General features: G+C 37.3%; 6 protein-coding genes, 1 long non-coding RNA gene and 2 other non-coding genes across 13 annotated transcripts in view; 2 read left to right on the top strand and 7 right to left on the bottom strand.

The window, feature by feature from the left end:
- nfascb (neurofascin homolog (chicken) b) overlaps positions 1–3,172 on the bottom strand; it is a 13,579-nt gene extending 10,407 nt beyond the window's left edge. For 2 of the 3 annotated variants that reach the window (XM_042750928.1, XM_042750930.1), the window contains exons 1-4: positions 2,944–3,172; positions 970–1,037; positions 150–260; positions 1–28 (exon numbers count right to left, since the gene is read on the bottom strand). The exon at positions 1–28 is cut by the window's left edge and continues 78 nt beyond it. In XM_042750928.1, coding sequence (XP_042606862.1) covers positions 1–28; positions 150–237 — 116 coding nt within the window. In that variant the 5' untranslated portion in view covers positions 238–260; positions 970–1,037; positions 2,944–3,172. Of the gene's footprint in view, positions 29–149; positions 261–969; positions 1,038–1,126; positions 1,328–2,943 lie in introns of those variants that run through there. The other variant, XM_042750929.1, reaches the window with a different exon arrangement.
- Positions 3,173–3,594: 422 nt separating this feature from the next.
- LOC109110514 (calcium-independent phospholipase A2-gamma-like) lies at positions 3,595–13,200 on the bottom strand. Its single transcript, XM_042750759.1, has 13 exons — positions 13,032–13,200; positions 12,625–12,770; positions 12,222–12,407; positions 11,246–11,993; positions 8,380–9,810; positions 7,441–7,590; positions 7,185–7,342; positions 6,921–7,015; positions 6,183–6,354; positions 6,047–6,104; positions 5,759–5,953; positions 5,474–5,669; positions 3,595–4,178 (listed from the first exon to the last, which is right to left on the bottom strand). The coding sequence occupies exons 5-13, from the start codon at positions 9,718–9,720 to the stop codon at positions 3,916–3,918; spliced, it is 2,628 nt and encodes an 875-aa protein (XP_042606693.1). The 5' UTR covers positions 9,721–9,810; positions 11,246–11,993; positions 12,222–12,407; positions 12,625–12,770; positions 13,032–13,200; the 3' UTR covers positions 3,595–3,915.
- A 1,834-nt stretch (positions 13,201–15,034) lies between these two features.
- On the bottom strand, positions 15,035–23,444 carry naca (nascent polypeptide associated complex subunit alpha). Of its 3 annotated transcripts, XM_042750774.1 has the most exons (10): positions 23,322–23,444; positions 22,383–22,458; positions 17,732–19,143; positions 17,050–17,617; positions 16,508–16,593; positions 16,310–16,387; positions 16,063–16,209; positions 15,653–15,781; positions 15,398–15,520; positions 15,035–15,157 (listed from the first exon to the last, which is right to left on the bottom strand). In XM_042750774.1, the coding sequence occupies exons 2-10, from the start codon at positions 22,450–22,452 to the stop codon at positions 15,143–15,145; spliced, it is 2,628 nt and encodes an 875-aa protein (XP_042606708.1). In that variant the 5' UTR covers positions 22,453–22,458; positions 23,322–23,444; the 3' UTR covers positions 15,035–15,142. The 3 variants fall into 3 exon arrangements, with proteins under 3 accessions (XP_042606708.1, XP_042606707.1, XP_018922711.2); XM_042750773.1 differs by having other exon boundaries at positions 17,050–19,143; XM_019067166.2 differs by lacking the exons at positions 17,050–17,617; positions 17,732–19,143.
- LOC122142116 lies at positions 15,230–15,305 on the bottom strand. The gene has a single exon (XR_006158350.1). It is a non-coding gene; the product is annotated as a small nucleolar RNA SNORD59 (small nucleolar RNA).
- Positions 15,863–15,939, bottom strand: LOC122142117. Its single transcript, XR_006158351.1, has one exon. It is a non-coding gene; the product is annotated as a small nucleolar RNA SNORD59 (small nucleolar RNA).
- Positions 23,333–29,956, top strand: LOC109049251 (tuftelin-interacting protein 11). Its single transcript, XM_042750776.1, has 14 exons — positions 23,333–23,470; positions 24,105–24,320; positions 24,411–24,570; positions 25,015–25,168; positions 25,315–25,442; positions 25,674–25,829; positions 25,917–26,108; positions 26,520–26,834; positions 27,737–27,843; positions 27,918–28,086; positions 28,179–28,422; positions 28,505–28,647; positions 29,186–29,351; positions 29,453–29,956. The coding sequence occupies exons 1-14, from the start codon at positions 23,385–23,387 to the stop codon at positions 29,812–29,814; spliced, it is 2,598 nt and encodes an 865-aa protein (XP_042606710.1). The 5' UTR covers positions 23,333–23,384; the 3' UTR covers positions 29,815–29,956.
- Positions 29,957–30,044: 88 nt separating this feature from the next.
- LOC109049255 (DNA primase small subunit-like) lies at positions 30,045–34,681 on the bottom strand. The gene is made up of 13 exons (XM_019066988.2): positions 34,433–34,681; positions 34,052–34,209; positions 33,170–33,276; positions 33,018–33,091; positions 32,785–32,921; positions 32,607–32,665; positions 32,411–32,520; positions 32,102–32,193; positions 31,834–31,969; positions 31,201–31,270; positions 30,962–31,068; positions 30,746–30,844; positions 30,045–30,357 (listed from the first exon to the last, which is right to left on the bottom strand). Exons 1-13 carry the CDS (start codon positions 34,539–34,541, stop codon positions 30,338–30,340), a joined length of 1,278 nt encoding a protein of 425 aa, XP_018922533.1. The 5' UTR covers positions 34,542–34,681; the 3' UTR covers positions 30,045–30,337.
- Positions 34,682–34,698: 17 nt separating this feature from the next.
- LOC122141931 lies at positions 34,699–36,117 on the top strand. Its single transcript, XR_006158214.1, has 2 exons — positions 34,699–34,946; positions 35,840–36,117. It is a non-coding gene; the product is annotated as an uncharacterized LOC122141931 (long non-coding RNA).
- An 8,063-nt stretch (positions 36,118–44,180) lies between these two features.
- Positions 44,181–51,891, bottom strand: LOC109049260 (rho-related GTP-binding protein Rho6-like). Its single transcript, XM_042750681.1, has 5 exons — positions 51,614–51,891; positions 51,193–51,280; positions 46,740–46,849; positions 46,133–46,267; positions 44,181–46,041 (listed from the first exon to the last, which is right to left on the bottom strand). Exons 1-5 carry the CDS (start codon positions 51,731–51,733, stop codon positions 45,796–45,798), a joined length of 699 nt encoding a protein of 232 aa, XP_042606615.1. The 5' UTR covers positions 51,734–51,891; the 3' UTR covers positions 44,181–45,795.
- Between the last annotated feature and the right edge of the window lie 18,595 nt (positions 51,892–70,486).

Raw genomic sequence — 70,486 nt, 5'->3', positions numbered from 1 at the left:
TCTTTAAAGATCATTGGAGGCTGCCTGACTGTGGGGATGAACAGTACGCATAAAAATATAATGTTAAACGAATTAAAAGGACAAAGATTAAACAATGAACTTTGGTCACAAGGCCAGCTGTGGACAAGTTCCAAACAGCAGTTCCTCACCATCAGGAGGAATTTCCATGGCTGAAATCCATGTTTGCTGTAGGATAGTAAGTATGGCAAGAATCCTCCAACACTTCAGATCTTTCATCTCTGCTGTGTACCTTATCGTGACTTAAAAAAAAAAAAAAACAGAGAAAATACTAGCACCAGTATTAAGATAACTACAAAATTCTCAAGTATTGCCCTACATATGCTTGCCTTGAATCTCATTGTTTGTTAATTCATAACAAATCTGTTTTCATAATTATTAATGCTTTTTGTTTTGTTTTGTGTTGTATGAGTTGCGTTGAAGTTTAGGGTTAAACTATGAAAACGCTCGCTGCTATAGCTTGTGTAATGATGAAACACATAAACCAAACTATTCCATATGCAAATGAATCGCTGGTTGTATTATTTTTAAGTGCCCGCCCTCTTCCGCTTTCCGCAACTGTGATTCGCTGCCCACGATAGAGCTATTTGCATTTACGCACCTCCGTACCCTGTGCGTAATCCTACTGCGTCAATGTTACAATTTACATTCAGAACAAGCGCAAACGTGTTTATTTTTGCATTTTTTAATGTAAAACCCGCTGAATTGTACATTACATGTGTATGTTTAATATGTTTAGAGAAACAGCCGTTAAAATATTAACAGACAAGATAAAGGACCAACAACAGGAAAATATTTAATTCCTTTGCATGAATAATTTAATACGATATAGGCCTACATATGAAAATACATAATGCATCAGTGTTTGTAAAATAGCATATTTACTTACTGCATTCTACTTAATAAGTTTCCTAAAGTGGGAAAACGATATATATAACTAGCATAGCCTACCAACTGAACTGGAGTATTCAGGATTCACAAAATCTTCTCTATCCGTGTCAGCAGGTCATTTCACAATGCTAAAATAAAACAGATATGAGATATTATACAAATAATGATATATTATACAAATATCACATCAGTAAAGTACACCATCTGGAGATGTTACCTTTTATATCAGCCCTGCAGTTTGTTTCCTCATTATGCTAATATTAATCTGTCATCATTGCCCCATTTTCCAAAAATGTCATTCCAATTCCAAATGTATTTGTTGCATTCTAATATGTCCAAAACAATGTCAATCCAAGCAGATGTCTTCTGTAATGTATACCTCTCCAACTAACATCCCTCTTCATTGTCTTCATCCATTTGCCCACTCTACCCATGAACCATGAATGACGCCCCGCCCCCTCCATCTCTCTCTCTCTCTCTCTCTCTCTCTCTCTTCTCTCAGTATACTAATGGACAGTGTCCAAAAACAGCAAAATATATGTTAGTTATAGCGACAAAGGATTGAATGCAAAAATAGTGACTCAAGAATACAAGTCTTTATTTTAATATCTGACCTTTTTTTATTATATTGTCATATTTACATAGGCCTTAAATAGCCAAACTCAGCTGAAAGATATTCTGCATTCTTTCTGATTATGACATCAATGTGTGGGTCTCATTGTTTGGTCCTGAAAAACTAAGCTAACTCATAATGAATGAAATGTTTGTTTCGCAGTGAAAATTAAAATGTGGTCGTGTGACCCGTGACTGCATCTAAAAGAGATTTAAATCAGCTTTAATAAACTGGTACTCTTTTGTGCACTTTAAATATCCACTTTAACTGTATAAAGCTTTAAACTTAGTTAACATAAATTATCATGGTCAAAAACAGAAAAAGTTGAATGAACTGCATGTCACAACAGCGTCCAAGAGGGCAGAGCTTGACTCAGGAGAGGAGATGTGGGTGGAAACAGGATCTCAACCACTGAAACACATTCCCAACCCACATCGGCTCAGGCATCCAGGGACACATAAAGTACAATATGCCAGTACGGTCTTACTGTACACTCCACGGATGAGCTAATACGTTGAACGAACAAAAAAGTTCTTGAGTCAGCTCACTTAGTGAACAGACACATAAGCATGATCTAATTCTGGTCATGTTCCTCAGCGCTTCAGTATCCTCAGGGGTGCGTATGACATCAGCAGCGCTGCAGTGCCATGCACCAAACTGTACAGCGCAGGACACCAGCCTGAATGAACCGCTTCCTCCAGAGACGGGACAATGAAACCTCTGTCCACACGGACACAGTAAGCTGGCTCTGTTCAGACAGAATAACTCTGAGGGTTTTATCAGTTTCAGCCTTAAAGTGGCACTAAGCTTGTTTGGAAGAACATCTGCTGGTTAACCATAAGAAGAATAGGCTAACATAAACTGCAAGATAGCACATTTTGTTTTCATATGCTGATTAATAATCAGTGGTTTTAGTACCATGTAAAATTCTTTATTTTATGATCTGATTTTGCATTACTTTAGCAAAGCCATAAATAGCCAAACTCAGTTATATTGATATTTCACAGTTAGTGAGTGATAGAAATGAATTCTTTATGTTTATTTTCATAACTACTAACAGTCTCTTTAACAGGCTCATAACTCGGTTTATATCTGTCTATGTTGTTGACACTGTCTTCAATGACAAGTGTAATTCAGATGAAGCAGCTGACTCACAACTCCCAGCTCAAGTCAGAAAGAAGGATGGCATTATAATGAAACATACATTGTTTAGCTAACAGTGACATCACACTGTTTTACAGCCAGTAATGGTGGAACTCGAATAGCAATATGGTAGATAAAAAAAACTTTTAATATAAAAAAAAATATATATATATATATATAAAAAATAATAAATATAAATGTATTAAATATATTTAAACATACATTTAAAATTTAAAAAATCTAAATAAATAAATCATATGTAATATAATGAAACTTACCCAAGTTGATATTTCAGTGGCTTCAGTGTTCAGATCCTGTGTCTGTTTTCAATTTAAAAAGCATAATTATTTTGCTCTTTGTCCATGTTTTGTCTCCTAAACCATGACAGTCTGTCAAAAATCCTGTGATAAAAAAATCCAAAAGTTGTTTGCAGTTTCAAGCAGAAGTTGAAGAAAAATAACTTCTCAGAGAGACAAATTTGCACAACTGTCCAAAATAACAAACAGTGCTCTTGACTGATGTCCCAGTCACCGCTAGTCACATGAGCGATGACTATGTTTGGTTCAAGAATGGAAAACATCACTAAAATCATCATGATTAGAGACTCTAATATACCGTATTGTATATTTAAAGGAAATGGTCACACTGCCATAATCTGTCACTGTGGTAATGGTAATGATTTTCTATCATCTTCATAGTGTGACTAGTAGAGAATATCCATAGTTTTTGTTTTGTTTTAAAATCAATCCCATGACGTTCAAAATGTCAGAACCGCTGCATTTAGTCTGAACTTTGTGGTTAATGTATTAAAAATACCTGAATTTTTTATTATACTTTACATCATCTGTTATGCGCTTTAATCTTATTTAAAATATATATATATATATATTTTAAAAAAAACACAAACTAGTGATTATATAGAAGTAGTGCTCTTAGTTTTATTTCATTTCATAAATCTGAAAACTTAAAACAGAAATAAAGAAATAAATACATCAGTCTATAAATATTGACATTCATACATAATTTACATGGGCATATAAGTGCTCAATAAGTTCAGTGTAAAATGGCTGTGTATTTGATTTGTAACTTCTCTAACATGATTTGTAACTTGTCCAAACACAGCCCTTTACAATCTTGTGCGACCAGGAAGAACATATCTTCATAATTTAATGATGTTCTTGTATTATAGCTTTCATCCACATAATTGCATACATTTAACTGAATTCTCGTCAGCACTGTGTAAAGTCCACTCAAGCCCAGCGCTGCTGCAGCTCCCATGCTTTCCCACCGATCCAGTCCCGTGTTTTCCAGATTGCTGAGCGTTCTGTCATCAGTACTTCACACAGGCGTTCCAGTTTGGGTCCGTTCCGGTCCAGGTACAGCTGTGTGTCTTTCTGCAGCTGATGAAGCACTTCTGGCCTGCTTTCATCCAGCGTCACGTTTGAGCTCAGCATCGGGTTAAAGCGGAAATACACGTTCGGTGATAAGAGGTCATCCAATAGAGTGTGAACACCTGAAAATGGCAGTATGAACAATATGCAATATTGCATATGCAAGTGTTTGCAAAACAGCACAGTTGGCTAAATGCACGTATTGCATGTATGTATGTATATATGTATTGAATTTTTTTTTTTCTAATAAAAATTTGAGCTTTTTTATTTTAACAGTTACATTCGGGATTTAAACGTACATTTATCCAACTAAAAGTTTTGTTTTAATCTGAAGTAATTATTTTAAGAGCCACAAAAGAGAATGTTTTTTAATCATTAAATAATTGTAAATTGTGTATTGTGGACATGTAATAATTTCAAAAGTATTCTTTGCAAGTGCGTGCCACACAGCACAGTTTCGAGTGGCTAAATATAGATAGCATCAAAAATAAATTACAAATGTAATTTTTTTGTAATAAAATTTGTAGCTTTATTTTTTATAATTATATTCAGAATTTAAATATAAATTTATTCAAATAACAAATGCTTTTAACCAAAGTAATTATTCCACCATAAGATCCATATTTTTTTAAATTATTCAATAATTATATGTGTATTGTACACAATTAATTATTGTAAAAGTATTCTATGTATTAATAACTGTATAATTGTCTATATTAAAGGGATAGTTCACCCAAAATTTAAAAGTTAATGTTTATCTGCTTATCCCTAGGGCATCCAAGATGTAGGTGACTTTGTTTCTTCAGTAGAACACAAACAAAGATTTTTAACACAAACCGTTGCAGTCTGTCAGTCTTATAATGGAAGTGGATGGGAATCACAGCTAAAACATACAATAAAAAAAAAAAAACCACAAACAAAACCAAATTAAACCCTTCGGCTCGTGACGATACATTGATGTGTAAAGACACAAAACGACCTGTCTGTGCAAGAAACTGAACAGTATTTATATATTTTTTTTTACCTCTGATTCACGCAATGTCCGAACTGTTAGAACTCTTTTGTTTGTGTGGTTTTTTGTTTGTTTGTTTTATTGTAGCAGTGATTCCCATCCACTTCCATTATAAGACTGACAGACTGCAACAATTTGTGTTAAGAATCTTGGTTTGTGTTCTACTGAAGAAACAAAGTCACCTACATCTTGGATGCCCTGGGGATAAGCAGATAAACACCAAATTTTCATTTTTGGGTGAACTATCCCTTTTATAAATGTAAAATTGTGCTCATCGTGGTATAAGACAAACCCATGAAAGATACCTTTTTTTTATTAAATTTTGTATTGAACACAATAATTGTAAAATGATTATTTGTAATATAAGTAAATGTAAAATGCTTCTCATTGTGATATCAGACTAACCCTCAGTATCGGTGGCGCTGCAGATCAGGTTGCTGATTTTGGCTCTCAGACTTGTGGAAGTTGCAGGCCCTCTTTTAGCATTATCATAGCGACCAGTTCCCAGTGACAGCACACACTGGAAGGGCTGGCTGGGCCACAGCAGTCGGCTTTCATGGACAGCCAGAGCACAAGGGTTATTGAGGATAAGACCACCATCCTGGAGAAAAAAGAAAGGAAAGAATGTCTGTATACAAGAGTATTTTGAGTCCTCAAATTTACTAGCCATCTGAAATGGACTCTTCTGACCTGGTGTATGTCACCATGAAGAGGGAACTCCTGGAAATATCCTGGAGCAGCAGATGAGGCCCGGACGGCCTGCCATAGCCGGTATCCTGATCCTCCGGCATAGCGGCTCAGTCGTCCTGGAGCATGGTTATAGTTGCGGAAGATAAATGCTTTCGGACTTTTTCCCCAGTTCACTACGGCACTTATGGCAGACACCTGTGTGAGAAGAGAACAGCAGTCAGGAGATCACCAAAACCTGGATTTTAAAAAGTGTGTTTCAAAAAAGGCCAGATGCTATCTAGGATTGACCTTTGGACTCAGCTCATCTCTGGCTGTTTTAATTAAAATCTCCTCCCCCATCTTCTCCCTATGATGAACATGTAGGAATAGTTAAGAAAGAAATGCTGGCATTAATACAGTACAGTTTTTACTGTGTAAATCCAACCTTAAGATCATCTCCCATGTTTCTGTGTTGTAGTAGGAGTGCGTCCAGCCCATCTTCACAGTACCAACCAGGGGGTTTTGTCGAAAAACATTTGAGCCGAAACGATGATACATCTCTTCACATTCATCTATAGAGTTACGAGCTAGACCCAACATGAAAGCCAGAACTGCTCCTGTACACCAAACACAGACAAAAAGTAGGCTACATTATATAATATATATTTACCAAATATAAAGTAAGCTGGTCATTATTGCAAAATGAACCCAGACAAAGTGATTGAGACCCCAATGCAGTAAATTATGTAGTCACTATTTTTCAAAAGATTGGGGTTGGTAAGATTTTTTAAAATGTTTTTGACACAAGTCTCTTATGCTCACCAAGGCTGCATTTATTCGTATATAAAGCAAAAACAGTAATATTGTGAAATTGTTAGGATCATTACTTCAGTCTTCAGTGTCACATGGTCCTTCAGAAATCATTCTAATATACTGATCAAGAAACATATCTTATTATTATCAATGTTTAAATGTTTGTGCTGCTTAATATTTTGTGGAAACCACAAAAATAAAAAAAACAAACATACCTTAGATAAATAAATAAATAAATAAATAAAAGTTAAAAAGAACAGCATTTATTTCAAACAGAAATTGTTTTTTGCCAAAAATAAAAACAACAACCAAACTTTAGAATCTTCATATATGTTTAGAATTGTAGAATAGTTTTGTCATGCATTATTACCAGTGCTGACTCCACATATGTAGTCAAAGAGTTGATTCACTTGTTTTCCTGTTTGAGCCTCCAGCTGTTTTAGCACTTGTAGTGGAACTAACCCTCTGTAATACACGAAACAACTTAAAGTAAAAACACGTTTGTTTATATGAGGGACAAAAATATTTGACTTTATTCTGTAAATTGCTCACAGCATCCTTAAAAAGCTTTTATTGGATAATATTTGTCCAGTTTTACAGGCATAAACTGTTGATTAAATGTGGTGTTTCCTACTTGGTTCCGCCTCCATCAATGGAAAGCACCCTGACCCCATGACCTCTGACCGGATCCACATAACCAATCAGAGCGAGAGTTTCCCTGATGGCTTCTTGAAGTTTTTCATTCATCCAAAAGGCCCGACGGCGTCTAAGCAGCTGCAATGCTGCTTTTTCCTATATTTAATTTAAAAAAAAGAATTGAAAATTCTGAATTTCTACAGTTACAAGAGAGGTCTATATTTGGTGTAGGGATTGAGTGTTTTACTATATACCTGCCACATCACAGCCTTGCATGCTGGGTGCTGAATGAGGTGAGCGTTCAGCTCCTCCACACAGAAAGTGACAGATGACGGTACTGCAGCCTTTTCCAGTCTCTTCAGTAAAACTCTAGTCATCTCATCTGCCCTTCTCCTCCTTAAAACCTAGAAAACAGATTTCCTGCTATAATTAATCAATTTCATTGGCTTCAAAGTAGATTCACTGCAAAAAAGAAAAAAAAAGAAGCCTTTTAGAAAGAAAACACAAAAAATTCAAATAAATAAATAGTGTTATTAATTACTTTAAAATAACTTTCACTCAGAAATTTCTAATATATTCCACAAATAATTACAAAGAAACACTGAATTTTGAGAAAGATTTTTTTTTCTAGTAAAATGTACTCGAATAATCTTCTTTTATTTACAACATTTTTTACTGTGTACCACAAGAAAATGCAAATGGATGCATTGATATTAAACTTCTGGCTGACACAATGAGCTGAAAATTATTTGCATGTCATTGCCGGTAACGGATTAATAAAATTCTGTTCCATTTTGAATAAGCAAGGCAAAAATAAAACACAAAAATCTTAAATCCATAATTTTAAATGTAACAAAGTGATTTTAGGCATCACAACATTATAATGTACACTATGAAAAATTTATATAAATTTGGGGATTTGCAAAAAACCAAAACAAAATTAAAGGTGTTATGTTATTAATATATTAACAATCATAAAAATCTTTTAAAAATCTTGAGGTAACTGATATGGTATCTATATTGTGCATCCCTAGCACACAGACCAATGGAAATAAAGTATATCAGTACTCCTAGCTGTCATTCACACAATGGAACTGTGCGATACTAGTTTCAGCATTCAATTGCCAACATACTTGAGTAGGGTTGTCTGATTAATTATGATTTCTGTTCATGCCAAAGTAAGCAAGACTCACTGTTTTATCCAGAATTTCCTCTGGGGTCCTTGTTACAGTTGTGGTCTGGTCACTATGCCTGGAAGAGCCCATTCCCAGGTAGCTCCCCACAAAGCCAGGTATAGTGGAGGGTTTTAGCAGACACTCAAAAAAGGACACTGGTTTTTCCTGGATCACAGTGTACTTCTGTGAACCTCTGTAAAGGTTTAACTCTCCATCCACTTCTTCATTCTCTGAAGCTGCAGATCCTTTAAAGTACTGGTTAATGTGGTTGGCCATGTAAGTGTAATTTTCCCCAAAGCGTGTGGTGAGGCTGCTCATGTGGAACAAGCCTGGGGATCTGGGCTGAAGAAGTGGATCTTTAGGTTTATTTAGAGTGTCCAGAGAGACTGAAGTCTTCAAGCTCTCAGTATGTGGTGATTTCTCAACAGTATCTGCTACTTTTGCGCCAAAGTATTGGTTAATGTGACGGGCAAAATGGAGATATCCTTCATCCCAGGAACTAGATACATTGTTATCAATCTCTGGTCTTGTACCCATACTAATATTTTGCTGAATTTGCGCAGTTTCCCTACAAAGACCACTTTTATTACCCATAACTCTTCGCTTTCTGCTTCTATATGTTACCTCCATATGAATTTGCTTTGCTGGATTTCTAGAGAATACAGAGTTAATGTGATTGGCCACATAGCTGTAACTCTCCCCAAATCTGTTTGCCAAGGAACTGATGTGGAACAACTGTAGTCCAGGATAGGCTGAGGTCAAAGATTGATGTGAGGAAGATTCAGAGACTTGCTCAATGGCAGGGGTCCCAATAAAAGCTCTGGACTCTCCAGTCCGTCTCTCTCTTTGAACTCGTCTTGATGTTCTGGTTAGCGGTTCCTGCACTGCAGACATCAATCCACCTTCCCCATAATCTACCACAGATAACTGTTTCTGCTTAAAGTACAAGTTTATGTGTCTGGAGAGATGATTAAAAGACTTTCCTAATCTCAGTCCAAGCAAGTGCAGCCGAAAAGTAGTCCTGCTGTGCTGGCAAACTCCAATAGGAGCTTCTGCTTTGAAACTCTCTCTACTGGAGGTTGAATATAATGGATACATCTGAAGGCCCAATACATTCTCATATTTCATATTACTGCTAATTGTTCCAAAAAGTCTGAGAGTCTTCTTTGATCTATGAGATTTGAGAGGGATTCTCCTTGTTGACTGAGAGGAGCAGATACTCTGACATGACCTATGAGGCCTCCTGACAAGGTGAGAAACATTTCTGATGTTTGTGAGAAGATATTTCATCTTGCACAGTAACCAGAGCCGCTTTGACCCGAGGTGAGTGACCCGGGTTTTGTCGAGGTACCAAGCCATCAGTGAAGCACCAACAACAACAGAGACCAAGCAGATGATCTGAACAAGGACTGAATGAGTACTGGCAGTAGAATCAGAATCATGGAATGTCTAAAATAGAAAGAAGCAAACAAAAATTCAGCAAAGGGGAATAGATACTTATTCATAATGTGTCTGTCCTTATGGTGTATAATTAAGAGAAAAGTCAGTTCTTTGTATTTATTCCCATAGATAGGAAAAATAATGAAGATCATTGTAATGTTTAATAATGTAGACCACAGTGTTTTACGCCCCCTCCTGGTCAGTTATGGAGGATTCGTATACTTGTGTTATACATAAAACTAGAGTTTAATTAAAAAATAAAATTTCGCAATAGATAAATCATGTGTAAATAAATCTCAAAAATACATCCATGTCCAAATGTAACTTATGTTATCCATTTACTGACTTTTTCATTATTTATTGACAAGTTTGGCGCCGCAAATCCTCCAGTCAATTGCTTTGAAGTTTGTACTTATCCTAATTTATCACTAGTAATTCAAAGCAAATCTTCTAATAAATGACACACCCCCATGCAGATTACAAACCATATAATTACAGAAAAAAAGTGAGCCAATTTGATTCATAAAAATGCAGTCATTTTAACCGTGAGCCAATTTTAATTAAGCCTTTAATTCTACAATCTCTTTAGGGATTTTGCAGACTGGATTTTATAAGCCATTCTGTGAATAAGAACGGTGACTGTGCTCAGAACTATGAAATAAGACACCAAGGTGTCGACTGTAGGTCAGAAAAATACCGTTTAGTACTTCCATGAACCTCTGGTACATATTTATAGTTGCATGTTGGTCACATGGCAGACAGCAGAGAAGTGCAGCTATTTGCCTCTTGTGTCTTTGTTGTGATCTATGAGGACTGGCAGCGGCCTTTGTGTCACGCTGTGTACAAGACAGTTCCACAACATGCCTATATATCCATGTGCTTAGGCACAGTGAACCAACAAGTCCTCGATTTAAAATGCCATACATAGTAAAAATTCACCAGCAGATCCAGTGACTGCTTTCTCTTTTGTAATTTATTCCAACATGTGAAATATTAACAGGTTGTTAGTGTATTGTAACAAGGCTGACCTTAATGTATATCATAAACAACTGAGAATTGAAATGCTACACAAACTTCAGTATAAAAATAGTATATAAATACAAATGCACTAGTAAAATGAGGTCTATGTTTTTATATAAAATAATTTATTAAGAAGCAATACATATTTTAATGAAGGATAGAAATCTATCATGTCATAAATCTCATTGGCCTTAATAAAACAAACAAATCAGAGGTATATACACACAATATCTATTGGTTGTTATTCTGTAAGATAAAGAGTGTGAATGTTTACAGTGTGCAGCTTAAGTAATGATTACAACTTGTGACATAAAAAATCTTATTTTATTCATTACAGAAGGTCAAGTTAAATCCAATTCAACAAAGCACACTTAACCTTGAGGGTCACTTGTAGATTTCAAATAAACTAGTTATTTTGTCTTACCCGTCGCTCTCTCTTTTTTTCTCCTGAACTTGACTTCAAGGTGATAAATGAATGCTGACTTTCCTTCTAAAACACTTATATTGCTTGTTTTCTGTTGTATTATGTCCTGTGGTGTTCACACTTGTTTCTGTTGTGATTTTCAATCCCGCCCTACTCTGGAGTTCAAATCCTATTGGCTGGTTTAAAGGGACTACTGACCAAACCCCTGACTATTTCTCATTAAAGCACAAGCTGTCCTTCTGCATCTTAACAGTTGATGACCAGTCAGGAGGCTTCTAAATTTAGAAAAAGCCCCTCAGAGCTGTTCAAAGTGTCAACACTCTGGCATTTTTACCCTCACAGTATGAGTAATTTATTGTGTATACATATATCACAGTGTGTGTGTGTTTTTTTAATTATAGACCTTAATAAAAGATCATTTATTCTGTGCACATATTGACATTACAGCTATATTCAGACTCTTAAACATTACATGCAATAAACTTAAATAACAATAACAGCTGTTACTTCCAATACATCCATTGACCTGGAAAGTCTGTTTAAAGCTCTCTATCCCTTACGACTATTTTTTTGCACAGCGTCCAGTGGTGCAGCCCTCTCTGCCGGTCCACTTCAGTCTGTTTCTTGCAAACACCCCATATGCTCGCTCCATTATAGGCCTGAACAGTGGGAGAGAGATGAATGTGCCAAGCCAGCCCAAACCCACTGCACTGTACATCACTGTGAAAGCTGGAACGCCACGATGAATCTGCCCTCAGAAAAACAAAAAGTCATATTCAGGAATAATTAATTATACATTTGAAACGATGTTCCTTGAATTGAAATACCATACAATTGTTTCTGAATGTTTTAGAAAGTTGATAACTAGTTAAAGTTTCCAAAATTACTAAATAAGTAAATTACAACAAATCTTTATTTTGTGTGGACTTTTTAAAATTGCTTTCCACAAAAAATAGATAAAATAAAAATCACTCACCTTGTTCTCCTCATCAATCACTGTCATTTCCTCCATTGCCATCTCATAACTGACTCCATATTTGCTCCCGTCATATTCTGGCAGTGAGATGTCCACAAAATCGACTTTATCTGCTCTGTTTCTCTTAAGAAACTGAAGAAAGCTAATTTCTTTAACACATATTGGGCATTCTCCATCATACAGCACCTATGACACACAATGATACACTGTTTATAAGAATGCCTGGGTGGAAAGCTCACTAGGGCTGCCTTCAAGATATTTCTTCTTTGATGCGTACAAGCTCATAAATGTACACTCCAGTCTATATACAGTATGTGTGCAAAATATTTATTACACTAACCTGGGCGTAAAAACAGCATCACTGTAATTAGTTTAAGGATCTAAGAGAGAAGTGTGTTCTCACCCTTATAGTGTTAGAAGATCCTTGTCCTCTCGATTGAAGGCAGAACAGTCGCTGTGCATTAACGACACTCGTTCTGGAGTCGATATAACGTAAAGCTCCAGCCAAAGCTAATCTGATAGCCATTTTAGTCTTATAAAGTGATTTGACTAAGAGAAAGGAGCATTAACGTATGCAAGCATGTGACATTTCAATATCGCTGCATCAGGTTAATTATCGTATTTGATAATTAGTTAGATGCAAGCATGTGACATTTCAATATCGCTGCATCAGGTTAATTATTGTATTTGATAAATACCGAGTAACGTATGCAAGCATGTGGCATTTCAATATCGCTGCATCAGGTTAATTATCGTATTTGATAATTAGTATATTATTCAAAACAAAAGCCAGTGCACACGTGAGCTCACCGACTGCTACTGTTCCTTGTTACTTCTCCAAAATAAAAGTCCCACACACTTCACATTCTAAAAATCAAAATCAAATACCAAATATAATTTAAAAAGAATCAAAGGAAAACCCAAAAGATTTGTAGATTTTCATAAAGTTGGTAACTAGTTTAAACTTTAGTTAAATCCAACACTGCCTCCAAAACACATTACAACCTTCACTTCAAACAATAAACACACTCCACGAATTTAAGTCTTAACTCAAAAGCTATATACACACAGGTGCTGGTCATATAATTAGAATATCAATATACACACAGGTGCTGGTCATATAATTAGAATATCAAAAAGTTGATTAATTTCACAAATTCCACTGAGAAAGTTAAACTTGTATATTATATCTATTCATTACACACAGACTGATATATTTCAAATGTTTATTTCTTTTAATTTTGATGTTTATAACTGACAACTAAGGAAAATCCCAAATTCAGTATCTCAGAAAATTAGAATATTGTGAGAAGGTTCAATATTGAAGACACCTGCTGCCACACTCTAATCAGCTAATTAACTCAAAACACCTGCAAAGCCTCTAAATGGTCTCTCAGTCTAGTTCTGTAGGCCACACAATCATGGGAAAGACTGCTGACTTGACAGTTGTCCAAAGGACGACTATTGACACCTTGCACAAGGAGGGCAAGACACAAAAGGTCATTGCAAAAGAGGCTGGCTGTTCACAGAGGTCTGTGTCCAAGCACATTAATAGAGTGGTGAAGGGAAGGAAAAGATGTGATAGAAAAAAAGTGTACAAGCAATAGGGATAACCGCACCCTGGAGAGGATTGTGAAACAAAACCCATTCAAAAATGTGGGGGAGATTCACAAAGAGTGGACTGCAGCTGGAGTCAGTGCTTCAAGAACCACTACACAAAGACGCATGCAAGACATGGGTTTCAGCTGTCGCATTCCTTGTGTCAAGCCACTCTTGAACAACAGACAAAAAGTGCTGGACTGCTGCTGAGTAGTCCAAAGTTATGTGCTCTAATGAAAGTAAATTTTGCATTTCCTTTGGATATCAGGGTCCCAGAGTCTGGAGGAAGAGAGGAGAGGCACACAATCCACATTTCTTGAGGTCCAGTGAAAAGTTTCCAGTCAGTGATGGTTTGGGGAGCCATGTCATCTGCTGGTGTTGGTCCACTGTGTTTTCTGAGGTCCAAGGTCAACACAGCCGTATACCAGGAAGGTTTAGAGCACTTCATGCTTCCTGCTGCTGAACAACTTTATGGAAATGCAGATTTCATTTTCCAACAGGACTTGCACACCTGCACACAATGCCAAAGCTTCCAGTACCTGGTTTAAGGACCATGTTATCCCTGTTCTTAATTGGCCAGCAAACTAGAAAATAGAAAAGAATGGGGTATTGTGAAGAGGAAGATGCGATATGCCAGACCCAACAATGCAGAAGAGCTGAAGGCCACTATCAGAGCAACCTGGGCTCTCATATCACCTGAGCAGTGCCACAAACTGATCGACTCCATGCCACGCCGCATTGCTGCAGTAATTCAGGCAAAAGGAGCCCCAACTAAGTATTGAGTGCTGTACATGCTCCTACTTTTCATTTTTATACTTTTTATTTGGCCAAGATTTCTAAAAATCCTTTCTTTGTATTGGTCTTAAGTAATATTCTAATTTTCTGAGATACTGAATTTGGGATTTTCCTTAGTTGTCAGTTATAATCATCAAAATGAAAAGAAATAAACATTTGAAATCAAATATAATATAAAAGTTTCACTTTTTGAATGGAATTAGTGAAATAAATCAACTTTTTGATGATATTCTAATTATATGACCAGCACATGTATGTATGTGTGTATATATAAATATATATAAACAATTCATATTAGTTCTTATTTTTACTTTCCCTTGCTCTAAGCAATTCATGTTTTGAGCTGCTCTGGACAAATTTAATGAATGAAATAAATTTCCATCAAAAGAAAAAATAACTACACAAAATACAACAAAATATATAATTTCATCAAGCCACGCCTTTATTTCTCTTGGGTATAAATTGTACAAACAATAGTGTAGATCAAATCAGCAACATCTTAATGTGACCCAGTCCCTGATCTCCATCTACATCGTCAATTCCTGTAAAGACAGGCAAAAAGATAAATTAAGTAACACTGCTTGAAACCATGGCACCACATTTAAAGCCTGAGCTCTTCTCAGAACAAATGAACTGGCTTCAGGACAAATTCAGAAGAACGAAAGTCAAATGTTAATTCATCACAGAAGAGTTTTGAAATAAAAATAAAAAATTGAATTGTAAAATGCATTTTAACTGCATAAAGTGAGAACTTTTAAAATAAGGTTATCAGTTTAACTCACCATAATAGCATTGACTATGTCATTATTGTTATTCTTCAGTGCACGCACAGCCTTTGCCCTGGATACATTGGCCTGTGACATGACCAGCTCAATGTCCTTGACCTCCACTCCCGTCTCATCAACCTGCAATTGATAAAGCAAATCACTCATGTGGACATTTACTTTTCACATTTGTTGAACACATTAACAGAAGATCTTTCATGAAGCATCTTCAATATTATTCTGTTCTAGAATCACAACAGTGTTAACACTCACCTCTTCCTCTTCGCTCTCCTCCTGTACTGTGGGCGTCTGTGTGTTTTCTTGGATGTTTGAAACGGCTTCTCCTTGAACCTTGAACTTCTCTGCGGCTGCTAACTGAGCTTGCTGGGACAGATCTTCAATCTGAGAGGAGCAAAAAGCATCAGGATTTAAGTGTTTTGTGAGCTTCAATGTGTTCTTCACTTACACCACTGTGAAAGTTTCCTCTCTCAGGACAGAACGTTTGGCTTCATCAGACTCAGAAGAACGAAAGTCAAACTGTTTAAAATCATCATCAAGAGGTCACTTAGGTCTAGATCATAAGGCAAGGCTGCCATGTAGAATTAGTTATCAACCGACACAGGGCTGAGAAAGGAGAAGTACACCAATCTAAATAAAAAAGCTGATTTTATTCTAATCTTTACCTTGGCCTCACCGAAGACAATGTAAGTATCTGAAGCTGGACTTTTGTAGACATCTGGTTTGGTGATGACAAAGAGGATGTTCTTGGACTTGCGAATGGTTACTCTGGTAACACCAGCAACTTGTCTCAATCCCAGTTTTGACATGGCCTGGCAAAAAGAAGAAAGAGTACAGATAAACAACACTGCATTAATTCTAATCGAATTTGTTGTTAAAATTACATTCATTCAGTTCCTGTGGATGACCTACCTTCCTGGCTTTCTTTTCACTCCTGCTTTGTTTTGCTTTGCTGACTGGTTCCTCGTCGATTTCAGCTGCAGCTGCAAGCTGTGGAAAGGGAACACAATTTCAGTTCATGTCAATGCAAAATTGTAAATGAAACCGTGAGAGAAAATAAAGCAGATGGAAATTAATGCTTTTTGTATGTTCTGATCAAAATAATCTTACCTGTGCCTGCTGTGTTTGTGTCTGTGCGGAGTCCTGCTCCTCCAGGTCAGGAACAGATTCGTCACTGTCAGATTCAGTGCCAGACCCTAAAACACCAAGACAAATTAAATTAATTTGCCATTAGACATAGATTTTCACCAAAAATCCTGTCGGAATAATCACAATTTTCAATGGCAATTGACAAAAGGGTGGATCAGTTTTGCAGTGTTTAAAATGCCCAAATAATTTAATACACTTTAAATATACCTCAAAATAGAAGCAAACATAAATTGCCATTATGCTTATAACTTTGAACAATATCTACAATGATAAACCATTCAACCATTGGCCCTATGCTCTTTGAACTACTTCCTGAAAAGCATCCAAATGAAGCTCTAATTTAACTCAAAGAATAAGGAAAGCCGATTTCCAGACCATAGTTACCAGGCTTACTTTCACTGATGAAGTGACCCTAAAGAATTTGTGGGGAGGAAACATTTGGAAATATATATCAGCATAAGCATAAAAAGCAAAAACAGACTGAAAGAGATAGAAAGAGATACCCTCGTCGTTCTTGATGACTGGCTCCAGTATGGATGGGGCTTTAACAGGTTTGGAAACAGGGGCAGGCTCAACTTTAGTGACAAGGACAGGTTCAGCTTTAGGGGTAGGGGCAGCCTCAACTTTAGGGGCAGAAGCCTCAACTTTAGGAGCAGGGGTAGGCTTAACTTTAGGGGCCGGAGCAGACTTAACTTTAGATGCAGGAACAGGCTTAACATTAGGAGCATCCTCAACTTTAGTGGCAGAAGACTCAACATTAGCAAAAGCAGCCTCAACTTTAGGAGCAGCAGCCTCAGCTTTCGGGGTAGGCTTGCCTTTAGGGGCAGGAGCAGCCTCAGCTTTAGCAGCAGAGGCAGGCTTAACTTTAGGGGCAGGCTCAACTTTGGGGGCAGGAACAGGCTCCACATTAGAAGCCGCCACCTCAGCTTTAGGAGCAGCAACAGGCTTAACTTTAGCGGCAGGAGCAGCCTCAACTTTAGAGGTAGGAGCAGAGTCAGCTTCAACCTTAGGGGCAGGAACAGACTCAACTTTAGGGCTAGGAGCAGACTTAACTTTAGGTGCAGGAGCAGACTCAGCTTTAGGGGCTGGAGTAGGCTTAACTTTAGGGGCAACCTCACCCTTGGGGGCAGGAACAGGCTCAGCTTTAGAGCTAGGAGCAGACTTAACTTTAGGTGCAGCAGCAGCCTCAGCTTTAGAAGCAGGGGCAGACTCAGCTTTAGGGGCAGGAGCAGGCTTAACTTTAGGCTCAGGCTCAACTTTAAGGGCAGGAACAGCCTCAGCTTTAGGAGCAGCAACAGGCTTTACTTTAGTGGCAGGAGCAGCCTCAACTTTAGAGGTAGGAGCAGAGTCAGCTTTAGGGGCAGCATCAACCTTAGGGGCGGGAACAGGCTCAGCTTTAGGGCTAGGAGCAGACTTAACTTTAGGTGCAGGAGCAGCCTCAGCTTTGGGAGCAGCCACAGGTTTAACTTTAACGGCAGGAGCAGACTCAGCTTTAGGGGCAGCCTCAACCTTAGTGGCAGAAACAGGCTCAGCTTTAGGGCTAGGGGAAGGCTTTTCTTTAGGTGTAGGAGCAGCCTCAGTTTTAGGGACAGAAGTGACTGCAATTTTAGGGGCAGGAGTAGGGTCAATTTTCGGTGCAGCCTCAAATTTTGGGGCAGGTGCTGCTTTCTGTTCAGCCTTAGGAGCTGGCTTAGCTTTGGGAGCAGCCTTTGCTTTAGGGGCAGATTCAGCTTTACTGGTAGAGACAGGTTCTGCTTTAGGAGCAGTTGGGGTAACTACGGGAATTGTACTAGGTGGCATAGGGGGAAAATCAGACATTGTAAAAGGATTCTCAGGTGGTAAGAGAGGTGGGAGATCATCATCCTCAAATTCTGCAGGAGCAGGTTTTGGGGGAGCAGCAGTGGCTGGGTTCACATTTGGCACTTTGGCAGGGCCAGGCTTAGCAGCTGCTTTTGAAGGCAAAGGAGTCTTGGCTTCTGAAACAGCAGGGGTTGCTAATTTTGGAGCTTCAGGGACAACCTTGGGGGCTTCAGCCACTTTGGTTGGACTGGCGGCCACAGCTTCTGTAAATGACTTTGGTGCTGGGGCAGCAGATTTAGAAGTTACTTTAAAGGCAACAGGAGCCACAGCAACTTTGGGAGAGACAGGGGAAGCATTTCCAACTCCTGCTGATTTTGCTACCTCTGGTTCTGGTATAGCAAGAGACGGCAGAGCTGCAACTGCTGCAGGCTCCTGAGCAGGCTTAGAGGCAGAGGGAGGTGCTTGCTCAGGTTCAACAGGTTTAAAATTCTTTGCTTTCTGTTGCTTCCCTTGTTTGCCAGCCTTTACCACCTTGGGAGCAGTCTGCTCAGTTTTCACAGCTAAAGGACAGTCAGCTGGAGGAGAGGCCAAAGGGGAGCAGGGAGGGCCAGCACGAGGGCCAGAGGCAGATTTAGGAGAGGTAGGGGAGCTTGAAGAGGCAGAAAGAGAGGAGCGTTTCCTGCGTCCAGCAGGAACTGGCTTAGGAGCGGTGGTGTGAGGAGAAGACAGCTTGGGGTTAGTTTTGCCCTCTTTAGGCTTTGCCTGAGAGGGAGCAGGAGCCGCAGCAGCAGGTGTGGCTAATGGAAATAAAAGGGCTAGAGTGACTTTTTTGGCTATTAAAAAGAGCATGGTGTAAACCATCACATCCATGCTGGTTATGAGGGATGCTGTCAATTGCACAAATGTGTTAAATCGCTCCACAAAAGGACAACAGGCTACCAAATCAAACCAAACACACCTTGATTATCTTGTTAGGAGTTTTAATACTTTGCAAAAACACCACTCAACTGCACATGTGTGAACCAGACAGGAACTGGCAATGAACTACAGCATATAAAAAGATTTGTAATAAACTAACATTGTTCAAAGATTAACACAATCTTTGGCACATTTAAAGTCCATGTAAACTGGATGTAGCTACCCACTTCAGTATTGTGATGCGGACTTTATACGCATTACTTTATGGTAAATTAGACTAAAAGACAACTTATTCAAAATCTGAAAGGACAATCACTCATATGATGCTGGTAAAAAGAACATTTTGTGTATTTGGTGTAATGAAATGTTTATGCGGTTTAAGGTAAAAATAAAAATAAAAAAATAATAATAAATAAATAATAATAATATTATATATATATATATATATTTCCACATACTGTACATAATTGTTTCTCACAAATCTCACCCCACCTGAAACCCATCGATTTTCACAAGGCTCATCTCTCTGAAAAGCGAGGTGTGCTGTGACTGGCCAGCTATCCAGCGCGTTGTGACTGGTCGAATGCCTCAAGCATGTGACGGAAATGTTACGCCTAACATATTGTGATGCCTTGCAAATCATTATGCAAATCTTCCCACATACTGATTGTAGAGATGTGGGGGCATGTTAGAACGAGCCATTTCAGGGGGGCGTGGACGAATGTTAACTTTTATAAAGAATATCTCTTTGGAATTGAGACTTTAGTCTTTGCAACTACACAGATGTTCTTTTTTCACCAAGCGCTTGTAACACTCCAAAGAGAAAGGAAAATGAAATCGCATCATATGACCCCTTTTAATATATGGTGGCTAAAACACTATCCTTCTAAAAAAACATTAAAACATACCACGTTGCTGGTTAAAATTATGAACTGTAATCCCTCGACCAGTATTGATCAATTTCACTTCTAACTTTCATAACAAGGCCTGGGACGGTATTGAATTTTTCTTACCCCGCGGTTGAAAAGCAATAAATTTATATATATTATAGATTTTTAAAATATTTATATTAATTTAGCCTATATGTCTACATATTTATATATTATACATATAAATGCCATGTTTCGATGGAAAAGTAGCTTAAATGCGCAATTGTCGGCTGCGCAACCACGTGAGAGAATTGTGTTAAGCAGAATAAGCACGTGCAATTAAAAACTGAGGTCCTGCTTTTTTGGCTCTCTCATGAGTCATCTGCCTGTATTTTATGCTTTAGTAAAATGAAATGAAATTCAATATATAGGCTACAAGACATTACACAGGTACTCTAGGCCTAATAGTCAATACAAATGGAATGCTATTAGCCTATTAGAGGTGCATAGATAAATTTTTTAATCTAGATTAATCTCACTGTAATCTTGGAATTAATCTAGACTTCTGCCGAAGGCATTCAGATGTGCAGGCCAATGTTTTTTTTTTTTTTTTTTTTTGTGCGCGGTGATGACGGTTACAGGTTTAGACCCGCGGTAGGCGTCACGTGACCGCGGTATTGCGGTAATTCCGTAACCGTCCCAGGACAAGTTGCTGGTTAAAATTATGAACTGTAATCCCTCGACCAGTATTGATCAATTTCACTTCTAACTTTCATAACAAAAAAAAAAAAAAAACATTCATAAACGTTTACTTTACAACTATCACAACAGACTACAGAGACAGACTGCCCACTGCTAATTTATGCCATACAATGTCAACTTATTTGGAAAGTATGATGAACAGCGATAGATGGACGGACAACGTAGCACTGCCAGTTGTCGTTGCAGATTCTTAGTCCTCCTTTCTGTTCTTTCAATCGCTTATGTTTACGTCGACATTCCATGTCCATTATTGTGGAACCTAGTGTTCCATATCTATCACTCAAATTTTTGACCAAGATTTGTATGCTTAGTCAACTTTTTTTTTTTTTTTTTAATGATTTTCTTTGTTACTTTAACACTTAGCTATAAATATTTACATTGTTTCCCAAATTATGCTGTACATTAAGATATACACAAAAGCTTGCTCTTCAAAATCAGAATCATTGGGAGACTTCACTTGGTTCTCTTCACAAAGACCAGAAAGCCTTGCAAATACAATCATGTACAATATATCCCTACAATAAAGAATACACTTCCTAAATTAAGACAATATCTTAAAAAATTCTGGTTGCAATCAATGGTTCAGTGAAATGTTAGGAAAATGTTCATGCAGAGTGGTGCTGTCCATATTCCATGCACAAAAAACTTTAAGGATGTGCTTTCAATATCAACTCAATTTTAGTGTAATATTAATAAGTACAGGCAAACACACTGTTGGGCAAGGCAGTCCTGGATCACTCACTGGATTTTCAGAACCAAATGTTGTTACAACCTCATAACCAATCAATAGATCCATAAGTAGGCTAAATCATGAAATCAAAAAACTACACTGAAGGTAAGAGTTGCAGCTTAAAGAGCCAATTTTCCCCAAAACATGTCATAATTTCTTTTTTTCTGTTGACAAACACACACATTATTTATATATTTATATATATATATATATATAAATATATATATATATATATATATATATATATATATACACACACACACATATACATACACAGTTTTTTTCTGTAAAATTTAAGTAAATAATTTCCAAAATATCTTCTTTTGTGTTCCACAGAAGAAATCCATACAGGTTTGGATCAACATAAAAATTGGCTTAACTACCCCATTGCCAGAACTAGTGCAGTTTTATTTAATCCAGGGAGGGGCTCAAAAACATTAACCTAAAAACCTCTAGGTGGAGAAATCTGACTGGAACAGCATCCCCACCCTACAAAACAGCATGTCACCACTCCAACTAGAGAAACTCGCTTTGTGAAGTCTCTACAACAGCTGGTGGAGGACCATAAAAACCCTGAAGAAAATCTAAAACAGGTGCAAAAACACCATAAAAATAGACTGATCAAACTAACAATAACTCCCTTATTTTATTTTTTAAATAAAAACTGCCAAAAGGATGAACACTATAGCTCCAGGACTCCTCACACAACCTGCGTTTGTTTAGTTAGACATGCACATTTAATAAAAGCAGTACTAACCCGTCTCAGCCTGGGGCTGCTGCATCTCCTGCTCTGTAACAGGGACAGTTTCTGTGGCTTCGCCTGGCATTCTGGACTGCAACAGAAATCAACAATACACAAACATTACAAGTTTTGCAAAAATCAAGTGTTTCAGACATGTGTTAGTCTGTGCTTTGTGCTCGTGATCAGTACACTAGGCCTGATCCCGTAGGCCTCTGCTGTCAGCTGTTAACAGCGGCTGAATTAAACCCACTGCTGTGTTCACATCTGATCAAGTTTCCAGCTCGAATGATAACATTCCACAAGTCCACTGCATGGAAACTGTGAGTTTTATTAAATCCCAAACACATAATATAGCCTATTCAATATATCATAACTACACAAAAGCACGGTTTTACAGGCTGTTTATCGGCGCGCGCGTGTACTGATGCACATCTCACGTGTAACGGAGCAGCACTGTCCTCTATTAGAGAAAACACCACACAAATAATAACAAAACAACGCGGACACCAGGATATTAGTTTTTGATCTTTCATCATATAATGTTACCTTGACATGTGTACATCTGTATGTTTATAAACTATTTGTTTAGTAGGCGAAATCAACTTTCCAATGAGTGACTATTACTGACGCACACAAGGCAAGTTCTTTTTGTCATTACATTTAAGAGTTTTCCCAAATATCGCTCTGGTCGTTTAATGAACTATATTTCGTATGATCTGAACGTTTCGTTAGACAGTCCTCGCACATAGCGAGCGGCGGCGCCTCGCGCGCCCCCATTTTGAACAGTCAGCCGGTTGCGTTCATCAAGATATTTCCTCAACAATCAAGCCAAATAAATAAATCTTTATCGTTCACCACAGAGAAACACTAAAGCATCGATACGAGTAGTAAATCAGAGGTCAGACGCGTCAAAACAGCGTTGGATGACAGTAGATGGAACACAGAAGCACTCACTTGTTCAGGGTACAGGATCCAAGATGGCTGTAAGAGAGGGCTTCTGACCTCCGCGTCGCGCTGATGTCACGGCTCTGCTTCCGGCCCCAACAGGAAGTTGCTTTCGCTCTTGCTGACAGCGAGTACCCTGCAAGTACCCACATTTTCAGGTAAATGTTACCTTGACACTGTTAATGTGCTTGAGCTCTGCTATTTTAGCGCGGAACTGTGTATACATTAATTAGACGTGATGGAGAATTCACAGTTTTAAAACAAATCATGTAACGTTATTTTTGTTTACAAAAAAAAAAGAGCAATGCTAAGCTAACCTGACCATTTTGTTGAAATCGTTTGCCTGACGAACTAATATTACGATCAAAAGCACTTTCTTTTATCGTAGGAGTTTAATGTGAGAAAATACATTGAGCAGGTTAAACATTTTAACTGTTGTGCCTAAACCGGGGGTTTTCAGTCTTTTAGGTCACGAGCCTCCAAATATCCTCATCCTAAAATTTTAAAAGGCAGCGATATATTTTCATGTTTAAAGACCCAAGTTATACTGTAAAAATACTGTAAAAATAATATTATATACATGAGAGAATATAATTAGTATATTTTTATTTTACTCTGTAGCATTGTTTGATGTATTTGTGTTTTACTATTTTATCTATCTATATATAATTGATTTGATCTTACATTTGTTACACTGTATCTCTCAAATTTTCCAGTGACCCCTAGTACTCCCTTGCTTCCCCTTGGGGGTCCCAAGACACTGGCCTAAAACTTTCTTGTGTTTCATTCCAGCCGAGAGATGTCTATGTCCCATTTGTATGGGCGTAGAGGTGATGAGGAGGAGGAGGATGGTGTGGAAATTGAAAAGTTTGAGGTGTCCGAGTGGGACTTGGCCAATGAGTTCAACCCAGACAGACGCAGATACAGACAGACTAAAGAAGAAGCGACTTATGGGATTTGGGCAGAGCATGACTCTGATGAAGAGCGGCCCAGCTTTGGGGGGAAAAGGTATTTTGGCTGTTAAACTGCTAGAGACCTTAGTGAGTAATCGGTAAATGTCACTGACGATGTTAAATATTGATACTTGTATCCACACAGATCGAAAGACTATTCAGCTCCCGTGAACTTTGTGAGTGCTGGCCTACGAAAGACTGCAGCTGAGGAGAAAGCAGAGCAGGAGGGTTCAGATGACTCGAATGATAGTGGAGATGCGCCTCCTCCTCCACCCCGCGCTGCTGCTCCCAAAAAACTCCAAACGGTAAAGTGAGATGTCAGTACACAATAACAATGGCTCCAATGGGTTAATGCAAATTTCAAAAAAATTAAAAATTAAAATCCAAAAACCCAGAATTCATAATATAATAAATAAAAAAAAAATTAAAAATTTTACAACTAATTAAAAATAAAAATTATAAAATATTTTAAAATATTTAAAAAAAAATTTTCCAAGCTGCATTTTCAGCATCATTACTTCAGTCTTCAGTGTCACATGATCCTTCAGAAATCATTCTAATATGATCCTCAAGAAACATTTATTCTTATTATTAATATTGAAACCAGTTTTGTGTTTAATAGTTTTGTTGAAATGTTTTTAGGATTCTTTAATGGATGTCTTTTCTGTCACGTTTGACAATAAAAGTCTTACTGTTTCCAAATATTTGAACAGTGGTGTAATATATGTCTTTGAATTCTTTTATTTTAGGGTGGGAGCTTTAAGACATCTCAGAGGTTTGCAGGCGGTATCAGAACAGGGCAGGACCTCGGATCCTGGGAGAAACACACAAGAGGCATTGGTCAAAAACTTCTGCAGAAGATGGGCTACGTTCCAGGAAAAGGATTGGGCAAAAATGCTCAAGGTAAAACAATTCAGTCCTTTATTTCATACCTCAGTATACTGGTTTTACTGCATTTAGATTATTGTGGATTATGTTATGCATCATGTGCTTACTTGGGGATGATGTCATGATGAGGTATGTCCTCTTATGAATATCTTTGTGTGTAGGTATTGTGAACCCGATTGAGGCGAAACTGCGGAAGGGGAAGGGAGCGGTTGGAGCATATGGTAATGAAAGGACCCAGCAGTCCCTGCAGGATTTCCCTGTTGTAGACTCTGAGGAGGAGGAAGAAAAAGTAAGTCAGTGTGAGCAAATCCCTGGTGGTTACAGTAAACAAATCAAATTCAAATGCTCAATCAGCGTTGTTTAAAAAAAAATTCACATATTTAAATTAAATAAAGTTATCCTTTTAAATACGAAATGGAGTCAGGACACTAAAAAGCATTTGACTAAACAGATCAGCAGCAGGTTAAAACTTTCTTCAACAGCCCTGTTTTCAAATTGTTTGCTTAATTATTATTTTTAGGAGTTTCAGAGGGAGTTGGGGCAATGGCGTAAAGAAGCAGGAACGGCAAAGAAAAAGCCCAAATATTCTTACAAGACTGTGGAAGAGCTGAAAGCTCATGGCAAGCTGACCAACAGGGGCATGAGCAGACCTGCTGGAGAACTGGCTCAGGTTAAGGTGAGAGTGCAGAACACTTGGAGTAATGCACAATAGTCTTTTATATATCTCACGAGAAACACTTAACCCATCCCTCATGTGTTTCAGGTGATCGATATGACAGGCAGAGAGCAGAAGGTGTATCACAGTTACAGTCATATGAGTCAGAAGCACAGTGTTCCTGAGGAGGCCCCTTTGAGTGTGAGCACTCGAGAACAGAAGACCTCTGGCTTCTCCTTACCGGAGCTGGAACACAACCTCGAACTGCTCATTGAGCTGACAGAGCAAGACATCATACAGGTACAATACTCAGAAACTGGATGATATTCACCAGCTGACGATTCCTAAATTTCAGTCAAAAAAATGCTATTTTTGCTGTGTTCAATACATACAATATGCATCAAATGGTTATTTATATACGGAAGTATACAGGACTGTAATGGCAGGAGATAGCAATGTAGATAAAACTTTACATTACTACTGCTATGTTAGTTTCTCTACTCTGCCATTTTTAAAGTTTATGGCTCACTCAACTTGGAAACTTGGGTATCAAAATGATCTAATTTCCTAGTTGTTAATACGATTAGAGAGGCCGTTCATGTCTAATTTCTGACTAGGAAACCCGCATTTATGATTATTTCTGATAGCACGTGAAGGCTGCATGAATTTTCTTCATTTCTGTCTGTGGGTTTGTGTCGTGTGTGTGTATAGAGTGCACGATGTCTGCAGCATGAAAAGGACACTGTGGTGACCCTGACCCATGAGAGCGACACCCTGCAGGTCAGGCTGGCAGAGGAGGAACAGGCTCTTGGTCGGCTGGAGCAGGTGATGAACCTGGTGGATCGTTTTGAAGCGGGAGATAAGGAGGGCAACCCTGCGCTCTGCCTTCAGGAATGCGCTAAGATTTTTCAACATCTGCAGACAGAGTTCTATCAAGAGTATAAAACCTTGGGTTTGGGAGACCTAGCTGTGTCTGTGGTGCATCCTTTATTGAAGGAGAGACTTCGCAGTTGGGATCCACTGAAGGTATATATTTTATATAGTATGTATTTATACTACCGTTCAAAAGTTTAGGCTCAGCAAGGTTTTTTAATGCTTTTGAAAGTTCTTTATGCTCACCAAGGCTGCATTTATTTGTTAAAATTAAGTTCTGTCAAACGATTAATCACAATTAATCACATCCAAAATAAATCTAAAATAATTTTTTTTTGTTTACATAATATATGCATGTGTGCTGTGTATATTTATTATGTATATATAAATACACATGCAAACTAAAAAAATTCATAAAAAATATTATATATAAAATAAATATATACATTTAAAAAAAAATAAAAATATAAAAAAAAAAAAAAATACAAGTAAATATCTTCAAAATATATACTATATGTGTGTATTTATATATACATAATAAATATACTAATCGTGATTAATCATTCGGCAGCACTAATTTTAATATTCATTTGTCTGTATAATCGTTTGACAGCACTAAATATATATATAATATAGTATATATATATATATATATATATATATATTATATATATATATATATATATGCGTGTGTATTTATATATACATAATAAATGTACACAATACACCCACATAGTATGTAAACCAAAACTTTAATTTTTTATGCGATTAATTGCGATTAATCGTTTGATGGCACTATTAAAAATACAGTTAAAAAAACTTAATATTGTGAAATAGTATTACACATTAAAATAACTGTTTTCCAGTTGAATATATTATAAAATGTAATATATAATTTTAAAAATATATTATTAAAAAGTCCAGGTGTCGCAAACTATTTGAAAATCTTGTTAGATCTTTGTATTAATCATCATTGATTTTGTTATTGTTTCCATACTTTGTATAAACTCTGGATTATTATATGAATTCTGCACTCTCTCTCTGTTTATCTATAGGACTGTTCAGATAGTTTGGAGGAAGTCGGTCAGTGGAGAGCCATTCTTGAAAGCTCACAATCTCTTCACGGTGGCGCAGACACTTCTAACATGGACCCCTATCACAGGTAACCCATATTTGGAAGTGTGTATGTGGAGGGTCTGTGGAAGCAAATGACTCAAGCAGGAGGTTTGTGTGCAGGTTGATATGGGAAGTGTGGGTTCCAGTCATGAGGAGCTGTGTGTCTCAGTGGCAGCCTAGAAATGTGGGGCCCATGGTGGACTGTGTGGAGTGCTGGGCTCCTGTATTGCCACTGTGGATTCTGGACCATGTTTTGGAGCAGCTTATTTTCCCACGACTACAAAGAGAGGTTTGTGCTGACCATATGACCAATTCCCATTGTACATTTTCTTGTCAAACATAAGTACGTTTAAGATCTAACCGCTCTCTGTTTTTGGATAGGTGGACAATTGGAACCCACTGACAGACACAGTGCCAATCCATTCATGGATTCATCCCTGGCTGCCTCTGATGCAAACCCGTCTTGAGCCGCTGTACGCACCCATCCGCAGTAAACTAGCCCATGCCCTGCAGCGCTGGCACCCTAGCGACTCCTCCGCCAGACTCATTCTACAACCCTGGAAAGATGTCTTCACACCCGGAGCCTGGGAGGCCTTCATGGTCAAAAATATTGTTCCCAAATTAGGTATGTGCTTATCTTTTAGATTTTCAGTGTCAGACTTTGGGAGCCTTAGTGAGTCTCTGAAGGCTTTGCTACTGTGTTGCAGCTCTGTGTTTAGGAGAGCTGGTGGTGAATCCTCATCAGCAAGTACTGGAACCGTTCAACTGGGTGATGGACTGGGAAGGGATGCTCTCTGTCTCCACCATGGTTGGACTGCTGGATAAGAATTTCTTCCCCAAATGGCTACAGGTCAGTCAGTCTAAAGAATAGTCTAAAGAATACAAAACATTTTGTATTTATAAAAATTATGTAGAAGAAACATCAGTTAGAACCAAGCTTGATTGGTGTAATATATCAGTATTGCTTGCATTTTGGAACTTAAGTAGAAAATGAAAAAGAAGGAATTATCTTTTTTCTTTTTTAAATGAATCTATTTATTAAGGTATTGGCCAATATTTAAAAAAGAAATTTGGAAAGTGAATTAAAAAATGTAATTAATATTGTATTATTTTGATAGATTTAACCAACATTTTAAACATGATTTAAATTTACACATTTTAATATTACTAAATGTACATTTACATTTCTATTGTTTAAAATGTGATTCATTAATTTTGTTACATTGAACTACATTTATTCATAAAGAACGATTAGTGTTAGAAAAAGCTATTAGAAAATTGTACTTTTTTTTTTTTTTTAGATGAATACATTTCTTTAGTTTACCCTTAAGTGTCACTTGTACATTGAAGTTGAGTACTAGATGTTTCTTTTTTCTTTTCTGGTGCAGGTGTTGTGTTCCTGGCTCAGTAACAACCCAAACTATGAGGAGATCACCAAGTGGTATCTGGGCTGGAAAAGCTTGCTCTCGGAGAACCTGCTCAGTCACCCACTGGTCAAAGAAAAACTGAACGAAGCCCTTGACATCATGAATCGTGCTGTTGCCTCTGGACTAGGTCAGTCATTAGAAGAAAATAACATACGAAGTCCACTAAATGTGTTTGTACCTTTGTACAGGTCTCTTATTCTACCTCAACTTCACTTATGTCTTTTGCAGGTGGGTATATGCAACCAGGAGCGAGAGAGAACATTGCATATCTGATTCAGACGGAGAGAAGGAAAGATTTCCAGTGCGAGCCTCAGCCTGAGCGCCGTGACATGGAGAATTCTGTCACACGGCCACCAGGCACCGCAGCGGTACCAACATCTGTACCTACCAACTTTAAAGATCTAGTCCAGGCCAAAGCTGAGGAGAACGGCATCGTCTTCATGCCACTGGTGGCTAAACGGCATATGGGCAAACAGCTGTTCACATTTGGTAGAATAGTCATCTACATTGAGCGTGGAGTGGTCTTTGTCCAAGGCGAGAAAACCTGGGTTCCAACATCACTACAGAGTCTGATTGACATGGCCAAATGAGACTGATGCTCAAAGCGAAGCTGTTTAAATGTTGCTGTCTAGTCTGCTTCCATGCAGTTTGTAACACTGTATCAGACTTGTCTCTCAGTGTTGTTTTATATTACCGAAGAACTGGTTTTGAATAAATTTGTCTTTAAATGAACACCATGCTTGAATCATACGAAATACAGATGTCACAACCACTTTTTGTATTTTTTCCCCTCTTTTGACCAGACAACAAATATAACAGATTTGTACAAATTATTTTATTTAGCTGGTATAAAAAAAGTGAAAGCAACTAAAAAAAAAAAGTTTGATTTACAAAACACAGAACATGAGGGAAAACCTATTTCCACTAGAAAAGTAAAGAAACAGTATCACATGGAAATAAATGACATTATTTCATACATAATCGTCCGATGGAATGTTTCAGAGCAAGACTGTTGTGGTTCTTTGTATGTGAAAGTGTCTGTATCTACAGAAGCAGATGAACATGTAAATGCATTCTGATAAACTGCTGTTTTATAGTCCCAGCTCTTCTGTCTTAGAAGTCCTTCTGAAGATCTGCAAAACCCAAAGATCAAATCACATTCAAACAATCAATGATATAATCTGCACAGTCACAACAACTAAAACCACCATCATCAGTTTAAGGATGCCAACACTTAAGCCAATCCTTATGTTTTATTATATAATGGCCAATATTAAGATTATGAACTATTTTGTCTAACTGAATAAAAATAAAACACTAAAAGATAAAATCAAACTAAAGATTACTGACTAAAGTTGTCATTTAATGCTCAAATATAAATGTAAAAATAGAGGATATTAGCATGCAGAATTAAATATGCAATATTGACCAATAACCGATGGGTTATGCATCCCTAATCCATTTGTAATGTAAAAGCTAAAATCAAGTGTATGTGAAAAACAGAATCTTTTTCTATCTCACCACTCTTCTTCAGCATCTCTCCTTTCCGAGATCGAGCCATTGCCTCCAAAAACCGATCAAAGACCTTCACGTACTTGGCCAGGCTGGTCCGCTTGTAGTCTACAAATAACCAAAACCATGTTTAGCACACAGTACTTGCCTACAGAACTGAAGTTGACTCCTAAACAATACCAACATATAAAAACAGATTAAACCGAACAGTCAGTGTTTGCTCACCTCTGATTCTGCGTCGTTCTCCAGCTTCCTGTTCATTCTCCTTGTCCTTCATGTCATCTTCCTCTGCCTCCTCTGCTCTGGGTTTCTCCAGCTCCTCACAGATCAGACTACAGAGAGACAAGTGAGTCTAGCATCTAACTTCCTCAAGTATGTTTAGAAACCACAGCATATATAAAAGCACTTGTCACATTATATGGAACAACCTGACAAAGATGGACACTGATATATTCAGCATTTACCTGATCGTAGGGACCTCAAAAGGATCAAACGTGTCCAGTTCTTTCAGATCTATTGGGACTGAGATTCGACCTAAAGAAAATGTTGAATACAAAATCAAATTGAAATGAAATTTGCAACCCATTGTACCTGAAACTTAAAGCACAGATGAAACTTGCACCACAAGACTAGCAATGTGCTACTGTAACAAAAAAAACATTTTTTTTTAAAATCAAAAATTCACCTCCTAACAAACACAAATTCTCAACATAATTACCACATTAATAATTTTCACAAAATCCTTAATTTTTTCCCTGTGATCAAAGTTACATTTTCAGCATCATTACCCCAGTCTTCAGTGTCACATGATCCTTCAGAAATCATTCTAATATGCTGATAAGCAAACATTTATTATCATTAATGTTAAAAACAGTTGTGCTGCTTAATATTTTTGTGAAAACAGTGATACCCCCCCGCAAAAAAAAACTAATTTTAAGAACAGTATTTGAATTAGTAAAGAAATTTGTGTTACAAAACATAAAAAAAAAAATTTCTAAATTGTTAAAAAAAACCCCCACCTTTCTTACCCCAAACGTTTAAAGGTTTACAGTACAGCAGTGTATAAAGCCAGCTTCTCAGTTAAAGTTAGATCTCACCTGTCTTAGGGTGTACGCTGAAGGGGCTCTTCAGTAAGTGGTTGACTCCTTTACTGACGTTGACATCCAGTCGTGGGTAACAGTACTGCAGCATGATCTCCTTATCAAAGTACTGACCACCCTTCTTACTATTCGATTCACAGACACACATGAAAAATGAAGATCATAGGAAACAGAACTACCTTCCCTGGTGAAAGATTTCATTTGTCTACAAAGAGGAGATCTCAATGTTGTTGCGTGGTCAGTGGTCCCAGTACTTTGCTTTTACCTTTTTACGTAGAACCAGATCGCAGAGTAGGTTCCATCGCTTCATTGGGTCCTTTTCATCCTTAAAAGAGACTGCCAGGTCCTTTTTGATATGTGCAAGTCAGACTTAAAGAAATAACGGTCAACTGGGCTCCACATTTAAAAGGAGTTACACTAATCAAATTCTTATATTGGATACAAATGAAAACCTGCTTTAGTATTTGCAATCTTTTTTTTCGATATGGTACCAGAAGAAAAAAAAAAAATTAGTACAGAGAATTGTGAAATTTGACTGGTATTTAAGACAGCACTACTGGGAATGAAAGGATATCTTCAGGCAAAACAGCGAGAACTTTGTCTACACTCTCCTTACTGCCCAATATGTCCTGGTCCACAATGGCGTATTGTTGGAAATAGCGCTCCACCACTGACAGAGAATGACTAAAAGAAAAAGAGAGAGACTACGGTTACATTACTGATATGTGCATGTTATATGCCTAAGGATGTAAGTCATTACTTCCACTTACTTGATGAAAGGATGGATTGGATCTGACAACACAACTTTTCTCACAGTCTCCTCACCACCCTAAATAAACATGCATAGGACACACAATTCATTAATCAAATTACAACTTTAAGATTAAACAGCTGAATAAATGATGATAAACAGTTTCTAGAATGATCAGTTATCTGATATGTGAATACCTTGACTAAACTGAGATACTCTGCCACGGCAGAGCGTGCCGCCACTGAGAGCTTCCTAGCAGCATCATCACAAACCCAGCAATGCACCCCTCTCCGGCCCGAGTACACCCACAGGAGATGATGGAATCCAAAGTCCTCTGAAACACACAAACAGCACAAGTTTGTTAAATTTGTACATTTGTTATGATGTTCTCAAAACTGTAAAAGTTCTGTTGATAAAAAGTTACGCTTACCCCGAAGTGCCCGGTCCAGAATACGGATAGCAATGGTCATTAGAGTCCAGCACTTTGAGCAGATATCAGCAGCACTGAAGAACAAAAAGAAAATAACTGCATTTAAAGCAATACTCCATAAGATGAAAGAAGCAGAAAAGGCATCTGAATACCTGCAGCAACGTCTGACATCATCATAGTCTGTCATGTCAATGTCAAACACCAGCTCCTTCTCCAGCGCCTGGAAGGTTCCAGACTTCACTGCGTTATGCTGACTGGGCTGTCAATCACAGAACCAGAGAAATTATGATCTTTTCAGTTCATTTTTCCCCCACTACAAATATGAAGCCGATTAAAGTAGTAGTAGTTATTTATTTTATTGCCATATAAGCATCTAAGGCTATCTTTGTGGCAAAAAATGAGTAGCAATAATACAAGAGTTAAAGAAACACAAAATAAATCCAAGCAAACAGAAAAATACACCAGTTAAAGATTTTTTAAATCAACATTTGGTAAAAATTCTAAAGTCTTTTCTGATAAAATCTTACTAAAGTCCTTGAGTGAGCATACTTCATTTAAAAAGTTAAAGTGCATTAAAACCAGGATGAAGCAGATTAAAGAGCAAAAATCGGGCAATTATAATTTACTTTTAAATATAAAGAAATTATTTTTTTAGAAGCATCTAATCACACAGCAAATATTTCATAACAACAAAGACTTAAATATACTTACTATAATATTATCTACGTAGCTACAGAACTATTTAGCACAATTGTATTTGTATATTTTGCCCACTTTATTTTATTTTAAATCCTGTGTGTGACAAACATATTTCTAGAAGTATGGATATTCCATCAAGTCTTTCAACTAATATGCATAGAGACATAAAAACTCGTAGGCATATGCATAACTACTCTAATATAAAAGAATGATCAAAATACTGCTTAAAATGCTGTTTTAGCATATAGCACCACAGGGCATGCAATATAATGAAATACAACCTAATATAACCTCAGTGTAATGTAATATAATGTAATATAGAGGAGTTCTATTACCCTGTGGCTGTAGACTGCTCCAATATCAATCTTGTAGGGAACCATTTTCTGCATCTCTTTCTCCAGCTCATTCTGAGTGGTGAAGGACTGATATCTCACATAAATGTCATCTTTTAGGGTGAAGGAAAACTCGCGGTTCTGGAAGTAGTTTTTAGACACTGCAAGAGGCAAAATTAGAAATACTGGTTCTGGTAGTGTTGAGGCAGAGACATAAATGTTGTTGAATGTTTAAAAGCCATATTGCATGTACTAAAAACACATAAAACGACTTTGCATTACAAATACAAGAACTACAGAAAGACAGCATTTTAACGACCAGTCAGTTGCTGTGATCGCAGACCGACACGGGCAAGTTAGTGGCTAACTAAGAGATGTACTTACCACCGCCATAACTTAACCAGCGATAGTACTGTGAAAACGGGAACAGTCTGCGGTAATAAAGCGGCAACAAGTCAGGCAAACAAGCTGGATCATAATCTGAGGTTGACATACTTAAGTTGTACAGTGTTTATTCTCAATGACAGCTGAGCTGACCCTACAACCAGCGCGGGAAAATTTACGTAAATAGGAAATGACGTAACGTTCGTTGGTTGTTGTTCGTTGGTATCGCGCCCGGCTAACTTTACTGTTTTCTGCTTGCTGTGCTGCCACCTCAAGGCTCGGAAAAGAGTGGGTTATGATTATGTTGAAGCGTGATTAAAAATGGACAGTCCACACACGTTTAGGGTGTTTCGCCGTGTGATTTAAATCAGGCCAACTCGTACCTTACAGATTAACAGTTTTGCCCCAGTTAAGTTTTTAAAAAGCACTTAAAGTTACCAAGAAGACAACAGTATCAATAGAAGAGCTTGAGAAATATGAGGCATAATTTGTGAAGAAAACAGAGCAAAATCAGGTAAATATCAGGTTTGAACAATATGTATACTTTTTATTGCCTGATTTTCAGAAAAGACCTCATTATTGTCAAATTATGCAAGAAAGGTGAATCTAATGTGTGTTTAATAATGAATGCTAACTGCGTAATTAGCCTTAGCAAAACAAAGGAGTTGGAGATGTAAAAATATTTATATAAAAACACCTCATTTTCTAACTGGAATGCTATTAAACACAAAAGGTAGAATTGTTTTATTTATTTATTTATTTAAATATACACTGCTATATGTACCTCTGAACATTGTTAACAAAAGAAATAAAATACTAATAGTGTAAATAGTGTGATTAATAGGATAGCTCAAATAAAAATTAAAATTCTGTCATCTTTTGAAGTTCATTGTATTTTATGATGCCTTTATGACCTTTTTGGATATTCTAAGTTTTGGTTACTTGGACTTTGAGTGGAGAGGGACAGAAATCTTTCAGCTTTCATTAAAATATCTTAAAGGGATAGTTCACCCAAAAATGAAAATTCTGTCTGGTCAGAGAGCTCTCAGAACTCATCAAAAATATCCTAATTTGTGTTCCGAAGATGAATGGAGGTCTTACAGGTTTGGAACGACATGAGGGTGAGTAATTAATGACAGAATTTTCATTTTTTGGGTGAACTATCCCTTCAATGTGTGTTTCAAAGATTAATCAAAGTCTTATGAGATTGGAAAGACATTTTTGGGTGAACTACCCTTTTAAGATGTTTTTTGTAAATGTCAGAGGAAACAGGCATTCAAATATTATTTGTTATGTACTGAAATAAGTGGCTCACACAGAAAACCAGTCAACCTTTTTATATCTGCATTCAGCATAAAACCATCAAACACTGACAGGCTTTTATTCTGAACTACTTTTCTCTTTCAGATTCTCTGTCTTACCACAGGAGGGCAGAAATCGCTTGAGGACTGGAGAGACTGCATGCATATTGATAATTCTGCAGCTGACATTACTGTAGATCCGATCTGCTGAGTCCTCAGTCACCACAGTAAACAGGTGAAGGTGTATAAATGTTTGAATATGATGCCTGTGTCTATGTAAAGATGTGTGAGTATGATGTTGCCAGGCCTTTGTCTGGTGCCAGTGAATGAAAGGCATCCTGTGATGGAAAAATAAAACACTGTCCCAGGCCTCATGTACCAAAACAGAAACTGGAATGCATGCTTTTTGTAATGTGTGTTTTTTGATAAAGGGTTTTGTTGCTCTAAGCCTCTCACTAACGCTTTAAAGAAATCTCATATTTTATGTGAGTAACTGACGGTAAATCCTAATGGAGAGCAGCTCACAGGAACTCTTGTTCAAGTAAGAGCTCTCACAGAGAGAGAGTGTGTCTGACTGAGAGCACTTGTGTCTGAGTGTACTAGTCTCATTTACACCTCTCACTGTCTGCCATTTATTTAGTGTTGAAATCAGTACGTTCAGGTTAAGCAAGGCCTAGTTGTTCTTTATACATGTTAGAGGATTTTACTTCCGTCAGCAAGTCTCTATTAATTGCTAGCAGCTTCCTGAGTGGCTCAGCAGAGACGTTCTCATGTAGCAACTGGTCAGTGCTATTTTAGGCATAATATCCTTCCCTGAAGAAGTGCTTTTCCTCTCGTCCTTCACAGATCCTTTTTCAGCACTTTGAATAAATGTCTTCCTGTTCTTGAAGATATGCAGTCCTCTAATAGCAGAGCATGTTGTCATATTATAAGGGGTAAGCTGTCATACCTATCATTAAAAAGAAAAGCTTTTCAGCAAAATTATAACAGTAAAGCAATTATGAAACCCAAATGACAATGTGTACTCTACCGTTCAAAATTTAGGTTAGTAAGATAATTACTTGAAAGAAATGAATACTTTTATTAGTCAAAGAACCCATAAAAATTACAAAACATTACACACAAAAATCTTAAAAATAAAACATTTTTGTAATAAAAATGATATAAAATAATGTTTCCCACATAAATCTTAACCAGCACCCTTGTTTTTAATATCAGTAATATTAAGAAATGTTTCTTGAGCAAGAAATCAGATTAAGGATCATGACTGGAGTTATGATGCTTAAAATTCAGCTTTGGCATCACAGGAATCAATTACACTTTTAAAAATATTAAAATAGAAAGTTATTTTAAATTAAAGTAATATTCCACAATATTACTATATTTTATTTACTCTGTTTTGATCATTGCATAGTGAGCACAGGAGACTTAAAAAGATAAAAATATATATAACCAACCCCATACATTTGACCGGTAGTGTAGAATAATGAATTAATTTAATATTTTAGCATTTATAACAATTTATAAAATATAACAACTTGTTCTGATCTGAAGTTTATTTAAAAAAAAGAACAAACAACAACAACAAAAAAAACTCTGGTCTTGAGAGCACAAGTTCAGGTTTCAGTAAATATACCTTGATTTTATGGTTGGCTTTCACCTAAGTACATGCTAATGTGGTTAAATAATGTTCACAGGTTATAAGATGGAGGTTTTGAGGACAGAATTCACAAAAATGGTTCTAACTTTAGAAAGTTTGGAGCGCAGTATTTGAAACCCACATAAAAATTACTGCTAGAAAAAAACACATTGTTATAATTAGATTTTTGACTCAAAACCTCGTAATTACTGAGATATAGTCCCTGTGACAACTTCTCATGTGACAGCTAGCTCCTACGTTACTGAAACTGCAGCTTGCAAACCTCTTTTTAGTGTTTGTTTGGCACAGAGTCTCTGTGATAAATAAAAAGAGGTTGGCGGTGCAAGTTCAGCACCACCTTGTTTACTTGATCAGCCTTGACAGAAATAGACTGTAATGTTTGTCTTATAACAATGGCTGTTGTTGTGGGGCAGGATGAGGGGCTGGAAGAGAAGCGGAGAGGGGAGAGAGGCTTATCTGGGCGACAGGGTGAAGCATGTCGGGGCTTCAACTACGGAACTCCACTGACACACAAGTCTCTATTGTTCAGTTCACATCCTCCTCCTCCTCCTCCTCCTCTTGCAGTGGTGCTCTCCATGTGTGGGTGGAAGTGACTTTTCCCTCAGTGGAAAATCTCAAAGCCGGGCTTCCCTTTATTCTGAGGAAGAAGGAGAACTTCCTTCAAAACAGGTGCAGACTGTTGATGGGGGGCTTGTGCTGGTGAGACAGACTCTGACACACTTCTGATCTAAGGAAGATGCCTGCCATTTGAGTTACAGGTAACATCAGTTACTAACGGTATCTCACCCAGCAACAGCTATCTAGGAGTATTATGAACATTAATACGCAGTCTTGATCATCATTTGTGTTCATTCGAATCAAATGAATTTCAAATGGGGTCATCGCACAGAAAGGGTTCCGTGGAGACGGTTTCGATTACTGATAAACGCAGGGCACAGGTGTTAATTAAAATGTACCGCTTCAGTTGGCCCGATAAGCGTCTGTTTGCCGCTTTCATCTTCACGCAGAGATTGTATGTGTGCTCAGAAGAGAGCTGAATCTGTTAAATATTTCATTTCACACAATTTTTCTCTTTCAGGCCTTTGAAAAGTAAGTTTGTTTGCACACACGCACCTACACACAGACACTCTTGCACCAAGACTTAGCTGCTGTTGCTATGACTACATGCTTTCTGCGGTAAATGTTTTGTCTGACACTGTAAAGTCAAAGAGAATACTCATGTTTTCATATCTACTCCTGTCTTTTCTTTCTCTCTCACGTACTTGCTCCTCTCGGGCACGCTCATGGTTGTGGGTAATTTTGATTACAGCTTTGTGTGACCTTGAGACTCTTATAGAGCGGCCTACAATACCGATCTTTCTGGATATGTGTGTTGTGAACTGTTAACACATAACTAGCAGCGATGCACTAAATATCTTGATTTTTACTTTAATCTATGCCATGAGTTTTCAACCTTTGGATCCCTTGGTGGATAATCATGTTAATTTTAATGTATTTACACACTTTGTTTTGATGCCAAGGTTTAGGGTTGGAAATCGTAAGAAATTTTCCAGTTCTGATTCCGATTCCATTTAATAATAAAATATTATGGAAAAATAATTTAATTGTACTAAATATATTTAATATGGAAGAGACATACAGTATACTTTAATATAATATAAAATTAAATTAAAATATTAATATTTGAGAATGATAAACAAATTTATAATTTTTTTAATAGTTGTTATTAAATTAATTTGATTATATTTTGAATATTACATGACTACATTTAGTGTTGTGAATCGTAAGAAATTTCCCAGTTCTGGTTACAACTTCTGGTTCCATTTAATAATAAAATATTATGGAAAAGTAATTTAAAATAATTTAATTGTGCTACATATTTTTAATATTAGAAAGACAACTAACTTTAAAGTTACTTACTTTAATATAATAAAATATAATGTAATATTTAAAATCAATTAATTTTATGTTTTAAAATTACATATATTAATAATATTTCATAATCTTGTATTTTTGGTTTTCTATGTATTTTTTATATATTAATTGAGTTTTTCAAGCAGTATTCGACAGACCCCCTGTGATTCCACCTCGGACCCCCCGTTGTAGACTATTGCTATAGTCTTTAACAGTCTGGAACTGCTCCAAATTCTCTTTAGTGCTCATGCTGACAGTGATAAGTTATGAAAGCAGTTTTCTTAAAATATATCTTTAATCATCATTTCATTGTCTGGCATATTGTCAGTTGCTGTGATACTGGATTGATAGCATATTATACACATGGAATTGCAATCAGGCTTCATTGTTGTATGTCATTATTTGTTTCTTGGTTCAACAGGAAAATATTGTATCAAGACGAACTTTTTTTTTTTTTTTGCATGTAAGAAACAAGTTACCAATATCTGCATGATATTGCAGCATATACAAGCATTTGGGGAAGTTTCCCCACCCTGTTGTGATTGTGGGCACTACTGCATGTGTAATGCACCCTGACCTAATTAGTTATTTACAATTTTACACCCAACTGGACTCCATATGTTAAAATGTGTCCTTAAGAGACATAAATCTCTTTAGTACCGTATCCAGATTAACACATACAGCATATCTTATCTTCATAAAATAGATTTTGCAGACCATATTTTATAGAATACAGAGGCACAGGTCAATCCAAAGTCAAGCACCTGAGCTCAAACATGAGACATCCAGGCAGTTTGTAGCCTTTAAAATAGGTTTTTTTTTCTTTTTCTTTTTTTCCTCCCAGATTATTTTTTACACTAAAACATTGTTCTTCAACCTACATTTTCAGTTGTAAACAGCAAAAACCCTGTGCTACTTTAAAGTCCAGACATGTATGGCCATCCTGACCAGTCCAAACACAACCCACAGCTTGCTTCTTCTCTATGGCCCAGAGACCCAGATGCCATAAAACCACAGTTGGCTAATTAAACAGGCGAATATGCTCATCCATTATCAGCATACCTCAGGGGTTCACTGTGACACACTGTACATATGTGTGAGAGTGAGTGATAGTGGGGGCTGGGTGAACCTCATGGGTTTTAGGGCAGCCTTAGGGACCCCGTTGGCAAGAAAAAGCCCATGGCAGTGTGAGAGGTATGCTCATGTGAGGGCACATGTGTGCGGTTGTTTTGTTTTGTTTCCAACGCAGCAGAAATCAGCTGTGCAGGAGTCTCGCAACACTAGTAGTAATATCATCAAATATTGTTGCAAATATGACTTTATTTCTTTGGCAGAACCCAAAAGAAGATGGTCCAGTGTGGTTTTGGACCCCATTTACTTTAATTTTATGGAAAAAAAAAACAGTTGAGACGTTCTTGAAAATGACTTTTTTTTTTTTTTTTTTACTTTAAATCTATAAGGGTAGTTATATTTTAAATACTTAACATCAAATGGGTTTGACAAACAAAAAGTTTGAATCCCTTCAAGTGAGCATGGAATGATGACAAAGGTAAAATATTCCAAATAATCTGATGTATATTCAGTATTGTCTGATACTGATAAATGAAAAGATCTGAAAACCAATATGCTGCATGTATCATGCATCTCTAAAAAGGACGTGTAATATAAATCAGAACTGTGTGATGATGTGAGTTGAGAGGTTTCACATTGTTTATGCTAATAGCTGAATAAATTTAATATGCTGATTATGTACATTCATTTCTCCTGAGGGCACGAGGCCAGCTTGTTCTTGTGTGTGTGTGTGTGTGTGTGACATGCTTTCTGCTCCAGTGAACAGACAGTCACCCTGACTGATTCAACAAGGTTTGACTGAGCTTGTTGCTTTGAAAATGCACTGAAATTCTGTTTTGAACCTTAAAACAACATTCCTCTGATAATGTAAGTATGAGAAGGTAAATAACATGAGCAGTAAATGTGTATAAGAGAGCAGACACCACATTTGAAGGTCTGAACTCGCATACTGAACACATTATTCGTGATTTCTCCTGTCATTTATGATCCCACATTGTTCCAGCAGTTCTAGACGATCTATGGCATTGTTAGCGCTGGAGTCACGGTGGCTGGTTTGATGGCTGCGTGTGTGTGTTTGTGTGCACAGCAGACTGCAGCTCGTCAGTAATTGGAGAGAATAAGTCTCCCCCCATCATTTCATTGCCTCCTTTACTGATTTTTTCCCCAGTTTCTCTCACTAGGTTTCTGTCTGTTGGATGTGAGGCACTGGTAATGAGCTGGCATTCTGTCATTCCCTTACTTGACACCACAGAGCCTTAGAGAGGAGAGAGGGACTGGGGCTGTTTGGGTGGAGAGGACTTCAAGCAGCTGGATGCTGGAGCTCTTTCGCTAAGCATTCCCTCTCTGATGCTGGATTCATCCTTCTAAAATCAATATTAACGGAGTCTACTGTTTTATCCAGGTTTTATCTTTTCTTTTTCCTAGAAATTTCCTTTGAAAGCCATGCTTCAAGCTGTGACTGGTCAAGGTCGTCTTGATCTAATGCATTAAATTAAAGAGCTGAACATGATGTGGGGTAACACTTTATTTTAAGGTGGCCTTGTTACACGTTACATTACACTTACTATTATAATAACATAACTGAAATAAGCATTATAACATAAAATAAGCATACTTACATGCAAATAACCCTAATCCTAACCATAACCCTAACCATATAGTAAGTACATATAATTAATATTACCCAGTACTTAAGTGTATAATTAAACTGTAACAAGGACACCTTAAAATAAAGTGTAACCTGGTGTGTCTATTAATATGCTATATTGTGAACATGTACACTACCATTTAAAGGTACTAGACTAAAGAGTTGACTGAGGAACATGATGTAGGTAAGGGCCTTTGGACTGGTTTTGCTTTAGAGCATAGAAATTCATAGAATTATGAAAATATGGAGAATTACAAAATTCTGCGTAATTTCGCTGCTTCTAGCAATTGAGAGATGTTTTGTGCCAAAATATCATAGTGTTTAAAGCGATAATTCACTGAAAAATGAATATTACTCACCCTCAAGCCATCCTATGTGTATATGATATCTTCTTTTAGAAAAATACAATTTGAATTATATTAAAAATGTCCTGGCTCTTCCAAGCTTTATAATATAATGGAAGTGAATGGTGGTTGAGATTTTGAAGCGCAAAAAAGTGCATCCATCCATCATAAAAAGTGCTCCACATGACTCCCGGGTGGAGACTTGTTTTCCTTTGCTGTAAACAAAACTTGGTTCTCGCAAGACTAGCATATTCTTACCGGAGCTTATGTTACAACTGCAACTTACATCATCCGCTGGAACGCCATTCTCTCGTGAACATGTGTATGACAATTAGCGGAAGCTGGAGATTACAGTTTGTAAAGTTTTAAATATGGATATTTCTCTTACACAAACACATCGCTTCACTTCAGAAGGAGTCGTATGGAGTACTTTCTATGATGGATGGATGCAGTTTAAAATCTCAACCCACATTTACTGCCATTATAAGGCTTAGAGGAGCCAGGAGGACATTTTTAATGTAACTCCGATTGTATTCATCTGAAAGAAGTAAGTCATATACATAAAGATGTACATAGAATGGCTTGAGGGTGAGTAAATCATGGGCTAATTTTCATTTTTGGGTGTACTATTCCTTTAATGATTGTTTGAAGCTGATTGCCTAAATGGTTACTTGCAATTGAATTTTTTTTTTCAGCATAGACTTATAGCCCAACTGTTGGTCTACCACAATTGAGAACCATATTTAGAATAATATGGAGGTTTGTGAACAGATGTATAGTGCAGAGACTTGGAAAGATCAGTAACAGAGTTTGCCCTATTTGGTATGTGATGCAATTTTGAAAGCCTTTTTGATGTGCAAGCTTTAGAAACTGGATATAGATAGATTCATAAGAAAATGGATGGATTGAAATTGTTAAAGGAATATTTATTTAGTTAGTTAAAGCTCTTTTTGCCTAACAATTTCACCATATATTCCATAGTCTTGTCTGCTTGTTGGCTTTGTGTACTGAGCTTACTAAAGTTCTGTTATAGGTGCAGATGCATACAGGAAATCTTTTTATTGTTTCTGCCTCTTTATTATTCAATATTATGCCGTTTCATTGCATACCATTCCTGCAGAATCACATGATTTACTCCTGGCTTTTCTTAGACCTGTTGGCCTAGATTTGAGAGTCTGTCATATATTTTATAAATATATTTAGATTAGGGATTTTCTCCCAATGAGTTCTGGCACTGAAAAGAAGAAAACCTTCACACAATTTATTGACCAAATCCAGGTTTTAAGTAATTTAAGAGTGACACATGACATCAGAGACAAGGGAAAATAATCAATAAACAATATTCCATATAAAATAGATTGTCTGAAACTAAAGAATAAAACAGAACCAGCAATAATCAACTATTAATAAGTCACAGTTACATTGCACACACAATCATACAGTCTGTTCTGAATTTGTTTGCTTCACAGACTTCATTTAAAGGGCTGTACAAAACTGATTATGCACAACATATGTACGTCCAGACCGCAGTAACGAAAGGAAGATTGCGGAGATCCACCACATCAAACATATAACATATAAGAGTGCGACTAAACCAGACAACAGTAACAAATTCATATCAAGATGATGGCCTGTAAGATGATTCATGTTTCAAACTATAAACTATAGCCATGAAAAAGCCATTTGTTATGCTACAGTGCGAAAGCTTGTCCTTATTTTTACTTTGTTTACACCCTGTTTCTCTCTCTCCAATTCTCTCGAGTGGTTTTCGGACATGTAGTCCAGCTTAACTGACTTGTCTGTTGCTAAGTCAGATGAATTAGAGTGAGAATTTACGAAGTCAATGATTTTACAACATTTTGGTTTAAATGAGTGAAAACTGTCCATCTTAAAAAATTTTTTAAAAAAACCCGCTTTCATGCTTAATCACCTGTTAGATCTGCATAACACAGTAAAACTGGAATATTGTGAAATATTATTAGAGTTTAAAATAACTGTTTTCTAAAATGTAATTTATTCCTGTGATGGCAAAGCTGAATTTTCAGCTGTAGCTTACACTGTCCCCACACTTTTGAATGTTTGTGTAAAATATTCCCCCAACCATTTTTTTGATTGTATTAAATTTAATGAATTTCATGAGTTGGAAGTTATTCTGAGGTCAGATTCTTCATAATGCTGTCTCGTCTGACTTCTCAGTTAATTTCTACTTGGCAATTTATAAGCCCAAAGTGAGGATTTAGTTGTTTTATGATTAAGTATTACACAACGATTTAAGATCGAGATTACCAGAATGAGGCTTAGGATGAGAGGAGAGTCCTCTGTGACAGTGATCTGACCAAATGCATGAGAATCACTGAAATTACAATGCAATCTAATGTCCAGCCTCGATTATAACCAGTAACTTTACCACATAACAAGAGAATCAGTTCTTTACATGCCTGTTATTGAGAATTAGGTGTTGTGGCAGATTACTGTAAAAGAAAAGTCAACTGGAACATTCAAATTATCTTCTCACTTATGCAACGTTGATCAGTTTTGGTGGACTGCAGTGTCCCTTAGTAATCCCCCATGGCCTTTCCAGTCCATCTCTAAAATTACTTCAGTGAAAGATCTCATTTTCTAAAAAAGAACGGTTGGAACATCTGGAAGGGGTCTTTGTGGCAATAACTTCTGCTCTATATTGAGAAATGGCCCTGGCGATGCTGGGCTTCTCCTCATTGGCTGAGATTTATGACCTGTTCTCTAGGGGCAGAAAGCACATGAAGGACTACAGTAGAGAGAGAGAGAGAGTGAAAGAGTGTGTCAGCATGTCCAATACATCTGGATGTACAAATGTGATTGGATGCTTCATGTAGCAGATTTATAACACTGTTCACCTTTTCAGGAGGACATAAAATCTTGTTTGGCTCCTCCCCTCAAGTTCTCACATCATAGATCAGTCCCAGTTAATACAAGCAAAGCATGACTCTGTATTGAAACAGTAACTAATGCCAACCCGTATTCAATCATCCTCTCACTTTCCATTTAACAATCACATCCATGTTTACTAAAGTGCGTACTGTGTAACACATCCTCTTCCTTTAAATATTAAATTACGTTCAACCCACATTCCCACGCTAACTACCCATAAAAATATCCGACAGTGTCCACTGTCCAGTATTCACTGCATTTCCTTCTTCGACGGACTGATTGATAATTGATACAAATGCAGTTCATGTAAAGGCTGGTGAAGAGGATGTGTAACAGCCGAAAAACCTAAACAATGGCAGCAGCTCTTTGTCGTTGTGATGAGTGTGTTTGCAGGTGGGGTGTCAGAATGGAAGAAGAACAGCATAAGTATAGAGAGAGGGAGGAGGGGTCATTAAAGGTCATGACCTCCCCCCCCACAAACAACCGTTTCGAAGAGCGAGTGGTGCACATGGAGCTCACATGATGGAACAGCTCTTTGTTCTCTGCTTGCTGAAGGAGGAGGACAGGAGCTCTGCTTTGCTGGGCAAGTGAAGGAGGCGTTTGGACAGCCGGCGAGTGGGGCTTTGCTTTATGGGGGGCTGCAGTTTGTTAAGGCATGTTAGTGCCGCTGAGCGGAACACGCTGTGGATGCTCTTCTCCGATGTGAATGCAGAGCTCTCCAGGTACACCTCTGCTCCTACCTGCTTCGCCAACAAGGTGCCCTACATATAGAAAGATAGACCGAATGCAGTCAGAGATGGAAAAAGGTAGACGAGGAGTCTAGTTTACATAGGGAGGGTGCGACTGACTGACCTGCTCATGGGAGATGGGTGTTAGTCTCTGATTGGACAGCTCCATCAGTGTGCAAACATCCGTTCGCAGGTCCGTCTTGCAGCCGACTAGGATTATTCGAGTACTGGGGCAGAAATCCATGATTTCGGCTTTCCACTGTAGGGAGAGATCAATCAACAAAATGCAAAAATCATAATATTAGTTTATATTTTTCAATTAGATCACCCAAAAAATGTTATTTTTTTCAACAAAAGAAAGTAAGTCATACAGGTTTGGAATGACGTGAAGGTCAGTAAATGTTGACAGAATGTTAATTTTTGGTTGAATTATACCTTTAAGATTTGTTTTAACAGCTTATATATTTATTATGAGTATATTTTGTCTTATTTCACTTTATTATTTTTTTTTCATTTGTTTTTAACTTGTTTAGAATTAAAACAATTGGGGGAACAATTGCCTGTGCAATGAGACAAAATACACTAATTAAACATGCATTTTCTAAAAAGTCTTAGTATTTTATGCAGTGTTGATTCTTAAGTAAAATAATCTACTTTAAGGATATTTTAACTGGAAAACAAGATTTTAAAAAAGATTAATAGAATTAACGAAGTCATAAAATGTCTCTCACCTTTTTCAGAGAGCTTTCGACAGTCTCAGGACGACTAATATCAAAGCAGAGCAGAACAGCATCTGCATCACTGTAGCACAGAGGTCTGACATTATCATAATACGGTGAACCTGCAGGAGCAAACACATGATGAACATTAATAATGGAAACTTGGCATCAAGTAAGATGCTTGTGATAGAGGAGTGAATCCAGCTGAATATGGAAGATCAAATGCTATGAGGGGAAACTGACAATGGCTGAGTAATGTAAATAGCATTCGTGTGGCAGTTCTCGTAATATGTACGTGGGCGACTCTCGGAGATTCCTTTATTGACAGAATGAGTTGCCGAGGAGGTCTTGTCCCCTGCACACAATGAAACTCATCTCATTCCGTAACTACGGCAACAGCATTGAAGGATGTGCACATAAACACTCTCATACTATGGTTCTATGTCGATAGAAAATAAAGCAAGTCCATTAAAGGTGCATTTTGCCCATTATTCAGGTGTTTGTGCTGATTAGTATCGACTTTCAGCTCAGATGTTGGGTGTTGTGTGAGCCTCTCTGAGTCACGTACTACTGCTGTATATGTAGACAGTGACTCAGCTCACTACGTTTAGACAGAGAATATATGGCTTATCAGCAGAAAGAGAGGAGAGATATGATGAGACAAAACAAAGAATCTACAGGCATCCCTGATATCACTATTTATACACACTAGACAGTACAGGTCTCAACAGTAAGGCCATTGTAGAAAATTAATTCTGATTTAACTGCTTTAAAATGTGTCACCATTGTCATATTAATTAGTTTGCAAATTAGATGAGGTTTAGTTCAACGGAAGCATCAGCAAAAATGGAATGAAAATCATAAACCAATAACCATATACCACCATTTTCCAACAAAAGACTATTGATGAATGTATGGCTGTCACTATGAATATATTATATTATATTATATTATATTATATTATATTATATTATATTATATTATATTATATTATATTATTAACAGTGCTGGGTAGTGACTGATTACATGTAATCTGGATTACATAATCAGATTCCAAAAAATGTAGTACTTGTATAATTTACATTTTAAAATGTTTGTAATCAGATTATAGTTACTTTTTTTATGAATTACATGATTACATATTCACACAGTGGCAGTAAATTATTCATAATGAATTGATTCTGGAAGTCTGGACAAAAATATTTCAAACCTGAAAGACTTTGGGCGTGTTATTGTTTTCATTAATGTGTTTAATGCAGGGATTCCCATTTTTGTCACCCCTTAAAATAAAATATGTGTTGAAATATCACAGAAGTTGTCAATATTTCAATAATTTAACAACACATTTGCATGTTCACAGTTCTCTGATGTTGGTTAATTGTCACACTGACATACAGGTAAACAAATACAGTATTTAAATGTTTAGTATTCAAGTGTTTTAAATTGCTTTTATTTTACATTTTTATGATCTTAATTGAATTATTAGGTTTTTATCAATTCACTATTCACTCGATCAACTCACTAATGTTTAATGCATTTTATGAAGTTGACATCAAAACATGGAATATATTTTCTTTCTCTTTGCTTTTATTATATCAATATGTACGTGTAATGGTACATTTAAAACAAGTTTGATAAAAATGTAATCTAAAAGTAATCTAGATTACATTACTTCATACAGTTTTCATAATGTAATCTGTAATATTACTGCAATTATGGACTATAATTTGTAAGAAATCTACCCAGCTCTGATAATTAAATATCTTTATTAATGTATTCAAAACCAGTTATACATTTTTATATATCGTTTGTAAAGAATGTTTTCATTTTTAAATTACATGTATTTATTTTTGACAAAAATATTTGAGTTGTAGATCTACTGTGTGTGTGTGGGGGGGGGGGGTCATGGATCTTTTCAGATGCTCAATGGTAAGACATCTCCCTGTATCTGTTATACTAGGTAGCAATTGCTCTTGACACCTGACCGTAACTACTGTTTGAAAAACAAATTATAAAAACTGTATATTCCTCTTGAATCAAATTTGTAATGATAAGAGCTACAGGAGTGGGCCACACCAGGCCCTGTCAAAGGCTCAGTTGCAGCCTCTCATGCCCGTCTCCTCTTTGATCTGGAGAGTGTGTGAAGAGATGCCTGAAGCAGTGAGAGCCAGATGAGCAAATTCAATTAAAGCTTCTGTAATTAGTCGTGATTAGAGTGTGTTTGTTCACGTATGCTGATGAGTGTTTGTGTGTGGGTGCACGAGCATCTAGTGCTCTGCCAGTGTTCCTCCTGCGCGTTGCCACCTAACGAGGCTGTGCACAATTAACAAAGCCTAACCGGCTTAATGAGGGAATAGATGGGAGCTGTTTGATTGGCTTCTCAAGCTCTGATCTTCCATGCAAGATTCTGAGTAAGCTGTTGTACATGATAAAATGTATTTTCTCTCACATTTACGTTTTAACTTCTGATCTGGATTTTGCGTGTCCGGGGTTAATTTAAGTTTTTCTACTGTTGTTTCACTGTTCTAGGTTCTAAGTGTTTTTAACGTTTCACAATAAGGCAGTGTGTTTAGATAAAATGCACAGCAGGAAATACCTCGAGCTAAACTGAGCATAGACAGGAAGTCCTCCTTGCTTAAGAGTTCATTCACCAGTTATCACATGTACAGATGATGTTCTAGGCATTTGGTTAGATGGTATGGTTGCTTGTTTGATATTAATTGCGGTTGTTTCTATAATAATTATTATTTTGATTTTAATTTTAATTACATTTATAATATAACATATTAATATAAATATAATATTAAATTCATTTAATATTTTTAATACAAATTATTTTATTATTCGTAGTAGTAGTAATTCAAAAGCAGAAACCGAGCAATAATTAATAATCAACTGTGCATATAGAAATGTGTTGTATGAGCTGCAAAAATTTATGAGATGTCTTCTTACTCTTAAAACTCCATGAATCCAAACATAGACTAAATAAATGAGACTATCAGTAGAACATTTCATGTCTGTTTACTAGATAAGAAAGTAAGAGCTTCAGCTATCAGTCACTGATCCACGGCTTTCTACTACTAGCTTAATCTTAATGAGACTCTCAATCAGATACACATGCAAACATTCCCTAACCAAATCTATCTCATAGACAAAACCACAGGCACTGGAAAAGGAGCCGATCTGTGTAATCTTTTTTTTTTTAAAGAGAAAAACAGTATCTCTAAAAAGCCACCTACGTCATTGAAAAAGGCTTTGCGTGCCACAATGAGACATTCCAAAGCATGCCAAAACCTTATGCTGTCCTGCACTGCCCTGAATATTTTAATAACCAGTTCTCTATCTCGACTGATCCAGAGGCAGACAGAAGGTAAGATGCCGCCAGCGTCTGACGCTTGAGGATTGGTCTCAGGTGTTGGAGTTTCCAGACTCCTCACACATGTCAGCTTGTGTTCCCTGACTCAGGGCTCAGGTGCTGATGGTGTGTCTTTCCTGTAACGTCTGACTGACCTACTAGCCCAATAACAGTCAACACAACAGCTGAGAATGGACTAAAGCTAATGCATGTGGATGATTTGCAGGAAGTGATTTTGTAAGTAATTCTAACAAAAAATAGTAAAGATAAATCCAAATCTATTTTAAATATACTTTAAATGATAAACTATTATTTTGTATATCTGAAAATCCTAATGCAACATATGATGCATTAAAGACAATTCAGATATCACAATATTACAAGGGCAATAAATAATTTAGCAGGTACACAAGTTACTACAATGAGTATATATTTGATATATATTGATGTGAGTTAGGAGTTATGGTATTAATTTTATATTGTACAAAATCAGAGCTACAACTGTTCTGATGAACATTTACATTCCACTTCACAGTGAGGCTGTTTGTTTATGCTTGTTTTATTCATTTTCATCTTTACAGTGAAAGTATATGGGTCCAAAACAACATTGGACCCCACTCAAGCCAATATAGATGACTTAAACTACTATTACTATTGGAAAGAATAAGAGCCTATTTGATGAACACTTTCGCTGTATGCATGAAAATGAATGAAACAAACATAAACCGTGGAAGCAAGTAGTGAACACATCACATGAATTCAGGCCAATATAGGTGACTAAAACTACTAATACTGAATGTTGGTCAGAGCAATTGTACCTCTGATTTTGTACAAGGTAGAAATAATAATATAGTAACTCATATTATATGGAAAACAAACACCTGGTACGTTTTTCAAAACATTTTCTTTTGTGTTCCACATAAGAAAGTCAAACAGGAACGAGTATGACGACAGAATTTTAATTTCTGGGTCCATTTAATGATATTTAAAGTGTGTGAAAATGTATTAGCAGAAATGACTGAGGGCAAATGTGTTCATCGGTTTAAATGCTCTGTTACGTAAAGCATGCTTTATCACCGCTGTACAGCTGTTGGTCAGTCTCTCTCTCACCTGACGTGTCCCATAAACTGAGCTCAACGCGCTGCTCCTCTAATTCCAGTCCAGCTGTGTAGTTCTCGAACACTGTTGGGACGTATAACTTCGTTTTAAACGTTTAGTTTTTTCCCCCCGCGTCAACACGTGCACAACAACTCACAAGAGAAAGATGCATAAAGTATCACCTTGATGCCACCCCCCCCCCCCCCCCCCCCCCCCCCCCCCCCCCCCCCCCACCCCCACCCCCCGCGTCAACACGTGCACAACAACTCACAAGAGAAAGATGCATAAAGTATCACCTTGATGTATGATTATACAGGAAAATCAAACGCCGTGCGTAATAGTCACAGTATATGGTTGCATAATGACATAAGCAAGCATCCAAGTGTCTTACTAGTGAACACACACAGTGAATACGTGAGAGAGCAGGACATACCTCAGGATAACAGTCTTTGGCTAAGACTTGCAACATTGCGGTTTTCCCGCACTGCACGTCTCCTACTAAAACCAGTTTGCAACGCATAACCAAAGGCTGGCTGATTCTTCTCTCCTTCATTGTAAATAAGACGGTCCTGTGCGCGACGGCTCTCTCGTATAACGGCCCTGGGCAGTTTGTTCAGACCGCATTGGGGTTTGGACTAAATCTCCACGAAAGAGAGAAATACGGCACTGCGGCAATTTATACAGCTCTGCTGTCCAATCAGCGCCGCGCTCTCCTGCTCGCGCTCGAGTTCCACTGCCCCCGAAATGCGCCCACCCAGCTGGAGTCTGCTCATTGATTTAGCCGATATAAATGCCAGCGATGGTAAACGAACCTTCTGGGGCGTTTGAAAAGAAAGTTTCCACGCAAGGTGTGAAAATGACATAATAGACGTGAGTTTAATAAAAGTTGAGGGGGAAAAACCCCTATAAAAGAGAACGTCTCAAACTCTTTACGCGTTATCAGTGCATTCGCTTCTCTAAATACAAAGTGCTGCAAAAATAATGATGCATGTAGCTTATTAATGTAATCTTAATATTTCCCAATCAGTTATAAAAAATACCTCCAACAACAACATGAACGCTGTAATGCAAAGTGTGAGCAAAATGTCTTTACACTTTTTGGGTTAATGGAAAAGTTTCATCATAAGCAGATTCTGACCTTTAAAAAAAATATATATATACAGGTCCTTCTCAAAAAATTAGCATATTGTGAAAAAGTTCATTATTTTCCATAATGTAATGATAAAAATTAAACTTTCATATATTTTAGATTCATTGCACACCAACTGAAAATATTTCAGGTCTTTTATTGTTTTAATACTGATGATTTTGGGATACAGCTCATGAAAACCCAAAATTCCTATCTCAAAAAAATTTGCATATCATGAAAAGGTTCTCTAAACGAGCTATTAACCTAATAATCTGAATCAACTAATTAACTCTAAACACCTGCAAAAGATTCCTGAGGCTTTTAAAAACTCCCAGCCTGGTTCATTACTCAAAACCGCAATCATGGGTACGACTGCCGACCTGACTGCTGTCCAGAAGGCCATCATTGACACCCTCAAGCGAGAGGGTAAGACACAGAAAGAAATTTTCTGAACGAATAGGCTGTTCCCAGAGTGCTGTATCAAGGCACCTCAGTGGGAAGTCTGTGGGAAGGAAAAAGTGTGGCAAAAAAACGCTGCACAACGAGAAGAGGTGACCGGACCCTGAGGAAGACTGTGGAGAAGGACCGATTCCAGACCTTGGGGGACCTGCGCAAGCAGTGGACTGAGTCTGGAGTAGAAACATCCAGAGCCACCGGTAACAGGCGTGTGCTTTTGAACCAGAAACAGCGGCAGAAGCGCCTGACCTGGGCTACAGAGAAGCAGCACTGGACTGTTGCTCAGTGGTCCAAAGTACTTTTTTCTGATGAAAGCAAATTTTGCATGTCATTCGGAAATCAAGGTGCCAGAGTCTGGAGGAAGACTGGGGAGAAGGAAATGCCAAAATGCCTGAAGTCCAGTGTCAAGTACCCACAGTCAGTGATGGTCTGGGGTGCCATGTCAGCTGCTGGTGTTGGTCCACTGTGTTTTATCAATGGCAGGGTCAATGCAGCTAGCTATCAGGAGATTTTGGAGCACTTCATGCTTCCATCTGCTGAAAAGCTTTATGGAGATGAAGATTTTGTTTTTCAGCACGACCTGGCACCTGCTCACAGTGCCAAAAACCACTGGTAAATGGTTTACTGACCATGGTATTACTGTGCTCAATTGGCCTGCCAACTCTCCTGACCTGAACCCCATAGAGAATCTGTGGGATATTGTGAAGAGAAAGTTGAGAGACGCAAGACCCCGACACTCTGGATGAGCTTAAGGCCGCTATCGAAGCATCCTGGGCCTCCATAACACCTCAGCAGTGCCACAGGCTGATTGCCCCCATGCCACGCCGCATTGAAGCAGTCATTTCTGCAAAAGGATTCCCGACCAAGTATTGAGTGCATAACTGAACATAATTATTTGAAGGTTGACTTTTTTTTGTATTAAAAAACACTTTTCTTTTATTGGTCGGATGAAATATGCTAATTTTCTGAGATAGGAATTTTGGGTTTTCATGAGCTGTATGCCAAAATCATCAGTATTAAAAACAATAAAAGACCTGAAATATTTCAGTTGGTGTGCAATGAATCTAAAATATATGAAAGTTTAATTTTTATCATTACATTATGGAAAATAATGAACTTTTTCACAATATGCTAATTTTTTGAGAAGGACATGTATATATATATTACATTCTGTTGAAAATCTCATGAAAAAAATTAGCTAATTCGCCATTATATGTCATAAAAAGCCAAATTTTTGTGTTTAGTATTCATAATGACCAATTCATTCTCTGAGGACATTTTAAATAAATTAACTTAAGCAGGTAAAATGTTACAACTGACCCCAAACGTGGCATTAAAGAACTTTATAGCCTATTGGTTTGACCAAAAGAACCACTTTCTTTTCTGAAGGACATTTTAATGATATACAGCTTGATCACACGTGTTATGCAATATTATATAAAAATAAACTGTCACAAAGAGAAAAAGTGACCACTTTAAAAAAAAAAAGGATTTTTCCATAAATTAGAATTTTTCAAATTCATGGCTGTCACATAGAGAAAGACTTCAAAGTGTGTGACATCAAGAGCCCATATTCACCTTCTCCTCTGACTCAGTGACCGAAACAGGTGGATATACGGCCATACTTCTGTTGAGCTTTATTGAGCATGAGTTGTGTAAAAGACAGATAACCTCTGACAAATTATTGACTGTTTGTTGAGTAACAGTTTGACTCTTTTTCCTGGTATTTCCTCATTTGTTTGGCCCTGACAAATGAGAGCGTAATCGAACGAGCCCAAAGCTGCACACCCAATGAATCCATAAACTGATCACATTGTTTGTGTGTTGTGGATGCATCTGACTGTAATTAAAGCCCGTCCCCTGCACATAGACGCTAATTACATGATACGAAGACTATAACCGGCTATAATGCTATATTTGGTTCACTCAGGGCAGCGTTTCAGGGAATGTGTTCACACAGAATGTTCCATTTATTTAGAGACCCTTTGTGCTAAAGCCTCTAGGAGTGAAATGATTATGTAACTATCTCTGGTTCCTTTGTTACATCAGCACAAACACTCACAAAATCTAAAAAAAACAAAACATAGAACAGTCATAAAAGCTAAAAAAAGGAAAACTGAGGGTAATTATATGATGACTATGAATGGATTTGTTTTAGACCAACTATAGAAATAGTATAGTGTTCTTGTTTCATAGGACAGCTTTACAATTTACCTTCCCATCATATTTTTCTGTAAATGTGATTTCTGAATGTATTCCACTCTGCAAAAGCACAGTGTGGCAGCATGTGTATGTTTACAAGAGAGTTCTAGTGTGGTGGCCCAGGCCAGACAGAGACAGATGGTCTGGTCTTCCCCAAACTGAGACAGGAAACACAGCAATGACATCTCAGCTGGGGAGAAGCATCGAGCATATCCTGCAAGCTGGAGGAAAATGACTGTTCTTAGACAGTCTCCTATCCACAGACAAGTCTATTTAGTAGTAATAATAGTTTACCCAAAAATGAAAATGGACTCACCCTCAGGCCACGTAGATGAGTTTGTTTGTTCATTGGAAGAGATTTGGAGAAGTTTAGCATTACATCAGTTGCTTGCCAGTGGATCCTTTGCAGTGAATGGGTGCCGCCAGAAGTCCAAACAGCTGATAAAATCATCACAATAATGCACGCCACTCCAGTCCATGTTCTATTTCTATTCTAACTACTTGTTTTCTTAAAAAAAGAATCTCTTACACTAGCGTTCCCTATTCTTTTTCTATTCTATCTACTTGTTTTCTTTTAATTTCTTATTTAAAAAAAAACCCTTGCTGCGTGAACTGCCTTAGGCTAACCGAGACTTGTCACAGCACTTACATAATGTTGCTCTTTTGTTGGTTTTGATTGCTTCTATTGTAAGTCGCTTTGGATAAAAATTTAAACCAAAATAATAAATAAAAACACCTCCACAGGTGAAAAAGTCATTCCCCTGCTGTCCTTTCACATTTCAAACCATCACTTCTGGCCAAAATACAAATCCATATTCCATAATAACGCTTCCATACTGTGCATATTTCTCTCCTGATTCAGACGAGAGAGCTTTTTCGTTTAGAACTGTTTCGGATGGACTTTTTTTTATTTATTCAAGATGCAATTTTTTTAACTGTGCATATTTCTCTCCTGATTCAGACGAGAGAGCTTTTTCACTGAAGAAAGCTGTATTATGGATGATGGACTTTTTTTTATTTTTTCCAGATGCAATGGTTTGAAGTTAAAAGCATCTTATCTTGATTTGTTTATTACAAACATGGAATTTTTCGATTGACAAGATGCTAATTGGATTATTTGTGGATTATTGTGATGTTTTTATCAGCTGTTTGGACTCTCATTCTGACGGCACCCATTCACTGCAGATGATCCACTGGTGAGCAAGTAGTGTAATGCTTAATATCTCCAGATCTATTTCGATGAAGAAACAAACTCATCTGCATACTGGATTGCCTGTGGGTGAGTACATTTCCAGCGAAATTGGAATTTTTGGGTAAACAGTTCCTTTAAGAATTTCATCAATATGAGAGTGAATCTGACTTTGTTATTTGTATGATATTGAATCAATTTGTGCAAAAAGATCTGGTCATCCATTTGACTTGTTTGTCATTCATCTTACATAATCTGTTTCTCTCTTAGTTTCTCTCCCTCTTCTTTATGCTTTCTCTTGCAGTCGGGCTGAATTGTAATGTGTTGAATAATATTCCCAGGTCCTTGACTACATGTGCGCACATTCTCTCACTCCGGGAGAGGAACATTGTAACAGAAGAAAATGCTGTGATTTCATACTGAAAATTGTATTTCAATTCAGCTCACTGAACCACCAGGGCTGTAGATTAAAAAAGGGAGAGGACAGAATATAGAACAAGCAGTTTGACAAGCATGTGATACAAACATTTGCACCCAGATTGATTAGTGATATCTTGTAGCAGTATTAATATAGTAAAATGATGCTCATTTATAATGTATGTAATAGATGGAGTGTTGCCTGGGCTCATTGAGGTTTCCTGCTGCATTCTGGTTGGATAATAGTTAAAAGGCCGTGATTTCATCACCTCTTACATCCACACAACTGCAGTTTGCTTCACTGACCCACTGCACTGCTTCTGATGTAATACATTTGTAATCAGTATATACTTTATTCCTACACTGTAATACTCCAAACATCTCACAATGATGTGCATTACATTTTTAATATTTTAAGATTATATCAGTACATCTACAGTGCATCTAATTAGGTCTGTGATTGTAATTTGAAAGAGAAATCACCTTTATTATTCTCTTTTACTTATGCTTTTCAGATCTTAACACTAAGGAGTTTTTCTTCTGAAGGCACAGTTTATTATTCATCAAGAAAAGATAAATAGGACCACATATATAAAACAAAATAGAGACACAACAGAGCTGGCGAAACAGTAGCCTAATATTTAGAATGATCCTGTCTTAAAACTTAATGACGTGTTTGTCATCTGTCGCACTGAAAACTCGTGCGTTTTAAAGGTAATGCTGACCTCAAGTGGTTGATGTTGGTAACAGTTTTTTTTTATCTGAAAAAAAAAAACCGTCGAAATAAACAGTTTTCACTCTAAAATTACAAATGGCAAACACCTTGATTTAAAGTTGTAAAACTTATTTTTTTCTATTTAGTACATACTCCAATTATAAAACATACTCTTACGTAATCTTACACTGTACGACTGTATGGGACATAACAATCAATCAGTTCATACATGTATATAGTAAATTACAGCATATTTAGGCAAATATATCGTGAACAAGATTAAACATCAGGTATATAGAATTCCTAAGCAAACATTAGTTAAAATACAAATTTTATATATGTATATTTTCAGATCGTTCTTGTTTGATATATAAAAAAGGTATTTATATTTTTCAAAAAAGTACAATGAACACTGAAATACAAAAAAAAAATTTAAATAACTTGTTTATGTTTTATATTGTGTTGTACTTTTAGGGTTGTTTTGTGTTGTTTGATTTGTTTATACTGGCTAAACCTTATGAATTTAAAGTGAAGGCATTTAGTGAAGCCTTTACCAAAAATAGTTTTTTTTTTATTTTTATAAATAAGCAAGAAAATGCACACTTTTGTATAAAATAGTTTTCATTTTTGTTCAGTTTTCCATAGGCCATTTCAAGAAAATTGGTTTATGGATATGCAAATTTTAAGTTATTTAACAGGACACGAGACATGAAGAGTGTGTTTGTCAGACAGATGCACAGCGCACTTTCAGTGCAGGGAGAGAGAACACCCGCGAATTGCGAGAAACGGTTGCGTTTTATCCAAAGGCGATTAGTTGAACTGATAGGTAAGCTGATTAGAAAGTGCTTAGATATATGTGCCAGCTGTAAGGCTCACGGACTGTGAACTTGTAACTCGTATTTGAAAGGAATTTGTGGCGTGTCTCATTTGATCAGCGGGATCGTATTTCGCCTCGATATAGAGGCCTATCGTGCAGTTAAAGTAGAGTTCTACTCCACTAGGCGGCAATGTTATGTTATCACTCTAGTGTGCCTTGTGCGTTTGTTTCTTTCACCACTGAATGAATTTGTGTTAGTGTGCAACTATTATAAACGGCAACATTTTCTAACATTAATGCATGCATGTTGTCATTGTCTGTCATTTTCACTGTTCGAATGAAAGAGAGCAGAGCAGTGTCGAGCGCGCACCCGGGGCGGGAGCTCTCCATGGTCCTGATATATGCCCTAAATATTGCTTTGGCGTTTTGCAGCTTGTCACATTTCCTTAAAGGTGATGTGTGTTTTTATATTAAATTATTTTCTTGCACAGTAGCTTAATATGTATAAACCAGAAGTACACTCTAAAAAATGCTGGGTTAAATATGGACAAACCCAGCAACTGGGTTGTTTTCAGCCAACAGTTGGATAACGTTTAACCCCACCTTCTGGCTAGTAACCCAATCGCTGGGTTTGTCCATAATTTACCCAGAGCTGGGTTGTTTTTAACCCAGCATTTTTTAGAGTATATGCTGATTCCCCCCAAAAGTGTAAAAACTGACTTTATTTATTTATTTTACCAGTGTTCGGACGGATCAGTTTAGCGTTCTCTCTTTATCTTTGCCTGAGGTTTTAAATAGTTTTAATTTGCGTGACTGGCAAATGTTTAATGCATTTTCTGATTAATTATTCAACTTGATTATGTATTAATTGAAAGCTTGAGACCCGAGGCCTTTGACAGATTTTGCTAATGACAAGAAGAAATGTTTATTCGTTCGTTTGTATTTAATGCCTTTAGTTAAAAATAGTAAATTGTTCATTCCAATAAAATTAAATAACATATAAATTATAACTCAAAATTAAAACCACACTTTATACTCAGTACATTTTAAAGTTGCACTGTATACTCAGCCCGTAAGATGCTTCGCTCCATAGTTTATACACTGAAACACTGCCCAGTCTGACAAATAAGGCTCAAATAATGGTGATGGCAGATGGGAGTGTTTAAGACACCAGTTTGAAACGGTCATTATTTTTGCAGTTCCTTTAAGTGAAGTTAGTGGCGCACTTTTACGCACTTAAGCTTTTATGAATAATATATGTCAAATTAGACAAAGGCAAAAACTCTCACACACACGCACACACGAAAGACCATAAAAATACCTTAACTTAATACCAGGTTCAGTTGCGTGACACTTTGTATTTTATTTTTGTTGGCATATTTTTTCCTTAATTTGGATGCATCTGCTCTATTGAGCCATTTTGATTAAAAAGCTATTTCTAGTAATTACATGTCATATCACTTTTTATTGATGTAGTTGTTTATTATTAAACTGTGTATGCCTTTATGCACCACCGTAATCACAGCACAACAGTGCAGTCATTTAGATGACAGCTTTGAGAAGAAGAAGAAAAAAAGACAAACGAACAAATGTGATTTATACATGTTTATTTATAAGTTACACCACAAGCTAAGAATATCAATAGAAGATGTTTAGCTGAAAGCCGTTACTTACCTGTGTAGAGCTCTATAATCTGTGTATGTGTAATATTTTTGACGATGTAGATATTTATGCAAAATATCTATTTTATATTCAGTAAGTTTCCTCTTGCATACCTTGAACTTTACAAGACAAAATTATGTAATCGTCCTTATGCTCAAATAATTATTAGGCCTAGCCCCTTGGCTGAGTAAAATCATTGGAAACTGGGTTAATTAATCATCCGATCACATTTTTACCCCGATCTCAGGAGAAAATGGAACTATTTTACGAGTTGGCAATTTCGTATTAATTCGTACGATTTTTGAGGAGGGTTTATGAGAGTGTTGCATTTTACACATTATTTGTCCTGCAATTGTATAACATCATTGTATAACATCGCCCTATTTAAAATACATGTAATTTGATTAATTCTTTATTTTATTTTATTTTATTTTAATATTATTATGGGTTTTTTTTTTTTTTTGGGGGGGGGGGGGGGGGGTGATGCATGATAGGAATAAAAAAAACAGGCTTTCATCGTTTATGTCTAGTAAACTAACCCTGTTAAATATAAATATTAACAGTTAGGTGATGACACATTTGATCTTTTGATTGGTGTAAGATACGAAAAGACTTCCATCTATTTCTGACATTTTAATTACTCTGATAATGTACGTAGCTTCAGATTTGAATTTAAAGGTGCCTTTTAGCTGATCATTCCGGATGTTGCATAGACAGGTGTGCGTTTTTTTCCTTGCACAGGTTTTGTTGAAGGGAAATGCAGCGCCATTTTTGTTCTTACATTTTACCATTCGCATATTATTATATTAGATAACCGTTTTGAGCAGTGCATTATGAATTCAAACGAGGTTTACATTTTGTTGAGGCAAAGGGAACATCTCCAAAGCATCTTAACGTGAAAAAATTTAGATGGCCTGTTCGAGATTTTTATATACCATATAGCCTATATACGTAGCCTACTTCTACAGTTTTGTTTCACCGGTTTCTTCTTTTTCTCATGTAAGTAGTTTAAGGCAGAATAAAGTAGGCTACAGTGTTTGGAAATGGTGACATGCTGTACTTATCACTACAGCATTTATTCTTCAATTGTTGTTGATTGGCAAGACAACATTTATAATGTGCCCAATAGATGGCGCCCTCGTATAGAAACATCACGCTAAATTCACGTCACTTTGCAGTTGAAGCAAATCCGTTTGGATGAGAGTAGGCTATATAAATGACTATTCAGACTATCTACGGATGTGAAACCATGTGCGGTTTTTTTTACATTGCGGTTTTTTTTTCTCAACATTGTCGTCCTTAGGGTGAATCTATCCACACAGAGTAACAGCGGCCTCAAATAAAGTGCTCTAAACGTGAAGTCCAGAACAATCCTACATTTTTTTCTGCTCATTACAGCCTCCCTCCTCCGCCCTTTTAAAACCTCTGTGCACTAAGATCCATTTTCCTGTTAATCTAAGCAGTCAGTCAGGCCTCCAACGTCTATTAGCCTACTTAATTTACTTTAAAATTCCATGGACATTTCGGAAAACAAAAATGCTGCCTAACCACCCACTTTTCTACACACTGATAGAGGTGCTCATTATAAATCTATTATTAATTGGTTATAATAACAAGCTTGATTTATTGGTCCCACTGAGCGATATTCTGAACGCTTTCCCCTCTTTAGTGCCTTGATTTCTGAGCTGAGCTGTAGGCTACTTGAGAAACCTGGCTGCTGGAGAGATTCTTCTCTTGGCATTCACCGCGTGCCTTAATTGTATGGACATTAAATCAAGGTCCGCTGTGAACACGCAGAGCGAGAACTCTGAGAACAAACGAACGGCGGCAGCAGCCTAGTGGTCATGAGCAAAACCCCTCGAGGATCACTTGACACTCAAATTTCGCGCCCTGACTTGCACATGTAACCCACCCACGAGCTTCCGAGAGAGAGGTATAACATTTGAACACTTTCACTACAACACTGGTTTAGCAACTGAATTGCATGCGAGTCAAACATACGAGACGACCTGCTTAACACCTTTCCATCCACCACTTTAGTGTTCAGTGGTGTTGTCCATATGTGATACGTTGTTAATGCAGTTTAAAGACAGATTAATGACGTGCACCTTGTCTAAGCTTACACAATGGAAAAATAAGTCAATCGATGCAGCACAATTACTCTTGCGCTCAATACCATTTTCCTTCGGGGTAAAACCGAAATCAGAGAGAGAAAAAAATAAAAATTCTTGCTTTGCGTCCACGGGTTTCTTCATGCAATCTTTAAATCGGCGCTCTGGTTCCTTTGTCCTTGATGTATTTGAAGAAATGAGCAATGGAAGCATCACGTGAGAAATGCTTACTGGGTCACATATCATAAATTGAGGAAAAAACCCTGGCAGTACTTGAAAACGGACTATCCTGGTGTACGAACAGGGATGTTTCCACAGCTCAGATGCTGCGACTCCTCTTGTCTATGCAAATACGCCCTCCTTCGCGGCTTAACGCCGCTACACAATAGCGTTCCTCTTCTGTATCGCAAAGACACGTTAACCGCGCAGAAAGGCATCAGAACGACGCGTATATTTCAGTGGTATCCCTATTTTCGAGCGCTCTGTTCTGTTTTTGTTTCTGTCCAGTGACTTTGCGGAAGCTATGGCGCTCGAAGTCTGTTCTTGAGGATGACTTGCTTTTTCCCTCCATTTAAAACAATCTCCGCAGCATCCGTCGGTAAATTCATCCTCAGACGAGCAGGCACTGGGGCCAGTTCTTCCCGATCTATCCCTTTTAATCTCGATCGTCCTCGGGCAGCGGTATTTTGGTCCTGCCCTGAGTGTTTTTTCAGCCTCTCTGATCCATTCTCGCGGATTAGAGGTCCTCTCTTCCCGTCCCAGACACGCGCAGCCTTCTGCTGATTGGGCTCAACGCAAGCGGATTACATTGGGACATAATGACGTCATGGCCCGGGCCCAAGTTCTCCCCCATTAGCCAAAGCCTCATCAGCGAGATGTCCTTGAAATAGCGCGCGCCTGACATTCTGCAAAGAGAAGCGGGCATCCAGACGTGCATTATGGACGGAAATAGTTTTGCTTTGACGCGTACAAACGTGTTTGCTTCCATGTTAATACTGGCCTTAATGTTTTCTGTACATACATACCCCTTGATGGACTGTCCTAAACTGTATGAGGTTATCGAGTGAAGCACACTTGCAAAAGTGGTTACGGAGAAATATATTTTAGAGTATTTCAGCCCTGTCGATATTTATAACGTGCCAGGAGTGTGCTTTGTAATGTTTGTCAAAAAAGCCAATTAAAAATTATCATTAGAGAATCAAATCCTACGGGTTGTAACGTAATGCAAATAGGTCTACCTGTTATGCAATTGAAAATAGCCCAATCCATAATCTCTCAAGGGGGAAATGTTTTTTTTTTTTTTTTTTTTTTTTTTTTTTTTTTTTAATTAGATACACTATTCTGAGAATACCAAGTGAATGCAAATGTTTTCGTTTACTGCCTAAATTTGTTTGTTTTTCAATTTGTTAATAAAGTGTGCAATGCTATTAGCGTTGCATTTCAAAATGTTTTTGACCTGCAGAATTGGGGATTGAGAGTTTATCTGAGAAAATGTTCACTGAGAAATCATGTTTTAGGTTGCACCATGGACAGTATTGCTCCGCCATTGGAACAAACGTGATTCACTAATCCATACTTTCTTTCTTTCTTTCTTTCTTTCTTTCTTTCTTTCTTTTTCTTTCATCAATTTCATTAACATTTAACATTTGTGGTGAGTTAAGTCCCAACTATTTTTTCTTTCTTTCTTTCTTTCTTTCTTTCTTTCTTTCTTTCTTTCTTTCTTTCTTTCTTTCTTTCTTTCTTTCTTTCTTTCATCAATTTCTTATAACTATATTATTTAGTTGATGTCAGTTTAAATGCTTGTTGTATTTTCAATTTTAAGCTTAATAAGATAAAATAGTTGCTCTAGTTCTTAAATTAAGGGCGTAATATTAAATTACACGTGGTTAGAAACGTATTCTATATTGCATTACTGAATTTGATAGACACGGCACTCGTTTTTAATAATGTCACGTGTATGTGGCTTTTGATCACTGTTCTATTCATTTTCTTCTCTTATCTCATCAGGGCATTGAACACTGCATTAAACGATAACGCTTAACAGGTTCCGTTCGTGTTATGTGCGAGTTAAAATTTAGCCCAGCTTTTTTCAAGGTATCATTTTCATATCGAGATTAAAAACCTTTTTTTTAATCTCCAGTAATTCTAATATTGTTTCCTAAGCAACACACGACTAATGGCACCTTTAATGGATGCTCACTGTCTTTTTTGACAAGCGTCTTTGACCTCGGTGACATTGACGCTAAATGATTATTTGTAGAGTTATTTTTCAGATTGCATATAGAAAAAAAATTCTTAAATATTTGTTGATAGCCTATAGCACGGTTGTGGTAGAATTCAAAGATGTATCTTGACCATTGTTGGCATGACTGAATTTTCAAGAGGCTTTTCTCCACACCTCCCCTGCGGATGGAACAAAGGGTAACGAGAAGAACAGTCCCAGATTTTGAAGGTATATTCGGATAATAGTTTTGCTTCCCAAAGATGCATTTTAGCCTAAGACAGTGGGCTGTTTTTTGTATTGGCCTACCTCGTTTTCTGTTGTTGTCGTCCACATTTATTTAGTAAAGCTACGATATTTATAGATACGTTTCGTTTGGATCACAAACGCGTCTATGCATAGGCCTTTATTATAATCGAAACGAAAACTGAGATTCCAGCACAGAAATGCGCTCCGGTTAGGATGATACCTGCATCAAAAGCAAGACGCCTTTTCTCCAATCGAGGTATATATGAGATGATTTTGAACGCATATTCGCCTCGTTTCTTGTTCAGAGGTTTTAGATCTCTTGCCACACAAATCCCGGCTCTGACAGAAGGGCCTTAAAGGATTTTATCAGTGGGGAAAACACCTTCCTGAATCCGAAGGATAACGACGGCCACTTGTCCATAGCTGGAGAAGATGAGAACAGGACGGCAGAGAAAAGGACAGAAATGGTGCGCTGAACGCCGTCAGTTGGCTATTTCTCCCGGCTCAGTTGAGCGGCCTCCTCGTCTTAAACTGCGTGAAGGAGGAGCTGTTCAGTTGCATTACAATGACATTCAGTCCCAATTCATTCAGGCGCTGTCTAACGGTCTTTGGATAGCAAATCCACCCCATCGGGGGGTCGCAGCCCTCTCATTACGCCCCCAATCCCAACACACACTCACTACAATAGACCCAACAAAGAGCGAGGGGAGTGGGCCTCAGCGCTGCGCGGCCCGGGCACTGAACTCTGGGCTCCAGTGAGAAAAATGCTCTTCAGTGTTGGTGTTACGAACAACGTGTTAAAGTGTTTTGTTATTTAGGAGGTCCCGTTCTCAAACGATTGAAGAAAAAAGGAGACATCACAAGCGTTAATTTTGTAATGGGCATTAAAGGTGAACACAGTTATGACTGCGCTGGCAGCCTCTGGCTGTAGTTGCGCATTGTGTTTCTACACATATTCACGAATGCTTGCATGTGCTGTATGGATGGATTAAAGCATCCATCATCGCGGGTACAGTGGAGAAATTGGAGATATGACTTATTTGGGCTGGTTGATCGTGGTTGTTAAGTGCAGGTGACGGCTATTTTCCAGTTGAATGCACGTTTCCCTTTCCCTGAAACCCTAAAATACAGCTCAACTAAATATTTTTTTAAACTCAATTTAATGATAACTTTAAATAAATCATGATAGATATATGATTTAGCTTTCGACAAACTACCGCACGTACAGTATAGAAGCTTATATATCCATATTTATTAAAATATAATATAATAACTGAATATCAAATTTCTAAATAGTTTTTAGAAATCTGGCATTTTTTTAACCACGTTAGCACTGCCAACCAACTGAAAATACTGGCTGCTAAAATTACATGCCTATTTTAATATTAAAACATAGATGTATAAAAAAATATAAAAAGATATAAAAAAACATTGTTGTAAGTGTAAAAAAAAATACTGCTCTTGTTATATTGTATTATTTATTTTCTGCAACATTAAGTCACTAAATTAGAGAGACCAGAATCGTAGATGCTGAACTGATGGGACTGTTTTATCTGGGAAAAAATATCGCACAAAAGCAAGAAATCGTTATGTATAACATCAACAAGGTCAAATTATATAACAATAACACAATTAGACTATAAGCCTATTATTCTATTAATACAATTTTCACCAACAGCAACAACTAACCTATAAATTAGTAGTATCATTATAGTTTATTATTATTCTAAACCTGCTCCGTGGCATTATTTGTGCCATTATTTTGTATGACACAGAAACGCTCGTGAACATTTCCAGATTTTAAAAGATTTTTTTTCCCAGGGAAATCATAGCTACCGATTTTCGAATTGACGTTGAAGGCTTAGACAGGCCCAGCTGGGCGCTTTACTTATGCGGCTATTCAAGCAGAGGACGGAAAGGTCATCTCTACGGCCCGTTGCGCCTGGGAAACTCGCTAAACATGGCGCCTGTATGGCCGCTCAATTCTAACGTAAACACACACACACACGCTCATATGCGCTGCCCTCTGCTTTTGGAGTGCGTGTGATGCGCACGTTTAAGAGTGATTTAAAGAGAAAGACCGCTGCGAGTAAGGCCCCGTGTGTCATTTTGAGCGCATTTTCTCAGTGATTAATAGACATAAGTTACATATGTGAAGACACTGGTTATACAATTAAAATACCCAGTGCGCTTCTACCGTCATATAAAAATTCTCCCATTTAGTGGCCACTTGCGAGTGGAAAAGAAGTTTAATACTGCCTACTTGTTTAGAGAGGTATAGTAAGGTGTAACTTTGCAAACATTTCCTGAGAGCAAAACCAGAAGGACCCTCAAGTATTGTCTGAGGAAATAAAGAGAAACACCCTCACAAAAGAATCCATTGTCAAGCCGAACAATCTGCGGGGCCTCATAAGCTGTCCTCCACAATCAAGATGGTGGGCAATGATTTGAATGCGAGAGGGGCCTGCACTTTCGTGTGTACCGAATGGTGATCACTCAGAGGATAACCATCCAGTCAAACCCCGCACATACACGTGTCCAACGCGTTCTTGTCAAATTCAGAAGATGCATGAAGTTTCATCGTGCGAAAAAGTCGGTTTTAAAAAGTCAAAAGGGAAATGTATTGCTTCTGGAGCAAAGAATAAACGCTAAGGCTGTATTTTAAACTCGCCTTATTTGTCCTGAGCGGAAATGAGGAAAGTTCGTTTATTTACAGGTAAGGTGAAAATGTAAGGGTGCGGTACATCTTGCAGCCCTAAATATAGGCTATACTATTTTTGGGCGATAAATGTAACAAAATTCGTTTGCACAAAATTATCCCTCAAAATGAGTTTGGACGATTTTGTCTGAAATTAGTTTGGTTGCCGATTGCTGTCGACAACTAGGTCAGGTAAAGTCAGAGCAGCGAATAAATAAACACAACAAAAACCCTCACAATAATATTCCAAATACGAATATTGACAGGAAGAATCTCTACAGTATTAAATATTTAAGAATTATTTGAAATTCCAAACCGTCAACCAATAAACAATTAAAATTTCATTTGGATTCACATTCCAAAACGGAATTTACTTTCGAGTCCGCGTGTTAGTATTTAGAAAGCTCACTGGGGACGATTATGTGCTGCTGCTGCATATGGTTTATTAGATTTTATGTAAGGTTTTATGCCATGGTAAGCTATTTTCTTTAACAACATAGTAGCTAATGGTCTCAAATAGGGGAGAATGCATACACAAACACGGACATTTGTATTTGTTACTGGAAATAATACTGGAAAATCCATAGAATAAGAAGCCATTTCAGTACATTACAAATATTTGTGACCTTAGAGCCCAAATTCAACAGCCATTTTACCATCTCCATGAAAACACTAAACATATTCCAGCCACTTCCCTTCCCTCCTTCCGCTCTGGCTCTTTGTTGTAACATGCCTCTGACCAGATCAGACTCCATGACATAGAATATGACACGAGAATGGACCATAACCATGTCTCAAAGGAAACCAAAGACCTTTTACAGCATACAGCACTGGCTGGAGCCAAAAGCTGGATGTTTGGAACTCTGCATGTGTTTCATGATAAAACAGAATTCAAGTGACTTAGTAAGTGTGCAAATAAAATAAACCAAAAAAAAAAAAAAAAAAAAAAAAAAACCGTTGTGAGTCGTGTGATGCAGTGTGCTGCATATATTCAGTCATGATGCTCTTCAGAATTATTGACACCTTGCCTCTTGAGGTACTTGGCTGACGCATCTGAGTGTCGATATCAATGCAGGAACTTCAGTACAGCCTAATAAATGTCAACATCAGCAGCAATTGATCCGTTTGCACCACGGTTGGGACGGTATGGCAGTCTTTGCAGTCTGATCTGGTATTTGCAGCACCTGAAGCGCACCATACTCTCTTGTGGGATATTTTAACAAGCAAGTGTTGGTGTTGAGGCTGAGGATGCTGTGCTATATAATTGCATCTGTTCATTCTCACGTTCACATGAAAATTTCTGTTCTAATAATGTTGCCAGTGCCTGCTGTTCATTTATTATTTGTGCACATCCCTCTATCATGTAACTCTACCATGTCACAATGAATTGATACCAACTACACACATTTAAAAAGCCCTCATGCCCACCAGGAAGCTGTGTGATTTATTGGGCAAATCAGTCTGAATAATGTCAGCTACCTTATTCAAGTCTTTCTGCATCTTCAAATAGATGAAGAAGCACAATAATTTTGGATTTACAGATGCATTCCCCACCACATCCTGTACAGCAGTGTCCAGAGATGACTGAAATACATTTCTAGCACTCTTGACTCTTCTTTCATGTTCCCTTTGAATCCACTCACAAAGCCTGCAGTATAGAGGGAAAATGAACACCAGCAGACAACTGGATTTGGAAACCTTGTAAGAAAACATGTTGTATGACCTAAGAACATTGCTAACAGAAATAAATGTATTTTTGCCTAAAAATGCAACAATCCACAGTTTAATCCTATACTGACTTATATATGGCATATACATAAATATTGCTTAGCATTATATATTATAAATATTCTAATATTGTAAATAATATTTTCAACTATTTATTTTGCTGTTTAATATAATTTAAATAATATTTGTAATATTACTTATATATTATTTTGTAGTCTTTATTTTAAAACTTTTAAACATTTTGCATATTATTTTGCTGTTTTTATTATTTTATTTTATTTCAGTTAATTTGTTCCCAAACAATCTATTTAAATACTGAAAGGGATTTAATAGAATCTTCGCTAATTATAAGACATTTTATTAAATTTGTATTTGTTGCAGTCCTTTTTCTTAAATGTGGCAATGCTGTGCTATTTTGTAAAATATTCTACTTTTTATTCATAACCTCTATGAAGTAAAATGAGCTAGCAGATGCTCACAAAACAGATACATTTTCCTCTGCCCCCACCACTGCTTGTCTTTGCTGTGTGTGTGTATAAGAGAGGCTGTTTAGGAAGGTTTAGCATACAGCTGTTTGAGCTTCGCCTCTCCTCACTGCTTTAAGGTCTGTCGTCTTGAATCATGCTGCACAGAATCCATCCCACATCCACCCTACGGGCTCATTAACGGCACGCTGTTTGCCGGCCGGTCACCTGCATTTCAGACGTGTAGTGCTTGTTATGTTTTATCGTGTGTGTGGTTCCAAACACTGAAGAGTGTTACACTTCTGTGAATTTGTTAAGAAAGCTCACCTTTCTGTTTGAGAAGCTATGAATTATGAATATGATAAAGACTCTGTAAGACAAGGAGAAAGGAATGTTCTTGTACCATGTTTCTTACAAATGCATACGTTTTGCCATCTAGTTCAATCACCTCAGCATGATCATTTTTTAGATAATTATTATTTCATATCACACTCACTGTATTAATCATTCCTGGTAGTTCCACATAAGGAAATTGAGGATCTGAAGGATTATCTCACTTTTTAAATTCCTAACCTTCTCCTCGCACTCATTATCTGACAGGTAGAAATCCCAGCGTAAGCTCCCCATCCAGCCGAAGCTAAAATGTTGCAGGGTTTTGGGTACCGGTGTGGTCATCTCTCTCTGTCTGTTTTATTCCCAAGGTCTTTGAGAGAAAGGATGAAGACCTAAAGGGGGGAAGGGAAGGAATGAGAAGATGAAAACAGACATCTTCTAAAAGGTCAGATTCTGCCGTGTTCATTTTTTCCAGGTCAGCTTCTTTAGGCCTGCACTGTGTGACAGACATATTTAAACACACCCACCATCAAAGAGATGACTGATTCAGGAAAAAATATCTGATTTGGCCACTCCAAAACCTTAATTTTGTTTTTCTTGAGCTATTCAGAGGTGGACTTGCTGGTGTGTTTGGGATCATGGTCCTGCTGCATAACCCAAGTGTGCTTAGGGTCAGTATATTCTCCTTCAGGATTTTCTTTTGAGTGCAGATTTCATGGTTCCATCAATTATGGCAAGTCGTCCAGGTCCTGAAGCTGCAAAGCAGCCTCTGACCATTACACTACCAGCACCATGTTTGACTGTTGCTATGATGTTCTTATAAAATGCGGTGTTGGTTTTATGCCAGATGTAATGTGTTTTGTTGCATCAGTCCACAGAATATTTGCCCAAAATCTTGCGGATAATCAATATATT

This window comes from Cyprinus carpio, chromosome B23 (assembly GCF_018340385.1).
Source record: "Cyprinus carpio isolate SPL01 chromosome B23, ASM1834038v1, whole genome shotgun sequence".
In the NCBI taxonomy this organism is placed as follows: domain Eukaryota; kingdom Metazoa; phylum Chordata; class Actinopteri; order Cypriniformes; family Cyprinidae; genus Cyprinus; species Cyprinus carpio.
Note: the sequence above shows the minus strand (reverse complement) of the source record. Positions and strands in the feature narration are given on the sequence as shown.

Bases quoted from the DNA above. Each gene is read 5' to 3' on its own strand.
- LOC109110514 (XM_042750759.1), bottom strand. From the start codon at position 9,720: ATGGCTTGGTACCTCGACAAAACCCGGGTCACTCACCTCGGGTCAAAG. The intron at 7,591-8,379 runs GTGAGTCTTGCT...TCTGTTTTCTAG, and splicing joins AGGAAATTCTGGATAAAACA to GTTTTAAGGAGGAGAAGGGC. The intron at 4,179-5,473 runs GTTAGTCTGATA...TGCCATTTTCAG, and splicing joins CAGCGCCACCGATACTGAGG to GTGTTCACACTCTATTGGAT.
- naca (XM_042750773.1), bottom strand. From the start codon at position 22,452: ATGCCAGGCGAAGCCACAGAAACTGTCCCTGTTACAGAGCAGGAGATG. The intron at 16,210-16,309 runs GTAGGTCATCCA...TCTTTTTGCCAG, and splicing joins GTGAAAAGAAAGCCAGGAAG to GCCATGTCAAAACTGGGATT. The intron at 15,521-15,652 runs GTGAGTGTTAAC...TATCAATTGCAG, and splicing joins AGGAGAGCGAAGAGGAAGAG to GTTGATGAGACGGGAGTGGA.
- LOC109049251 (XM_042750776.1), top strand. From the start codon at position 23,385: ATGTCACGGCTCTGCTTCCGGCCCCAACAGGAAGTTGCTTTCGCTCTT. The intron at 28,423-28,504 runs GTATGTGCTTAT...ACTGTGTTGCAG, and splicing joins AAATATTGTTCCCAAATTAG to CTCTGTGTTTAGGAGAGCTG. The intron at 28,648-29,185 runs GTCAGTCAGTCT...TTTCTGGTGCAG, and splicing joins TCTTCCCCAAATGGCTACAG to GTGTTGTGTTCCTGGCTCAG.
- LOC109049255 (XM_019066988.2), bottom strand. From the start codon at position 34,541: ATGTCAACCTCAGATTATGATCCAGCTTGTTTGCCTGACTTGTTGCCG. The intron at 32,922-33,017 runs GTAAGCGTAACT...TGTGTGTTTCAG, and splicing joins TCTGGACCGGGCACTTCGGG to AGGACTTTGGATTCCATCAT. The intron at 31,271-31,833 runs GTGAGATCTAAC...CATTTTCTTTAG, and splicing joins CAGCGTACACCCTAAGACAG to GTCGAATCTCAGTCCCAATA.
- LOC109049260 (XM_042750681.1), bottom strand. From the start codon at position 51,733: ATGAAGGAGAGAAGAATCAGCCAGCCTTTGGTTATGCGTTGCAAACTG. The intron at 46,850-51,192 runs GTGAGAGAGAGA...TTGCTCCTGCAG, and splicing joins CAGTTTATGGGACACGTCAG to GTTCACCGTATTATGATAAT. The intron at 46,042-46,132 runs GTCAGTCAGTCG...TTCTATATGTAG, and splicing joins CACCCATCTCCCATGAGCAG to GGCACCTTGTTGGCGAAGCA.